General features: G+C 45.0%; 2 protein-coding genes across 4 annotated transcripts in view; both read left to right on the forward strand.

Annotated features, from left to right (window-relative positions):
* Nucleotides 1-11,380, forward strand: part of LOC147113981 (semaphorin-4D-like) — a gene marked incomplete at its 5' end in the record, with an annotated part of 17,580 nt that extends 6,200 nt beyond the window's left edge. Inside the window, 3 exon segments of the mRNA XM_085996177.1 lie at nucleotides 4,537-4,700; nucleotides 8,776-8,834; nucleotides 9,954-11,380. Coding sequence (XP_085852303.1) covers nucleotides 4,537-4,700; nucleotides 8,776-8,834; nucleotides 9,954-10,276 — 546 coding nt within the window.
* Nucleotides 11,381-16,384: 5,004 nt separating this feature from the next.
* Nucleotides 16,385-44,050, forward strand: b4galt7 (xylosylprotein beta 1,4-galactosyltransferase, polypeptide 7 (galactosyltransferase I)). 3 transcript variants are annotated; one of them, XM_085995449.1, is made up of 7 exons: nucleotides 16,385-17,234; nucleotides 22,443-22,484; nucleotides 24,398-24,724; nucleotides 27,223-27,454; nucleotides 28,797-28,880; nucleotides 40,242-40,346; nucleotides 41,960-44,050. In XM_085995449.1, the coding sequence occupies exons 1-7, from the start codon at nucleotides 17,179-17,181 to the stop codon at nucleotides 42,113-42,115; spliced, it is 1,002 nt and encodes a 333-aa protein (XP_085851575.1). In that variant the 5' UTR covers nucleotides 16,385-17,178; the 3' UTR covers nucleotides 42,116-44,050. The 3 variants fall into 3 exon arrangements, with proteins under 3 accessions (XP_085851575.1, XP_085851576.1, XP_085851577.1); XM_085995450.1 differs by lacking the exon at nucleotides 22,443-22,484 and having other exon boundaries at nucleotides 16,388-17,234; XM_085995451.1 differs by lacking the exon at nucleotides 22,443-22,484 and having other exon boundaries at nucleotides 16,389-17,405.
* The last annotated feature ends 28,039 nt before the right edge of the window (nucleotides 44,051-72,089 follow it).

Below are 72,089 nucleotides of genomic sequence, written 5' to 3' on the forward strand. Positions count from 1 at the left end.
CCTCCTGGGAAACCTCTCTCGCCACCTTGACTGAGCGCTTCCTCAACTGTGGCATATACCAGAAGCATGGGAACCATTTAATTCCTTTCCTCCTGGACATCAGATTCGGACGAAGACCAGCCGTGGCAGCAGCAAAACCCTGAACAACAGCAACACCAACAGCAGCAGCAACAGCAGGAGTGCCAAGCTGCTGCTCACCCACCTGAAGCTGCACAGGCCAGAAGGCGCCAGCATGCGATCACATTGCTGCCCGGGATGCAAGTGACGCACTCATCTTGGCCAGATTTGCTTAGCCTGCACAATCAAACAATTTTGTCTCTCACCTTCTTATCAGACCATCGACAACGGCGAAGAACCTGCGGATTCCTAGCACTCTGACCACCATACTGACAATTGCAAGTAATCCTAAGCCCTCAATGTGGAAGTCCCATTAGCGAAATGACACATGCCACAACTGCAGCAGTTGCCATCAGAATTTTTATTTACAATAACCAACTGATGGCTTTTCAACATTAAACATCACATTTCACCCAAGTGACTACCTTGTGACTATTTGTGCAGTATCTTTCTCTTGCCCGTGCTCCTACATGGTGGTTCCCCCTTGGCATCAGCAGATGTGGAGGCCCCTTGCTCACTTTCTTGCTGCTCGTGTCTCGACACCTTTGGCGGGCATCCTCTGGGGTTGTCAACCTGTGAGGGCTCGGCAACAGTCTGCTGCTCCTGCGGCTGTGCAGGGGTTGAGACGCCGATCTCATTTGGGTGGGGACTCTGGTGGGGCTCTGACCGAGGACTTGGCAGTGGCATGGAAGTGTGAGTGCTTGAAGAGGAGCCCCCACTTCCTTGTTCTCTGCCACCAACATCCCTCTCATGGGTCAGGTCCACCTCAGCGCTTGCAAGTGGATTGAGAGCACCTTGCTATACATCAGGGGGGCCATGGGGACCCGTATCTGCACTGGCAGTCCTACTCAGAAGGACTTCCATGAAGGTCTGGTTTCTCTGTTCAATAGCTGACCATCGCTCCTCCAGAGATGTCAGTCTATTCTGAACACTCACCATGTTTTCTACACTCTGGCGACTTAGCTCCTCCATGGCCATAGCCATCCTCTCGTCTACTGTAGCCATCCTTTCCACGGAGGTTGCCATCCTTTCCGTGGTGCTGCGTTCATGCGCCAACGACTCCACAAAGGCTCTGCTCATGTTCGCGATGGACTCCTCCATTCGCTCCACACTCGCAGCGACCCTGGAACAAAACCTGCCAGACACTCCTGCACCTGTTCCTGGATTTCCAGCACCGCTGTTCTTCTGGATGGACTCAGAGGCAGAGGGTTGACATGCAGCTGAGCCGAGCTGGGAGAGTCCTGCGCCCTCCGGCTAGGACTCTCCACTGCTGTCCCTGTCTCCACAATTTGCTGATGCTCACTTGTGAGCTGTGATACACCAGGTGACAACACTACTCTATCTCATGATGGTCCCACCGAGGTGTGAGTGCCTGCGCTGGTGCTGGGTTGGCTGAATTCTGCTGACGCTGCACCCTCAGAGGTTGCAGCTTCCTCTGAGGAGTCTGGATGCTCAGGCTGTTCCTCCTGGATAGTGGGGACGGGTGCTTGTGATGGTCCTGTGGGGGAGTAAAGGTAAGAGTCAGAGATGTGAGGCTAAGGTTACATGCACATTGCATATTGCAGATGATCATAAGTCCATCTGTTAGAGCTTCAGAATTATTATCAGTGACTCATGCAATGCCAATGAGAGAGATGAAAAACTATTCTGTCACCAGCTTGCTGTGATGCGACCGTCTGTCCGACTCCCACTTGCGCATCGTCCTCGAGTCCCACGATCTCCAGGACCGCCTCCTCCCAAGGAGCTACTGAGGGTGGCCCTCCTCCTGTCCTCACTCTTTCCCTCTTATTGTGAGCTCTCTTTTCCTGCAATGAGGGAGACAAGTGGAGTTTGAGTGAGAATGAAGGAGTGAGTGTAGAGAATCCATAGCATAGATGCTTAGAAGGAGACAAAGATGGAGTGAGGTGGCAAGACCAAGGGCCCTCCCTGTGTTTTGTAAGTTGTTTTCATACCATCACAGTGATAGGGAGTGTGAGGGCTGCATAGTCGAATAGTTAGGTGAATGTGACCTTAGAGAGAGAGGGAATGGGTAAGGGTGCAGGGATTTGAAGGAAGAGGTTGCTAAAGCTGAGTGCTGGTGAGGAGAGGCAATGGGGATCAGATTGCAGGTGATGGGAAAATCATACTCACTTTTCCAGTGCGCCGAAGGTCATGAAACCTCTTCCTGCACTGAAGCCAGGTTCTGCGGATCAGCAACAATGAGTTGACCTCCTGGGCCACCTGGATCCACACAGCTTTCATCTGCTGGGGAGGCTTCTTCCTTCCTGAATAAGGGAAGAGCACGTCCTTATTAGCTCTTGCTCCCTCCACCAAAGCTTGCAGGGCGACATCATCAAATCTGGGAGCAGACTTGGGTCTCCCGCTGCTCATTCTGCCTCCAGGTCCCCCTCACAGCAAAGGCCAAAAGGTTAGCAGTCTGCAGAAGAAGGCTTCTTGCAGACCTTAAATGCAGCAGTAATGATGATGTCATCGGAGGCGAGTTTCAGACTGAAAAAACGAATTGGGCCATGGGTTCCCACACGCTGGAACTCAATTGCCCAATTAGGTGAAAATCGCATCATTCTCCCACATCGATTTGGAATCGGGCGGATAACACAAAAAGCGGAGGACACGACCCCAGCCCGCCCCAATGACAAAATCGAGCCTTCTGTGTCTATCTAAACCTTTCATAATTTTAAATCCCTCTATTTGGTCACCCCTCAGAGACCCAACCTGTTCAGCCTTTCCTGATGGGTATAACCTCACAGATCTGGTATCATCCTTGTAAATCTTCTCTGCACCCTCTCCAATGCCTCTATAGCCTTTTTATAATATGGCAACTAGAACTGTGCACAGTACTCCAAGTGTGGTCTAACCAAGGTTTGATACAAGTTTAGCATAACTTCACTACCTTTCAATTCTTTCCCTCGGGGAAATAAACCTAATGCTTGGTTTGCTTTTTTTCTTATGGCCTTATTAACCTGCGTCCCTACTTTTAGTGATTTATGTATTTGTACTCTCAAATCCCTTTGCTCCACAACCACATTTAGATTCTTATTTTTGGGTAATATGTAACCTTTTTATTTTTCTTACCAAAATGTAATACCTCACACTTATCTGTGTTGAAATTTATATGCCCATTCTGCAAGTTTATTAATGTCTCCTTGTAATTTGTTGAAGTCCTCCTCAGTATTAACTATTGCCCCCAATTTGGTTTCGTCCTAAATTGACTGAAGACCTGGAGTGCAACTTGAATCCCCAATTTGCTGACTCAGTGTTCAAAGAAAATGGGGAAAAAAGCACTTTTTAAATGCCGCAATGATTGTTCTCCTTTATAGCGCAAGAGCAGTCTGCTTCGTGTTGTTCCTTGAACCTAAAATTAAAAATGTATCTATTATATTTACACCACTGGCTGATGTAAAAGTAGATTGTGGCCATTTTCGTGCAAAAGGGTCATTTGGAGATCAACTGCATTCAAACACATGAGAGAAAATTTGCAACTATTCTGAAGGGTAATCCTTTTCAGTTACTGTAAAGTCTTTAAACTTTTTGCTGTAATTTCTGGAAAATTACACATGCCTTATTAAGAAAATCCTGTCAACACAAAGGAATCGGAATTAAACATTGGAGTTCCCAATTTACCTGTGGAGTTGCAGATCTTTTGAAAATAAGGCCATAGTCCTCATTGGGATAAGTTCAATTTTTGTTCATTAATAGTTGGCTTTCTTCATCCCCAGGGCAAAGTAGGTTGAGACAGCACCTCCCAAACCCGTGCCCGCCACCACATAAAATGGACAAGGGCAGCAGGTGCATGGGAACACCATCAAGTTCCCCTCCAAGTCACACACCATCCCTACGTGGGCATATATCGCTGTTCCTTCATTGTTGTTGGGTCAAAGTCCTGGAACTTCCCACCATAGTGGGAGTACCTCCACCACTTGGACTGCAGCGGTTCAAGAAGAAGGACCACCACCTTCTAAAAGGCAATTAGGGATGGGCAATAATATCAGGCCTTGCCAGCGACACCCATATTCCAAGAAATGAATTTTAAAAACACCACCGGGGTCACTGCAATCGGCCTCAGCAGCCATGGGCTGGGGGTGGGTGGGAGGGAGGGAGGGAGGGAAAGAATCATTCCGGGTTACTGCTTGCTGATTGCTGTCCAGTGGACATTGATTGAGGGCAGGATCAAGCTTGGCTGTGATGCCATTCTATGGGCAAATAGGCCGCTGAAACTCATTATCCAGGTTCACATGTTAAGAACAGCCACTTGGGCTTGCTGTGGAATTATACCACAGTATGTCACCACCATCAGGACAGGAGGGGTAAAAACTGAACATAAAAGAGCAGATGTTACTGCAATGTTATGAAAGGTAGTGGTTGGGTTCAGTACCGGTTGGCTTTGAGACATTATCAGTGTTCTGTTCAACCCTCCTCTAGGGGTTTCTGTATGTTGGTTCTTCCAGTGAAGTTATTCAGGTTGCAGTGGCAGATTGTGACCAGTACAAGACCTGTTATGACTGTATCTTTGCCCGGGATCCCTACTGTGGTTGGAGTAAGCTAGCATCTCGATGCACATTATACGAGAAACATTCTTCGAACAGGTAAGAATGAATGTGTCAGTCGGTCGTGAACTCTCACTCTGGGATAAGGGAAAACAAACAAAAGCACAAAAGTGAACCATGAGGGTGCAGTGTCAGTAACCATTAATTGTGCCACTATTCAGACTGATTCAATGGCCCCGATATTTATGGGGAGGCGGGGAGGGTGCGGGTGAGGCCGAAAACAGTTGAAGAACCCGGCAAGGCTGGGGACATGGAGGTCCTGCCTAACTTAACACAGGACCTCATTAACATTTTCAGCTCTATTTCCCGCCTGGCAGCCGGCCAAATGGGCAGCACTGGCTGGTGGGCGGGAGTGCAAACCCATGGCAGGAGGCACAGCTGGGTACCCTTGGGGAAGGTCCCTGTCAATCGGGGGGGGAGGCCAGCAATCCAGGGGGGAGGCGCTGGGGTAGGCCTTTTGATCAGGGAGCCTGGCGGGAGGCCGGTGAACAGAGAGCTGGGGTGGGGGTGGTGTTGGCGGCGACTGGGGGGCTGGTGGGAGGCCAGCGAGGTGGCGGTGGGGGGGAGGCCGAAGGATTTCTTGAGGGGCCTGGGGGGAGCACTCCTGTTCCTCCTGGCCTACAAGAAGTGCTGAAAGTGGCACTTGTGGAGCCAGCAGCTCCCGCTTCCCTTTCACTGCCGAGTTTCCCAACCCCTTGGAAACCCGTGCAGAAACATTAAATTTTAAATCGGGGTCCCAATTGCCCAATAAAACCAGGAGGGACATGAGGAGCAATGAGTTATGTTCTGGAATGTGCTGCCTGAAAGGGTGGTGGAAGCAGATTCAATAGTAACTTTCAAAAGGTAATTGGATATATACACTTGAAAGGGAAAAACTTGCAGGGTTATGTGGAAAGAGTGGGGGGAGGGGGCGAGTGGAACTAATTGGTAGCTCTTTCAAAGAGCTGGCACAGGCACGCTGGGCCGAATGACCTCCTATGTTGTATGATTCTATGATATGCTTTTCAAGAAGGGTCTAGTAGTTCTCCAACGTGTTTCACTACTTGCCGAACAAGGATCGGCACACCGTACAGACAGGCACTCGTCCATTGGGGTGAAAGGGCACCTCCACGACTCCCAGTGCCAGCAGAAGATGCCTCAAGAATGCGAAGAACGGTTTATCGAAGCTTTTTGCAGTGGATGTGCAATCATTGCTCTTTACTCAGTGTGGTCCCTGCTGTGAGTGAAACAGTAAAATTGAGCTCAACCTTTATAGTCTGGTTTACACCCTGCTGCCAGTATACCAGGGAAGGAGCCTCCTTCCCAGACATGAGCCATTGCCACCAACCCATGTTTAGAAGTGGATCTCAGTTTTGTTTTTTTCAGGTCTAACGACTCGTTAAACTGTGCTAGTTTAAAAATAATCTTTTTGAACAAATAATGCCAACAAATTCTTGCCACTTTCGTTTTTAGTGATTTCCACATGAGCGTGCTCCATCCCAAAACTATTTACTGCAAAAGAAATTTCAAACATTTTGTCTCGTCTCAAAAATAATCAAATTTCAGATTAAAACTAATAGTTAATGTTCCTTTAAAAAAATATACTGGGGCCTATTTGGAAAAAAATATATAGATTCAAAGAACAGAAGCAAATCTAAGTAAATGTGAATGTTATCGATGTTAAAGACACTGAAGGAAACTTGCTAAGGACAGTGAAGGAAATTCAGGAGTTTGAGTAAGAGAACTGAGGGAGAACTGGGATAGTCAGGGTGAACTGACCTGTTATGACATCTGTTGGCTAAAATGGAGTATGAAAAATGCTTTGTTATATTTTATTGTTTATATAATGCACATTCCACTCAATAGAAGATCAAGCTCCTGTTTTATTTCCAGTTTCTCTGGCATTTTTTCCCCCTAAAGGATGCTGAGATATAATTTATGGACATTGGCGAACTGAACTGTTCGTCAGTAAGAATAAGTTGGAAAAGAAACTGGAGTGTGTGTGTGTAGGGGGAAAGGTGCTTTTAAGCATCATCATCTAATCCCATCAATATCCTCTGGAGAAGAAAGGTAATTAGCTAAGTTTTCTAAGATCACGTTCCTTTAAAACATAAACTTCAGGTTTTTTTACAACGTGGAGTTGCCGTTGTCTGAATCAGACTTTTTTTAAATCGTTAATTGTAATGTGGTGGAAATAGTTGGGTTCCTCACCTGAGGGACTTGTCTGCATTTGTACTGCAATTAAATCCATAGATTTAACTTTTGGCGCATCTATGGAGCACAGTCAGTCACTCTATGAAGCACAGGAAATTAAAATCTGCTGAGTTAACTGCACTGTAAATGCAAACACATGAGCCCATCCCTCCTCGAGCAAGGCAAGGCAATTGTCTCCAATTGGGGGGGCATTCTATTCTGAATATTAACATTGAGGGAGCAGTGTGTGAGTGACAAGAGCAGTCACTGCTTCCTTCAACCGTAGTATCACTTAGTGTAAATAAGTAATAGTCCCTTGCTTCATATTTACTCCTGGAGTTTATCCTAGGACCAGAATTGCACTTAGACCAGGGTTTAAACAGACCTGTGCTTATAATTGAAACAGAAAATGCTGGAAATGCTCAGTAGGTCAGGCAGCATCTGTGGAGAGAGAAACAGAGTTAACGTTTTGCGTCGATGACCTTTCGTCAGAACTCATATCCTTGACACCTGAAAGGAAGAAAAATAGTTTTTTGTTAAAGTGCCGGGTGATGCGAAGGATGAAATGGAACTGCGGACCAGGACAGCTTTGAGATAGAGTGAGTCGGTGCTGCTGAAGAGAGAGGTCGAGAGTGTTCATGTGGCGATGCATGGCGTTGAACGTGGATCTCAGGATGTGGCGAGAGCAGTAGTTTGAGGAACATCTTGGAGATTTCTGTAATCCTGGCTGGACCCGAAACATGAAGGGTGGAATTTCAGTTGGAATCCACGTGGAATAAGTCGGAGCCGGAGACAGTTGCTGAGGAAACAGATGTGGCTGTGAAAGCGAGTTTTTGTAGATACCTGATCAAACACGAGAAGGGAGAGAGAAAGCAATGAAGATGAACAAGGTAAAAGAGACAAACGGAAATCTCGTCAGAGAGAAGAGCAGAACTTCTTCAAGGTGGGCATTCCTAGAGGAGAAGTGGCAGTGAACCAAACACTAATACAATAGCAAAATACTGCGGATGCTGGAAATCTGAAACAGCAACAGAAAATGCTGGAAATACTCTGCAGGCCAGGCAGCATCTGTGGAGAGAGAAACAGAGTTAACGTTTCAGGTCGATGACCTTTCATCAGAATCCTGACAAAAGGTAATTGACCTGAAACATTAACTTTGTTTCTCTCTCCACAGATGCTGCCTGACCTCCTGAGTATTTCCAGCATTTTCTGAGCTTGTCATTGTTCATGTTGAACAATTTGTGCCCGTAGGTCTCACTCCGCTGTAGAGAAAGCTACAGCTTGCTTTCATGCAATTGATTGCCAACTGGAGACTAATTTGCACGCTGTGCTCCGATTTAGATGGAGATATGAGATTAGTGTTGCTAGTTGGTTGTGCTAAGATCCCTCACTAGCAGGCAGAACTGTTTCCTGAGCATCATTTTACTGGCAGTTGTGCCTAGACAATGAGGCCTAGGTTTATTGGCCCCATCCAGTCAAGGTCGTGGCAGATCTAGTCAGTTGTAGCTTGAATTACAATCCAGGCACTTCGTCTGAACCAGTGTGCCTTAACGCCAACTTCAAAGTGCCCATTACTGCACCAGTATATAACTTCCATTCTCACACCATTGATCCTTTTAACCTCTGATTTTAGACTGTTTACTTTAGTGTAAATTTAGTAGCAATTTATGCTGAATTGTGGACAGTTTTGGATCCTTAGTCATTGTGGGTTGTATTTGAAGCTTAAGGTCTGAGGTTGAAGCTCAATGCCTAACCCACTGTGTCATCCGGTCCCTCCTCTGCTGGTTTTAAAGTTCAATGTTTACCACTCAGTTAAAGGTAATGGCCAGTGTATGCAAGATACTGAGATGACTGAAAGACTGCTAACGAGAGGTGGTCCAATGGAGGTGATACTGGGCTCTATTTTGTCGGATTGAATCTGGATGTTTCTTTTGTTTTGCAGTGACTTCTTACAAGATATTAAGAAAGGCAGTGCTGCAGCATTGTGCCCACCACAGACAGGTAATGAGCTGGACTGTCACTTGGGTTGTATGGATGTTACCAAGCATGCTAGCCAATGATTTAAAGCAAAGCTCTGGAGCATTGAACTCCCTAGTAAAGCACTCTGAAACAGAATAATTGTCTTTGAAGTCCAAACTCTCATACACTCACTGTGCAGGTTCCACCTGACATTGGTAATGCAACTAATGGTGTCACATGGGACGTCATTCCCATGGAAATGAGAAAAAAACTGTCTGCACCCATACTGTCCAAAGTGCCTTCTCTGACAGTGGATCACTGAGCAAGGTTGGTGGCAGTTGTGGAGTAGTAATCCCTTACAAAGGAATAGCATCAGAAGCAGCACTATATAGGAAGAAGTTAAAGGAAAAAAATACCTCTTTGGGCAACCCAGCCAGATAGAGGGAATAACTGTCTCGCTGATGGGGAATAACTAGTGCAGCAAATCCAAAAGCTGTCTTTTCCTCTCTACAAGCTGGGTTCCAATTCAACCCAGCTAGACGAGGTGATCTTGCTCTTTCTTGGGGAAGCTGGGTTGAGTAGTTAGTCATTTGTTGGACATTGTCCCGTCATATCTGAGATCCCAAGCATATTTTAATATTCATGCCAGTTCCAATTAGACCCAAGAGATCGATAGTAACACTTCAAGCACACCTCAGGTTTGAGGGTCAAACCAAATGTCATGCCTGATTGATTCAAATCGGGAGGGGTTTGGACAGGGGGGAAAATTAGGCCAATTTGGGTAGTTGATTCTTTTGGGCCTAGTCTTTTAACCCATGTCCTACTGCTGTGTAATGCGATATTTACAAATTTAAATTATGTATTAGCTCAAAGCCAAATGGATTTGCTTCTGAATATATTTATTTTGGTAATTACTGTGGAACTGGGAAAACTATTCATGGCCCTACTGCAGCTCTTCCCTGTCCTACTGACTAGCTCTTCACCTATACCAGAGGTGGGTTTTAATTCTTTTAGGATTCGGGTAATCTGATTAAATTTCAAGAAACAGTTTTTGGTGAGCAAAGAGTTAATTTAGACAAATTTAAAATGAATTGTGCTCAACGATTTAAAACTTTTTTTTTATTCGGAAGTGTGCTGCCATAATATTTTCTTGTATTTCAGAAGCTGCAGAAGAAATTATTCTGGTCGTTGATCATCATTCGGACGTGTTGCTCAACTGCAAGCCCTCGTCTTCAGTAGCCGGATGTGCTTGGTTGACTCCTAACAAGAACATAACCTTTGATTACCACAGCACAGGACTACTAGTAACAGGGAATGCAATTGGCAACTATGACTGCCGTTGCCATGAAAATGGCATCAGTCAGATTGTGGTCTCCTATAGTCTCAGATCCAGGCGATCACACATACTGTTGATTCTATTGATTTTGCCTATTGTGTTCATCGCAATAATTCTCTACTTTGTTGTGAATTCAAGGAAGACTTAATTTTACTTGGCTGGTAGAGTCTATGTTCTCCAGATAACTGCACAGCTCCTTATCTCTGAATACCTGACTGGCCAGCCTTGATGATAAAGGTTATTTGTGGTTGACTGAAGGGCATTTGATTACAGCGTGATACTGTTGCAGGAAAGTTGATGGGGTCGATTTTGAGTGCCCTCGCCTGCTGTTAACGGGATAGTAAAGGCCTCAAAATGGGGTCAGTAGCCATACCGCCCCGTTAACACCGGCGATACGGCCAGCTCCATTTTAAAAGAGGCCTACCGCCGGCTGTCCAAAGGGCCTACCTACTTCAGGCGATAGGCCCCTTTTAATATGAAAATCGGAGTCCTATGACGTAAATAGGAATGATCTTCCGGGACCCACAAAAATAATCTGGGCCGCTACCGCCCTGGGACCCCTCCTCCCCCAACAACTTAGCTGGCTGGCGGCAGCTCTGGCCCGGTCTTCAGGCTTCAGTCTGGTGAGCTGTGTCAGGATGCTTGATTGGCACCCTGCAGCTTTGCCTGCCAAATTTAAATGAGGTCGGGGACTCTTCGCCGCCGGAATGGGAGGCACTCGGCCCAAAAGTCAACATCTACCCTGATGGGTGAAAAGCAAAGGTTTCACTGATCTGTTTGCTAAAGGTACTGTCTTGAGGAAAATATGGCAAAAAGAAAACCCTTTTTAGGAGAGAGAAAGAAGAGCTGACATCATGTGCATATTGATGTAATGATGTGATTTTATGTTGATGTTTTGTGTGTTTTTTATTTAAAATAAAGAAACTTGCCACTTTTTCATCAAGATAATTTCCCTTTAAAGAAATCTTTGGTCAGTTTCTTTAATGTTCCTGGCAACCTGTACACAACTGAATTGCATTCTTTTTACATTAAAATAGTTTTGGGTTGTTCCCTATGATGATTGTTGTGGTCATACCCCATTTGGGATTAGGTTTGTCTGTCTTCTAAGGATTAAGGTTTTGCTTATAGAATTATAAAGAGACTAGGAATAGTCTTTTTGTTCTGTGTCACTAGGGCCAACAGTAGTTCCATTTTCACTCTGTTTGATCAAATTGTTTTAATTTATTTGTCATACATTAAACATGTAACTTGAGATTTGTGGCAACTAATTGAGAATTATGTTTAGATATTTACTGCGCATTTTACGAATCAAAACCACTCCAAATTTATGCAGAGGATTTCGGCTCTTATACTCTAGACTCTAATAGTAAAATAGATATGTACCCACAACTCCACATGAGTTGCCAAACTTGCCTGCACTTACATGCTGAGTATAGGAGCAGCACTTTTCCAAAATGAGTGCTGGAACATTAAAGAGAAAGTTACAGTAGGCTAAGTAATTGGAAGACAGGTAAAAAATAGAGATGATGTGTGATAAAGAGAGAGTAAATTTGCTTTGTCTATAGCTTGCAATTGGGGTGGATCACTATTACCCCATTCCTAACCAGATATTTACCCCATTCTTTTATGAATGCACCATTAATGGATAGCCAGATATAGATTCACATAAACTGTACTCTATGTACATTTTGCCCTCCTGTATTCTAGTTCTGCACTCGCAGTCCATGTCAGATCCTCTGGTGGTCTTTGACCCATAAAAGGTCTGTTAGATTTTTGGATTTTCACAGTGGATATTCTCAATTTCTGTGTTGTCAACTGCTCCTGTAAGAGGACTTCATTGTCCCCTGCAATCTAGCCAGCAACTAAGTAAACAATAGGAAGACCCTGGGGTCAAACAGAGAACCCTTGCCACTGTGCCCCGACTTATGGAAACGTACCACATCCTGCCACACGATTCTCCTCGTCTTCAGATCAAGACTCCGTCTGTAAAACAACAATCCATTTTATTTAACATAGAACAGGTAAATGAACAATACTCAGTACAAAACCGTGTATTTACAGTGATTTCCAAATGTTATCCTTCATAATGTGTTAAACATCAAAGATGCTTCCCCTGAGCTATCTTTCAACGTAACTAGCTCCCCAGAAATGGTTGCTCATCTCTTGCATAGTGAAACACTGCTATGGACTCAAACTTCTGCTGGTTGTAGACTTGTCTTTTGAGGTAAATGCTGCCACAGAAGTATAATTTAAAATCCTTTGATGGTGTACAGAATCAAAGACCATTAACAGAAAACGCCATTTCCATTCAAGATACTAATGGGATCGCCATTCGTTGTCATCTACATAAGATGTTTATAATCGAATGAAGTGGTTAATTGAATTAATCTATTCAAAATACTTTCAACTGCCAGATGGCCCCATCCACATACAATGGCAGCAATCAAACCATACATACCGAGGACTTGCAGAGCTATGTTTGTCTCTGCCTTGCCCTGAGGTGGAATATTAGACTGTAAAGTAAATTATTTCCAACTTGCAACAAGCAGCCAATAATAATTGATCTTAACCCTGTCTACTGTGGCTTTCAATAGCAAATCTCCAAAAAATCAAGACAAAATACCTTTTGTTTTGTCACAAGGACCCATCATTTCTGAACATTTTGATATTTTTTGTCCAAAGCTTTTGTTCTGCTGCTTTCCACAAGTTGATGCTCTGGATGACTATCCAATCAATTGAAGGTCATTTTCTGAGCTCTTCAAAACCTTCCCTCATACGTGATTGCAATTTTGCTCCATGTTCTACCATCTGCACACACAGCCCTTTGCAGAGTTGATCTTATTCTGGATGTAGCCATAGTTAAAGCTACATCCACTGTTGTTGTTCTTAACTTGCTCAAACCTCAACTCGCAAGAACATCTCCTGTAGCCATTGTGTTGAACGATATTTCTTCCATAATGGATTTGATATACCTGTTATGTGATCCACCACATAATTATGCAGATATCCTCAACCTCTGAGCCATTGTATTGTGCAGCTCACAAACACCATTGAGTACTTCCGACTGCCATTCCTACCTGCTCCTTCACAGGAGGTGCAAGCCTATGGCACTTGCCAGCCACAACTGAATTTTCCGATTGCCTTTCTGTCATGGACTGTTAAATGTTCTAGACTAGGTAAGTGCATCTGTGGTGGTGCTTTAATACATGTTGACGTTCTTGATCCTGAATCTCTGTTATGGTGGTCACTAAAAAGTGGAGCTTATTCAGTGTGGTTCTTGTGGTACACAATGTACTGAGCATTTCTAGGTCTTTAGGATGCAACTTTAGAAATAAGACAGGTACATATTAGTTGATCACACCTGGTTCATGACCACATCAACAAAAGGGTCTTGTGTATTATGATATAATGGATGACACCTGTCATCGTTTTCAATTAATATATCCCAACATTCTGATTGTGCTTTCTGCTCTACGAACCAAAATACACATTGCGAAGCTCTTTACCAGACTCCATGGTGGAAGCTGTCACTTTGCTTGTGTTGGCTGCTTATGTGAGCTTAATTGTAATGCAGTATGCACCAAGGAGCAGGGGGGCCACTGCTGCGGCGAGAAATTTAAAGCGCAAAGTTTTCTCGGGCTGCCAGCAGCAGTGCCCGGGAGATTCATGCCCCATTATGGAGACTCCAGGACAATCCTGGAGTGTTGGCATCCCTACTCCTCCTAGCATTTCCTTCATTGGCTTGGTCTGCATTTTTTACCCAAACTCAAACTGCAGTCTAACTCGCACAGTACACAAATGACTTCCTCCAATTTGTTCTCTACTGTTTTGACTGTAAAGTTCAGCATCCTATTTGTTGTTTTTCAGTGATTAAATATGTTGAGCATGGAGTCTACACAGACCCGTAGATCTCCTTCAATTTCATCCTTAACTATCTCAGTTATCAAGAAAAGCCAGAAGGAAATGACTGGCTTTCTCTTTTTGATACCTTTGACCTTCTAAAGTGTGATGGACGTGCTAGTTGCAAGACTATATCCCTCTATTAAATTCTCTAATCCAGTTAAATAATGCACAAAATGCATAAAAACATATTGCATACATATATTGTTCATGTTTGCATATTACACACAGACTTGTTTGGGGTTACTACAACAACAACTTGCATTATACAGCACATGAAATGCAGAAAAATATCCCAACATTCTGATTGTGCTTTCTGCTCCATCACTGTGTCCATTTCTCACCCCCAAGGCACATTGGGGACATTCAAGTGCTGGAGGTAGATCAGATAAGAGCCACAAGCTGATACCTAGTGTCAAGTCAACTGAGTTATGACGATAAACTAGAGAAACTTGGATTTTTCAAAAGTAAAAGGAGGCTGACAGATGAGCTGATAAGAGTATATAATATAGTAATTTGCATGGATAAGTTAAATCTAGAAAATTACTTCAATCTAAATTTTGAGAGTGGGACAAACAGACACGGGTTCAAATGAGTACAAGGCAAATTTCATACTGATATTAGGGAGTTTTTTTTCCACAGTGATCAACACATGGAATAGACTTCCGGATAAAGTAATGGGGGCAAAAACACTATTAATTGAAGAAAAATATTGGTGCTGCAATGGGGGAAAAGTAGGGCCTTTCTGGAAGAGTGATTTAAGGCTAATGCTTTCCTCATCTGTATTGATCTTTTGAACAGTAGCATCAAAGCAACTGATCAGGTTAAACATAGCTGCATCTTAGCCGCTGAAACTCACAACTGTGCCTTCAACCCTCAAGCTGCGCATTTTTAAAACATTTTTTAATTCATATATGGGATGTGGGCGTTGCTGGCAAGGCCAACATTTATTGCTCATCCCTAGTTGCCCTTGAGAAGGCGGTGGTGAGCCGCTGCAGTCCGTGTGGTGAAGGTACTCGCACAGTGCTGTTAGGGAGGGAGTTCCAGGATTTTGACCCAGCGCCGATGAAGGATCGGCGATATACTAAGTCAGGACGGTGTGTGACTTGGAGGGGAACTTGGAGGTGGTGGTGTTCCCATGTGCCTGCTGCCCTTGTCCTTCTAGGTGGTAGAGGTCACGGGTTTTGGAGGTGCTGCTGAAGAAGCCTTGGCGAGTTGCTGCAGTGCATCTTGTAGATGGTACACACTGCAGCCACGGTACGCCGGTGGTGGAGGGAGTGAATGTTTAAGGTGGTGGATGGGGTGCCAATCAAGCGGGCTGCTTTGTCCTGGATGGTGTCGAACTTCTTGAGTGTTGTTGGAGCTGCACTCATCCAGGCAAGTGGAGAGTATTCCATCACGCTCCTCATTTGTGCCTTGATGGTGGAAAGGCTTTGGGGAGTCAGGAGATGAGACACTCCCTGGAGAATACCTAGCCTCTGATCTCTTGTTGCCACAGTATTTATGTGGCTGGTCCAGTTAAGTTTCTGGTCAATAGTGACTCCTAGGATGTTGATGGTGGGGGATTTGGCGATGGTAATACTGTTGAATGTCAAGGGGAGGTGGTTAGACTCTCGCTTGTTGAAGATAGTCATTGCCTGGTAGGTCTGGGGCGCGAATGCTACCTGCCACTTATCAGCCCAAGCCTGAACATCGTCCAGGTCTTGTTGCATGCGGGCATGGACTGCTTCATTTTCTGTGAAGTTGTGAATGGCGCTGAACACTGTGCAGTCATCAGTAAACATCCCCATTTCTGACCTTATGTTGGAGGGAAGGTCTTTGATAAAGCAGCTGAAGGTGGTTGGGCCTAGGACACTGCATAAGCAATACCACAGGATATCAGCTAGTGTATAAATAAAAGTGTTGTATCTAACATGTCCACCACACTTGAAAATGTCAGTCACATAGAGTCTGTGTCACACTTGCTCCAATACCATTTTTATACAAAAACAAAATATTGTGGATGCTGGAATCTGAAAGAAAAACAGAAAATACTGGAAATACTCAGCATTTTCTGTTTTTATACCAATTTTTTATAGATTTCCACAGCATACAATCAGTAGATGTACTAAATATATATTACCTGTGGTTTATAAAGTGTCATGTATATATAAATCACAATTATATATCATTTATGGTGTTTTATATAACTAGTGCCTGTATAAGTAAATATGATTCTGTATAATCTATAATTTATGCAATACATGTATACTTAAAATGATACCGTTTAGTAAATATATAATTTATTCAGTGTAGATATATAAAATATATGTAAATATGCACATAAGCTGCAGAGTGCTTTTGCCAGGTGGTGGGACGTTTGTGCGCAGTGCTGTTTTCAGCGGAGAGTGAATGAGGTGGCGCCGATCGCCAGCGTGTAGAAACTTTCCTTCCGGCGGGTTCCGGGAGTCGGAGTCTCGCCGCCGGCGGAGAGAGGCCATAAGCTCGGGGGAGGCGGCGGAGCCGGGCTCGGGGATCGGGACCCACAAGTTGGGGGGGGGGAGACCGCGGGGCCCCGGACAGAAAAAAAGAACAACTGGCCGGAGAGGAGCCGTCAGACAGGCCAGGCGGCGCCGTCTGGACCCATTGACGGGACTGAGCGTCTCCGGGTCCGTCTGGACCCATTGACGGGACTGAGCGCCTCCGGGTCCGTCTGGACCCATTGACGGGACTGAGCGTTTCCGGGTCCGTCTGGACCCACTGACGGGACTGAGCGTCTCCGGGTCCGTCTGGACCCACTGACGGGACTGAGCGTCTCCGGGTCCGTCTGGACCCACTGACGGGACTGAGCGTCTCCGGGTCCGTCTGTACCCATTGACAGGACCAAGGGTTTCTGGGGCCATCTGCTCAAAGGATCTTTGGTTGCATCTCCCAACTGACGAGGCTTTGTGGGTCATTGAGTCCACTAACTCCCTGGCACAATACAAGCGGTTTGAAGCTCACATCTTCCCTTTGACAAGGCGGTGGGGGTCTCCGGATGTCTGTCATCTTTGGCAGGACTGTTGAGAACACTGTGCGCCTTTTGCCAAGAGGGGTGAATACACACGAAGAGAGACTATGTGACAGAGAGAAGGAGACAGAGACTGACTGAAAGCTAAGGAGCGAAGGAAGATGATGTACTCCTCCAGACGGAAACCTGTTCTCTATTTCACCAAGGAAGACAGCAGGTAAACTGGGACAAAGGCATCACGCTGAATAAGAGAGACCTGAAATTTACATTTTATTTAAGCCTTAATGCATTTCCTAAACAGTGTCATACCCTTCTGTACTGGGTGACTGCTGGTCCAGCAATGCATTTACCTGTTAAGAGAACAGTGGATTTAACAGGAAATTAACAGGTGATTAAGCCTATAATTAATTTATAGTACACTGTAGATTTGTAATACCAATTGACCTTCTCTTGTGACTCTTTGTAAGTGTAGTGCCACTTCAGCATTTCGGATCTATAAGCAGCCTTGTTCATAGAATGTGATACTATGCTTTTGTTGTTTTTAGAAGTGTCTTTAGCACGTTAAGAAATTAACACCTGCATAAATTAAACTCTGCATGTCAGGAGAGATGTGTGACCCAAATCCCCAAGTGTATAAAGTATACAGAAATGTGATGATCTTGGTGAAACCCTCTGATTCTACTAAACCTAGTAATCTAATCCCACTCATTTTTTGGTTTGCATGTACTGTAATTGTTCATGAGTGTACAGAACATTTTGATTGAAAAGAGACAAATTGTTGCCTCCTCACATCACAGTCTGCTATGCTACAGTGGTTTTAGTTACATTCTCTGCATCATATTCTTTATAAGTTCCTAATTTGTCACAGTCCTGGACTATATAATTTGGAAACCTGTCTAGGTTATCACAAGGTTTATTTAGCATATTGGAACTAATAATACAGGAAAACCTGCAGATTAATTAATGTGTTACTTGTGGAATACAGTTAATTCACCACCAGTGACGGGCATGTGTTCTGTAACTCAAAATGATTTTCCCAAATTTGACATAAGTTTGGAAGGATAAAATCTATTATTGCTGTGTTTTTATCATAGTTAAATTGGGCGTAATACAGTAATTTCATAATAAATGCATTACACTTTCACAGAATTCCAGTGCCTAGTCCCTCCACACATCTTTTCATTGGGCCTTGAAGTGAACAGCATTGCAAGTCTGTTTGATGTTATCTGACGGTTAAATGCATAACACCACAACTTCTTATAAACAAATCCATGCATCACAAAGGCTCAGCCGGATCCAAGTTTTGGATCTAACCAGTGCTGGAAAACATTTTTTTTTTTAAATTTGGAACCAGGTGTCACAAATTGTGAAATCAGTGCTGTTTTATTTTATGGTGTAAAAAAAGCAGTATTTTTCTGAACAGCGGTTGAAAAGGTTTATTTACTTGCTTCGAAGAGAATTACTTAGCTTTGTACCAATTTGGGGTAGGCTTGATAGATCAGCTGGTCTTTTCTTGCCCGTCAATTTTGTATGTTCGTATCCTCTTGTGAAATTTAAATAGCAAATTGCTGGCGAGAACTCTGAAGGGCCTATCATATTTTTCTATTTATTTTTAAATAAAGATGACTGCTTTCTAAAAATGCTAATTCTTTGCTTCTGTATACAGTATTATTTAACTGTAAATAAATTGATTAGTTCTTTTAGCCTGCAGAAATCTAGTTCCATGTGAGAGATGTTCTGTTATCCAATATCTGAATGTATAGTAGGACTCCTACATAAATCAGTACACTATTTACTGAAATCTGGGTTAATTGTTAGACCTGGATTATATTATTTCTGCAAGGGCAGAAAATAAGCGATGCAGATTTTAGATTGTAAGAGACACAACACATTTATAGAAACTTGTTAAGCAATTTGAATAAGAAGATGATGTTTTAAAAGGCTGAATTATAACAACATGAGTTCTCCCCTAATGGTTCAGTGAGTTAATCCAGTGACTGGCTGAGTTGTACAGAACAAGAAAACCCCAGGCTCACTTTGTGCCGAGTTAACTGATTTTAGCCTCTGCATTCTTAGTTTAGAGAGTAAATTATTGGCCAGCCTCGCACCTGATCACTATCCAGTGTACATCTTTGGATGTCCAGTGAGAATAGGCTTGGTTGTGGTGCTCCCCATCATCAAATAGACTGCCAATATTCATTATTCAGCACCCATGTGAATAATGGGTACTTGAGCAAGGCAATGAGTTCTACCCCAGCAGGGAGGGAGATAGTTAAAAGTGAACATTTTTCTTTTTAAAATGTATTGTATTGTAGCTATGTGTTATTAACTGGATGTGCATTCTTAAACACTGAGCATATAACTTTGAATTTGAAGTCAGCCAGTAGAAAGCCATTTTGACTCTGCAGCCTGCTGCATGGAGAGCTGTCGGGCACAGCCTGCTGCACTGAGAGAGTGCTGATGGACAAAGCCTTCTGCTGTGAGATGCAGAAGTGGAACTTCCTGTGTATTTGTGCCCACAGACGCATGTAATCGGGGCAAAAAGCAAATTCTCGATGTAAATGGTCAAGGAAACTCGGGTGCAAGCGTGTTATCCACCTAAATGCGGTACGCCCGAATTTCCTCCATTTATCGATCCCTGCCCCCGAACGCATCTCTGGTCATAATGGCTGTGTCCCCATGCTAAACAGCCATACACATGAATTTCCTGCAACTATGCTGGTTCAAAGCGGGTGTAAAATTAAGCCCAGAATTTTAGGTGCAGCTGAAAACAAAGCAATTTTCCAGGGCCTAAAAGTTCGGTTGCTTTGCGCCTCCCTAACGGGGGGGGGGGGCAAAGCAACTCGCGCCTGGATGTGGCGCCGCCAACGCCTCCCACAAATATCAGTGGGAGGTTAGCAGCGGCGGTAATCGTTAGCGCCTGCGGTGCTGCGCCGCCGGCGATGACATCATCGCCGCATGCAGCGCCCCGCTCGCACCCCGGCCGCAATCTTCAGTAGCGCCCCTGACTTACTGCCGAACGCTATGTCCGACGGGGTCAGGGGGGGGCCTACCTGTGGCCGGGGCGGCGCAAATTAAAGGGGAGGTGCCAGGTGGCCATTTTTCTTGCTGGTCACCTGCCCCTGTTGCCGTCCCCGGCCTCCTGAGCAGCCCCCCCGCGGAGTGCCGGCTGCGCTCCGTGAGCCTGACACTTCTCTTGTGTGCCGGGCTCTTTTGCTGGCACACCGATCCCTGGTGGCCCAACTGGACACCGGGTCGCGCTGCGCAAGGCCCCTCCCCGTTAATAAGGGGAGGATGGCCCGCAGTACCCGTTCCCCTCTTGGGGCGCTACCGGTGAATTTCTGCTGCAAAGTTAGCACCCCAAAGGGGGCTCGATTCAATTTTTCCCCCCTGGTGTTTTATTATGATTTTATTGTATGACTTAAAAAAAGATATTTTCTATTTTTTTGAATGCATTTTTATGACATCAGTATAAGTCACATTAAAAATTGAAAAGCTTCCACGATTACATGTTCTTAATGTGCATGAATGATAGTTAGATGGCTTGAAACCTGAGTTATCATATTTAAAAATCAATGTATATGGTGCGAGTTTGGCATTTTCCTCAGGACCCGATTGTTACTGCTGATTTCCACTTGTTTATGCCTAGTTTTACATTTCGGTGTATGTTAATGAGATTGGCAGGATATGTGGGTGTAAATAGACACGCAAAATGGGTGTAATTTTGGGTATAACTGCCCAATTACGCCCACACAGGAAATTCCAGCCTGCATTGTGTTGCAGAGTACTGTTGGAAGCTGTGTATTGCACTGGTGCTAGCGGATGAACATATTGCAGAGTACAGTTGGCGATGCAGCGTAACACACAAAGCGCTGCGAAGTGCAGCGTATCATACAAATGCTAGTGGATATATATATATATATATATGTAGTGCGACGTGCTGTTTTTGGTAGATGCAATGATTTGCACAGAACACTGTTGTATGCCATGTATGGCACCATTATGTTCAGAAGGCTTTTGGATGCAGTGTATTGCACTGGCTGTTGGTATAGCATTCATTTTCCCTAAGTAACCATTTGTATCTTAATCACTCTGTTATTGACACGTAAATAAGTGTCTTCCTTTTTTTGCTGAAATGGTGTTTCAGTAAATCTGCATCACGTTGACATTTTGAAAGCCTGTGTCTTGCTACTGTTGATCCTGCCAAGGTCGTTCTGTTTCACTATCCATCATTATTTGGTCAATTCACTGGGCAGTACGATTTCTCCCACCAGTGGTGTATTTTCTAAATCAACCAATAACAACAACAACAACGTATTCATATAGCACCTTTAGTGTAGTAAAACGTTCCAAGGCGCTTCATAGGAGCACAAGACAAAAATTTTGACACCGAGCCAAATAAGGAGAAATTAGGGCAGATGACCAAAAGCTTGGTCAAAGAGGTAGGTTTTAAGGAGCGTCTTAAAGGAGGAAAGAGAGGTAGAGGGGCGGAGAGGTTTAGGGAGGCAATTCCAGAGCTTGGGGACGAGGCAACAGAAGGCACAGCCACCAATGGTTGAGCGATTAAAATCAGGGATGCTCAAGAGGGCAGAATTAGAGGGGCGCAGATATCTCGGTGGGGGGCGGGTTGGTTGTGGGGCTGAAGGAGATTACAGAGATAGGGAGGGGCAAGGCCATGGATGGATTTGAAAACCAGGATGAGAATTTTGAAATTGAAGCGTTGTATGTCATCGAGCACAGGGGTGATGGGTGAAGGGGACTTGGTGCGTGTTAGGACACGGGCAGCCGAGTTTATGTAGGGTGGAATGTGGGAGGCCAGCCAGGAATGCGTTGGAATAGTCAAGTCTAGAGGTAACAAAGGCATGGATGAGGGTTTCGGCAGATAATGCGACGGGGATTTTTAGAGAACGTTTATAAAGTTTTTTCCACCCATGTTACTATCCCCGTTTAGTTAAACTAGATTGATGCTACAAAGGGGTATTGTGAGTTTTGACATCAATTACCCAATATTCTTGGCAGGCGAGACCACTATTGACAGCTGAGGTGGTCTGAATAAGCTTGCCACAAAGTGGTGACAATTAACTGAAATGGTTGAGTAATGTAGTGAGAGCAGTGACTTCACTAAGGTGGGGTTCTCCCTTAAATACATTGTGCAGTTTAGTCTGGGTATTGTGGAACATTGTACAGAAGTGATAAAGCGTAAAAGACCTAAGTCTGCTTGAAGGTCATTGCTCCAATGTAAACTAGAAACGGACGCGCACAACCCAATTACATCAGTGTTTAAGAATTTAGTACTACTCTTGATCTGCTCTCGTAAGTTTGCTCTAAGCATGCAATGCCTTATTGTGTATTAATGGCCACTTGAGTGATCACATTCTTTCAGTCCAAGTGATCTATCCCCTAACTGTTTTGTTCTGCCTGGCAGGGCTCGTGCTCGAGTCGATCTCTCCACAGAGCAATTCGATTTGTGAGTGGCATATGTTTCTGTGCTACTGCATGTGAGCGTGTCTTCTATAACATGTGGATCCTAACTGTACAGCGTGTGTGACTATCCAAATATACTAAGTGTGTGTACGATGTGCATGTTAGTGTATTGTGCACTGTATATATGACCCACATGCTTGTACTGTTGTAGGGGGGCATCTTTTCTGTGGTTTACGGTAATTTACCTGGTCTACGGTAATTTACCTGGTTTACGGTAATTTACCTGGTCTACGGTAATTTACCTGGTCAAGCAGCCTTTTTTCCCACTGCACTGAGACCAATACCAAACAGCGGTTTCGAATCGCTAAACCCACCCTTCCAGTTCTGACTGGAGGAACTTATAATTAATGATATATTAAAATGGACAAAATGATCTGGATGCGAGAAAGTCAAACTTTATTAACGAAATAAACTACACCACACGATCAAAGCAATAAAGAAACTACACCACACGATCAATGTAAAATTGCTTAACAGGGGAAGGCAGACGGCAAAAACGAGGGATAAATGGCTACAATGTAAGTCTTACAATCTTAGCAATTTCCCTTAAATTACCACCCCTCTAACTCCTTGCTAGATTGCCTTGCTGAGGAGTCAGAAACCTGCTCACCTATGGTCCAAAGAGAGAGAAGAGCCCACCTGCAGTCCAAGGAAAATAAGAGAGAGAGATGCTTCTGAGAAGCTATCTTTATATCCTGTGAGCTCCTGCTGTTTTGGCGCTGAAAGGGTCTGTGTGCAAATTTGCGCCGAAAAGTTTGAATACACAAGAGAAAGGCCATGATTGGCTGATTCAAACCGGCTATTTCCCAGTGGCCAAACTGCTCCCATTGTCTGGAATGGGTTTCGAATAAAGCTTGGAGTGGCTTGAATGTGTCTACATTCTGGGGCCGAAATGTTCCCGCCCAAATCCAAGTTCATTTGGGCTAAAACAAAAGGATCCAACTGCCCTATTGTCTGGGTAATAGGTGATTCAAGCCCATTAAGTTCTTAAACTGTTCCTTTCTTAGTCTAAACGGTCTCTTCCGTAATTTTGGTGTGTTCTCACTGTGTGCTGGGCTTTGAATGGAGTTGGATTACTAGGTAAACAGAAGCCCCTTGGTCCTGCGGTCACTGAAACTGCAGTCTCAAGTGGTTTAATCCCTTATGTCAACATCCTGCAGCAGTTTCTGTAAACAAACATTGCTTCTGTAGGGAAGGGAAACTCCCTTTTTTTGATTGACAGAATCTGACTGCCACTGCTTGATCCTCCCACTTTTCACAGACCTACACGAGCTGTTTTCCAAGCCCCTTTGTCCTTGGCCATGCTTTTCTGACGGCCATTTTTGTCCCGTTGCAATTTACACAGTTCAAAACTCGAGTACTTTTTTAAAAATAAAATGTGCTGTCTTAAAGTGTGTGAATTTTTCCACGAAGTTCCTCGATTCCGGTGTTGTCCACGTGCTGCCCAACTCAACGCAGCTCCCCTGCGATTCTGGGTATGTTTAAAACATTGTCCAACCCAGAGGATGTAGATTAATATTTCCCGATCTTCGGGGACTGAGGGGATTTTTTTGCGAACCCCTACACTGAATGTAGTGTGCGTGTGTGCGCTTGAGCGCTTGAGTGGGCTTAGGCTGTAATGCAGTGTAAAGTACAGAAATAGACGTTTAGCTGTTTAATATCTTGCATAAAGACCGCACGGCAACATTTAGCAGTTAGTTTGGCATAATCAGTGGTGCAGTGGAATTTTACTCTGGAAAGGGTCAGTCAGGAAAAATTAGGTCCTGAACATTAGCAGCATTCATTTGGTGCTTCACTCATTATCACTAACATTTTCTGTAGCTTTATTCAGGCCTGGTGTTTCTAGCCACTGAGTCTTTTCAGGAAATAAAGTGCCTGTGCTGTTGTCCCTTTCAGGTCAGGAGTGCTCCTCAGGATGTTGCCTAGAAGATGTTCCATCTTTAAACTGTTCTGTACATTTATAATGCTTGGATTCTTCTCTGTTATGTGGCTGCACTACAACTGCAGAATAAACAGCAGCCAGAGAAGCAATGATGACGCCTCGGTGCACCAGTCTTGTCGGGAGGAGACAGACAATCCAGCCTGGGGCCCTCACAAAATAGCGATCGTTATCCCTTTCAGGGAGCGTTTTGAAGAACTATTGAGCTTTGTGCCGTACATGCACGCGTTTTTAAACAAGAAGAAAATCAGACACAAGATCCTTGTAATCAACCAAGTCGATCACTTCAGGTACTGGGCTTTAAAAGATATAATTAATGGAAGTACTTTAAAATAATCTTGCAGTAGTTTTTCTTGTCACACAGTAAGAATCAGAAACTTCTGTTGGTAACCATATAAAGTATTTAAGGAATGTCACAGCAGATTGAGAGTTTGTATGGCAGGAGTTGAAGGAAAGGCATGGTTCCAATTTCAGTAGCAAGGCTTATCAAAGCTATCCAAATTGAATGTTTTTTCACACTGCGTTTCAGACCATGTTCATGCAATCATTGCCTGGCGCCAGTATTGCCTTGGCTCCTTTTACTGAGATCTCGAATTGTAGTGAGTTTTGTGCTTTCCTTTCCCTCCCAAAAAGATAAATATGATCCTTTCAGCAGCTCCACTGAAAGCAAGAAGAATGGCGATTCCAACTGTATGTGTAAGACAATGCAGCTACTGGCCACACTAACTGGAGATAGCGGGGCACCAGTGCGTTTTGGGCGGTAGTGTAAACCGGGCAATAGCCAGTCGGCAGCAGGACAAGAAAATGGGGCAGAGTGCAACACAGGCTGCCGATTTGCGCTAACATCCAAGACGAATTTATACCCCAGTAACTCCAGGGGTGGGTTGAGTGAATGTCAAGTTAGTGTCCCACGATAGGTACACGTACGCCTATCCTATATATGCTCCCATTTGCTGAGTCATTTTTGGCTTTATATTTTCAGAGTAGTTGTGTTTCTTTACTAATGAGCTTCATCGCCATCTAATTTCCAAAGCAAAATGCGTATATCTATCCTGTTTATTTTCCCTCCAGTAGTAAATCTTCCACATCAGTAGGATCCATAGACTGCACCTCCAATAGCTGGGGCTAGGGTTTCTGCAGAAGGCAACTTCAGAGCAGCTGGGGAGCGTAGAAGGGCAGTCCAAGAGCAGCATACCGTAGAATAAGGCACCAACCCAGTGAAGCTACAACAAAGACCTACCTGCATGCTAAACGCCAAAAGCAGCAGTGGGCAAGCATTTTTTTGTTCTTTATTAGCTAATCAGTCCCACAACCAACAATCTGAGCAAAGCTCTGTAGCCCTATCACATACAGTTGAGAATGGTGGTGGACAGTCAAGCAACAAATCAGAGCAGGAGACTCCCATGAACATCCCATTCTCCACCGCTTTGGGAGACCAGCATTTGAGTGCAAGAGACAAGGCTGAAGCGTTTGCAAGTGTCTTCAGCCAAAAGTGCCGAGGGGACAATCATACTCTGCCTCCTCCCAAGGTCCGTTCCATCATAGATTCCAATTTGGTTCATTGACTGTAACATAGGAACAGGAGTAAGCCATTCAGCCCCTCGAGCCTGCTCCCGCCATTCAATGAGATCATGGCTGATCTGCGACCTAACTCCATATACCCGCCTTTAGCCCATATCCCTTAATACCTTTGGTTAACAGAAAGCTATCAATCTCTGATTTAAAATTAACAATTGATCTAGCATCAATTGCTATTTGCAGAAGAGAGTTCCAAACTTCTACCACACTTTGTGTGTAGAAGTGTTTCCTAATTTCACTCCTGAAAGGTCTGGCTCTAATTTTTAGACTATGCCTCTAGTCCTAGAATCCCCAACCAGTGGAAATAGAGAGATATAGAGATAGAGAGAGGGATATAGATAGAGTAGATTAAGTAATAGAGGAGTGCACTGGACATAGCAAAAGGCAATGGGCCCTGACAACATGCCTGGTTGTAGTGCTGAAGATTGTGCACTACAACTAGCCAGCCCTCTACCTAAGTTATTGCAGCAATTACACTAACATCTACCGAACAACGTGGAAAATTGCCCAGCTATGTCCAATACACAAAAGGCAGGACAAATCTAAACCGGCCAATCATCAGCTTTTTAGTTTCCTCCCAATCATCAGCAAAGTGCTGGAAGAAGTCATTAATAGTGACAGTTACTCACCAATAGCCTGCTCGCTGATGTTCAATTCAGGTACTACCAGAACCACTCAACTCCAGACCTTGCAACAGCCTTCATCTAGACATGGACACCAGTGTTAAATGCGAGAGGAGAGGTGAGAGGCCTGTGGTGACCCCAGACCCATCACCTAAATTTTTGCCTCTGGGGGCTAAGTTTGCCAAATATGGACTTCAAACCTGCTCTCTTTACCCCCCCCCCCCCCCCCCCATTCCCTTCAACTTTGGCTCCGCCCCTGATAAAAAGCTAATAGTTTAGATCATGCCTTAAGATAGATGGCAGCCTGAGAACTGATCGCTCTTATCTCAGATGCAGGGTCGTGCTGTGTGTGTATCTTTTTAACCATTGTATATATAGCATAAAGGGAACAGGCCTTATTTTAAGCAACTGTACTCCACGGGGACTAGTTAACTGATTTTAGCCATTTCCTCAGAACAGTCATCAGCGATCAGTTTTTAAAACAATAAAAACTCAGAATTGAAAGAGTCGAAAGGATTTTATTTAATTTTTGGAGGTAAAAAAGGGACCCTGAGTGTGCGTTCATCTTAATAATTTTGTACCTTCAGGTTTAATCGAGCCTCTTTAATAAACGTGGGTTTCCTGGAGAGTGGGAATGATACGGATTACCTCGCTATGCACGACGTGGACTTATTGCCCCAGAATGACCAACTGGACTATGGGTATCCTGAAAAAGGACCCTTCCACGTGGCATCCCCAGAACTTCATCCCCTCTACCATTACAAGAGCTATGTGGGAGGCATCCTCCTTCTCACCAAGCAGCACTTTGAACTGGTGAGTAACAATACAGCACTGAGGTCGTAACTATGAGGTGTCGTCCGGTTGAAGGGGACCTGCAAGAATAGGAGAAAGACAGTTAAATTAGTCATTGTTACCATCGTGAGTAGTATTTATAACCACTTGGAACTGTGATGGAGTTAGAAATGAAAGGGTTGAACATGACTGAACTCTGCCTGGTTTACAATTCCCTCCAGGATAGATTTTAAACAGTCACATCACTGGGGAAAGAAAAAAAGACTTGCATTTATAGAGCGTATTTCATGACTTCAGGATGTCGCATCACTTTACAGCCAATGAAGCACTTTTGAAGTGTAGATACTGCTTTAATGTAGGGAAACACGACAGTCAATTTGCTCACAAGGTCCCATAAACAAGCAATGAGATAATGACCAGATAATCTGTTTTAGTAATGTTGATTGAGGGATAACTATTGGCCAGGACTACCCTGCTCCTCTTCGAATATTGTCATGGGATCTTTTCCATCCGCCTGAGAGGGCAGACAGGGCCTCAGTTTAACGTCTCATCTGAAAGACTGCACATCCAACAGTACAGCACTGCCTCAGTACTGCGTTAAATTGTCAGCCTAGATTATGGACTGGGACTTGAACTCTCAACCTTCTAACTCAGAAGTGAGAGAGTGCTACCACTTAGCCAAGGCTGACATCACTGGGTAATTTTCTTTACTGATTGTAGGACTTGCCAATCACAAAACTTAGAGCTGAAGCCATCAGCTAGCCCATTAAACACAGCAGAATGTTTCTGGGGCACAAGCCTTTCAACCCAATAAATTTTCAGTAGAAATTTCTCGTTATTTATCACTCAACAGATGCCAAATTGCAGACATTAGGAATATCCCTGTGATGTGGAACAATTGTGTTATTTTGAAGAGGTGATTGTCGGATGGGAAAGGAGTGTCCTTTAATGCCCTTTTATTCATTATTATATAAGCTTTAGTCTACAAGTTGTGAAACATGCTTTTTTTTTATTGTGCTCTGATTGTCTTGAGATTGGTTCCCTGCCCAACCTGTTCAGATCATAGCTGCTTTTCAATAATTAATCATTCCAATAAGGAATTCAGGAGAAACTTCTTTACTCAGAGAGGTGTGAGAATGTGAAACTCGCTACCACGTGATGAATAGAATAGATGCCTTTAAGGGGAAGCTAGATAAACACATCAGGGTGAAAGGAATAGAAGGATATGCTGATGGGGTGAGATGAAGTAAGGTGAAAGGAGGCTCATGTGGAGCATATATTCCGGAATAGACTTGTTGGGCCGAGTAGCCTGTTTCTGTGCTGTAAATTCGACGCAATTCCCGTTTTATTATTTTTTTTGCAGTGTAATGGGATGTCAAACCGGTTTTGGGGATGGGGCCGTGAGGATGATGAATTTTATCGTAGAATAACAGCAGCAGGACTGCAGGTAATCATCTCAAACTAAGGTACACCAGAATTTATGAGAGAGACCTTAAACTCTCTGTATTAGTGTAAGGAAGTTTAAACTCTGCTCTGTTGTGAAATTCTTGTTCCATCTGTTCTCGGTAATTTCTCAGCTATGACTCTTGCATGCTCTTTTCAGCCTATGATCTCCTCTCGCGGACTAGGGTGAAGCAGGCATGGTGCTGAGAAATGTGAGTGGGAAAGATGGTGTATTAAGTAGTACCACTGGTGCTTGGATAATTGACATGGCAGCAGGCAATAAAAGTGCTTTTGGCTTTTATGGAACATTGTATTTGTAGTTTGTGTTCTTTCAATTCTGCTTTTCTCCTCGCCTCGCTTCATGGCACCGACCCTTTCTGAGATAAGAACATAAGAAATAGGAGCAGGAGTAGGCCAGCCAGCCCCTTGAGCCTGCTGCGGCTGATCTTCGACCTCAACTCCACTTTCCCACCCTATCCCCATATCCCTTGATTCCCTTAGTGCCCAAGAATCTGTCGATCTCAGTTTTGAATATACTCAATGGTTGTGCATCCATAGCCCTCTGGGGTAGAGAATTCCAAAGATTCACAACCCTCTGAAAAAAAGAAATTTCTCTTTGTCTCAATTCTAAATGGCCTACCCCTTACCCTGAGACTATGACCTCCTAGTTCTAGATTCTCCAGCTAGGGAAACAGTCTCTCAGCATGTATCCTGTCAAGCCCTCTCAGAATCTTGTATGTTTCAATGAGATCGCCTCTCATTCTTCTAAACTCCAGTGAGTATAGGCCCAGTCTACTCAATCTCTCTTCATAGGACAGCCCTCTCGTCCCAGGAATCAATCTAGTAAACCTTCATTGCACCCACTCTAAGACAAGTATATCCTTCCTCCGGTGAGGAGACTAAAACTGTATATAAAGTACTCCCGGCGTGGTCTTGGCAAAGTCCTCTAATTGCAGCTAGACTTACTCTTATACTCTAACTCTCTTGCAATAAAGACTAACGTATCATTTGCCTTCCTAATTGCTCGCTGTATCTGCATGTTAACTTTCTGTGATTCGTGCACAAAGACCCCCAAATCCCTCGGCATACCAAATTTACTAGTCTCTCAGCTTTTAAAAGATATTCTGCTTTTCTATTCTTCCTACTAAAGTGGATAACTTCACATTTCCCCACATTATACTCCATCTGCCACCTTCTTGCCCACTCACTTAACCTGTTTAAAGTGGCTGAGGCCAATCATAGTATCCCCACTACTGCTCTAACGATGATCAGTTAACTCAACAGAGACCTGGAATCAACCCTAGGACGCTCTGGCTTGAATCGAGCAGTAATGCACCATGTGATGTATTTATCCCTCAAGTTGCTGTATTGACGTGTTTAAGCCGGGTGAAGTGACAGAGATTCTGCCATTGATTGTTAGGCGACATTGGGTGCAGTGCAGCTAGTGGTTTAAGAAAGAACTCTTGTTCCCAGCTTCCATGTTCGCATTATCGTGTATATTCCTAATAATCTATATGCATGATCCTCTATGAATTCCCTAACAGGGCTTTTGCTACAAGAGTCTATTACACCTGGTGAATGGTAATTGCTTTACACACTGATATGTGTTGGAAATAATGAAAGGCTGGGACCATTATGGTCACTAATTGTTTCCGTGGAACTCCTTGTCACGTAACAAAAAGGAGGGTCTGGAATTTACTGTGAATTTGCGGCCAGAGATATGCGCAATCACGGTTTAAAGCCAATTTCCGCAGTAAAAGATCTAGGAACTATGGGTGTAAGTGTGTTACGCACATATTTACAATATGCCCGGATTTTTATAAGAACATAAGAAGTAGGAGCAGGAGTAGGCCATACGGCCCCTCGGGCCTGCTCCGCCATTCAATAGGATCATGGCTGATCCGAATCTAGACTCACGTCCACTTCCCTGCCCACTCCCCGTAACCCCTAATTCCCTTATCTGCTAGGAAACTGTCTATCTCCATTTTAAATTTATTTAATGTTGCAGCTTCTACAGCTCTCTGGGGTAGCAAATTCCATAGATTTACTACTCTCTGAGTGAAGAAGTTTCTCCTCATCTCAGTTTTGAAAGGGCAGCCCCTTATTCTAAGATTATGCCCCCTAGTTCTAGTCTCACCCATCAGTGGAAACATCCTCACCCCATCCACCCGATCAAGCCCCCTCACAATCTTATATGTTTCGATAAGATCGCCTCTCATTCTTCTGAACTCCAATGAGTAGAGGCCCAACCTACTCAACCTTTCCTCATACGTCAACCCCCTCATCTCCGGAATCAACCGAGTGAACCTTCTCTGAACCGCCTCGAGAGCAAGTATATCTTTTAAATATGGAAACCAAAACTGCACGCAGTATTCCAGGTGTGGCCTCACCAATACCCTGTATAACTGCAGCAAGACTTCCCTGTTTTTATACTCCATCCCCCTTGCAATAAAAGCCAAGATTCCATTGGCCTTCCTGATCACCTGCTGCACCTGCATACTAACTTTTTGTGTTTCATGCACCAAGACCCCCAGATCCCTTTGTACTGTAGCACTTTGCAGTTTCTCTCCATTTAGATAATAACTTGCTCTTTGATTTTTCTGCCAAAGTGCATAACCTCACACTTTCCAACATTTTATTGCATCTGCCAAATCTCTGCCCACTCACTTAGCCTGTCTATGTCCTTTTGCAGGTTTTTTATGTCATCCTCACTCATTGCTTTCCCTCCCATCTTTGTATCGTCGGCAAACTTGGATACGTTGCACTCGGTCCCTTCCTCCAAATCGTTAATATAGATTGCAAAGAGTTGGGGTCCCAGCACTGACCCCTGCGGAACACCACTAGTTACTGATTGCCAGCCCGAGAATGAACCATTTATCCCAACTCTTTGTTTTCTGTTAGATAGCCAATCTTCCACCCATGCCAGTATATTACCCCCAATCCTGTGATTTCTTATCTTGATCAGTAATCTTTTGTGTGGAACCTTGTCAAATGCCTTTTGGAAGTCCAAGTACACTACATCCACTGGTTCCCCTTTATCCACCCTGTATGTTACATTCGAGCAAATTTGTCAAACATGACTTCCCCTTCATAAAACCATGCTGACTCTGTCCTATTAAATTATGTTTATCCAAATGCTCTGTTACTGTTTCCTTAATAATGGACTCCAACATTTTGCCAACCACAGATGTTAGGCTAACTGGTCTATAGTTTCCAGCTTTTTGTCTACTTCCCTTCTTAAATAAGGGTGTTACATTAGCAGTTTTCCAATCTGCCGGGACCTTTCCTGAGTCCAGGGAGTTCTGGAAAATAATCACCAATGCATCCACAATCCCTACCGCCACTTCTCTCAAGACCCTAGGATGTAGGACATCAGGTTCGGGGGATTTATCTGCCTTAAGTCCCATTATTTTACTGAGTACCATCTCCTTAGTGATTTTAATCATCTTTAGCTCCTCCCCCCCCATTGCCCCCTGTTTGTCCAGTGTTGGGATATTTTTAGTATCCTCTACTGTAAAGACTGATACAAAATATTTGTTCAGCATCTTTGCCATCTCCATGTTCCCCACCACTAGTTTCCCGGTCCCATCCTCTAAGGGACCAACGTTCGCTTTTGTTGAATCCGTGATTCTTAAAGTATGATGTTTTCCAATAACTACACGGAGGCTGTAACTTAACAATCAACAGGTGTTTACTGGAGTAGGGTAGTCTCAAGACTGACAGTACAGAGGCATGCTCAAGGCTTATATACAGGTGTGGTCACTGCCGGTACTGCAGTATACAGGAGCTGTAAAAGTAGTTCTCTCTTAAAGGTACATACACTACAATTCCTCCCCTTTTAGATTAGCAGTACCCATAATGTTCAAATAACAATTAACACTTTAACATGCACATTAAACTGAAATAGTCCATTTATAGATTCAGTCTTTGGGGCGGCTTCCTGATCCTTTCTGGATAGCGCCTTTCCTGAGGTTCTTGTTCTTGGTGCGGAGGCGATTCTGGCCCCTTTTCGTCGGTTATTTCATCAGTTTCCACTGCTACTGTTTCTGAGGTAGATGCTACCGGTATGTCTGGTTCATCCCCAGGGACGCGAGACATGGGGTTGACTCGTTCCTGTGACGCTAAGATCTGGTCGACGTGGCATCTCACAATGTTCTCCCCGACATCCACTGTGTACATTAATGGCCCCTGCCGTGTGCATATCGTTCCGGGTTGCCATTTCTCTGTTCGGTAGTCACGGGCCAAGACTGGTTGTCCTACATTGAAGCGTTTACCTCCAGATAGCGAGGCGAAAATATCCTCAATCCGTGGAAGCGGATATTGTACCGTGTGAAGGACTGGGTTCACTGTCACCTTAAAATCCCCACAGATGCGGACCTTCTTTGGTTCCCCAGGCGTATTACTCAACGACCTCTTCATTACAGGAACTCGCTCCAGTCTACTTTGGACAGTACTCCTGAACGTTCCAACCCTTCCAGCTCTGCTTCTACGGCTGGTTGGATCGCATAAGGCACCGGTCTGGCCTTAAAAAACTTTGGGCTTGCATTTTCCTCTATTTTAATCGTTGCTGTTATGCCTTTTAGTGTTCCGAGTCCCTCCTGGAACACTTGTGCGTCAGTTAGCATTTTTGACAGTCGTCCAGGTGTGACGTCGTCATCCTTTTTGGCCTCAACCTTCAGTGCCTGTATGGAATGCCAATCTAATTGTATCTTCCGGATCCATTCACGTCCTAGTAGTGGTGGTCCTCCATCTGGCAATACATATAGGTCCATTTTAGGTATTTCCTGGCCTTTGTATGTCACTTTCACCCTTATTTTTCCTTTGGGGTAGACTTTTTGCCCCGTGTACGTCTTCAAGACAATCTCTGTAGCTTTCAAGGGTATATGTGAAAATAGCCGCTTGTAGTCCCTTTGGTTTATGACTGTTAGGGCTGATCCTGTGTCCCCAATTCCATTTTCATTTGGACCCCGTCTATCTTGAGTGTGACCCAGATAGTCTGGTGATCCTCCATTTTGGTTACCTTATGTAGTTTCAGACAACCCAGCTCCTTGCTTCCGGAGTCTGTATCACTTTTCTGTTCATCTGAACTACTGTCCATCACCTTATGTACCTTTTTGTACTTCTCCTGTGGAGATTTCTTGCTGTTGGTTTTCTTCCCTGACCTGCAGACTCTTGCTATGTGTCCTGCTTTTCCACACTGTCTGCACACTTGGTCCTTGAACCAACAATCCTTCTGGTCGTGTGTTGTTCTGCCGCAGCGATAACACTTCCCTGCTCTATATGACGTTTCATTGGTGCCATATTCTTGCGGTCTCCGTTGTATCTCTGCAGCGCCCCGTGCGGCTGCTTCGTGTGATACTGCCATGCTGAAAGCCTTGTCCAGCGTAAGATCCTTTTCTGATAGAAGCCGTTTCTGGGTTCCTTCACTTTGAAGCCCACACACAAACTTGTCCCTTAACGTATCTGCTAGTCCCACTCCAAACTGGCAGTGATTCGATAGCTTGCACAGTTCCGTTAAGTACTAGGCATTACTTTCGTCTTTATGCTGGTTCGTTTTGTGGAACTTAAATCTTTCTGCTATCAGCAGCGGTGTGGGGTTTAAGTGGTCCTGTAGGATTTCCACTATGTTTTCGAAATTCTTATCCACTGGCTTCTCTGGGGTTATTGGGTTTCGCAGTAAGCCATAAGTTTTTGCACCCATGGAATTTAACAAAATCAGTATTTTCTTAGCATCTGGCACTTCATTCGCCCTGCAGTACACCTCAATGCGTTCCACATATGTCGCCCAATCTTCGACTTCATTGTCGAACACAGTGATACTGCCACTCTTCGGCATCCCTGAGTGTGATTTAACTGTCTAAAATGGCGTCTCCCGCGCTCTCCCTTCTTCTCCGCTGGCACAAAATGGCGTCTCCCGCGCTTTCCTTTCTTCCCGCGCTCGCCCTTCTTCTCCGCTGCGGCTTCTAAAATGGCGTCTCCCACGCTCTCCCTTCTTCTCCGCAGCTCAATGGCGTCTCCCGCGCTCTCCCTTCTTCTCCCCGCGGACGCGGTTCAGCCCTTGAGCCCTGGCTGTGCTCTGCGCGTTCTCCTGTGCGCCTTTCCCGTTGCCGTCGCTCGGTCCTGAACCCGGCTGCTGCTTTACCCTCTCTCTCTTTTGTTTTTCCTCGACGCCGCTCGGTTTTCAACCCCCGGCTGCGCCCTGTGCGCTTCACCCTCTCTCTTGCCCCGTCGACGCTGCTCGGCTTTTTCTATGCCGTCGGTCGGCTCCAGCCGCCGCTGTCCGGGAAGGGTCTGCGCTGTACCTATTGCCAGTCTGTTGCTGGATCGTCGTGGCTGGGGAACCAAGCCCGGCTCTCAACAGCCTCCCCTGCGATGTTCACTCTCTGCCGGATGACTGGGCGGTTGCTCGTGGTCGACGCCCTTGCTTCTGGCCTCGACTTTCTTCCACCGCCCTCCCGGAGCGAATCCTTGAAGGGAAATGCAGAGTTGCAGGCAGATTCGAATCGACCTCGTCGCCACTGTTGAATCCATGATTCTTAAAGTATGATGTTTTCCAATAACTACACGGCGGCTGTAACTTAACAATCAACAGGTGTTTACTGGAGTAGGGTAGTCTCAAGACTGACAGTACAGCGGCATGCTCAAGGCTTATATACAGGTGTGGTCACTGCCGGTACTACAGTATACAGGAGCTGTAAAAGTAGTTCTCTCTTAAAGGTACATACACTACAACTTTAGCCACCCTTTTTCTTTTTATATAGTTGTAGAAACTCTTGCTATCTGTTTTTATATTTTTTGCTAGTTTACTTTCATAATCTATCTTCCCTTTCTTAATTAATCTTGTAGTTATTCTTTGCTGGCTTTTAAATGCTTCCCAATCTTCTATCCTCCCACTAGATTTGGCTACTTTATATGCCCTTGTTTTCAGTCGGATACTATCCTTTATTACTTTACTAAGCCACGGATGGCTGTCTTTTCTTTTACTCCCCTTTTTCCTCAGTGGAATATATTTATCTTGAAAGATGTGAAATATCTCCTTGAATGTAGACCACTGCTCTTGTACCGTCTTACACTTTAATCTGTTTTCCCAGTCCACTTTAGTCAATTCTACTCTCATACCTTCATAGTCTCCTTTATTTAAGCTCAGTACGCTGGTTTGAGATCCAACTCTCTCACCCTCAAACTGAATTTGGAATTCAACCATGTTATGGTCACTCATTCCAAGGGGATCCTTTACTAGGACATTTTTTATTAATCCTGTTTCATTACACAGGACCAGATCTAAGATTGCCTGTCCCCTGGTTGGTTCAGTTACATACTGCTCAAGGAACCCGTCCCTAATACACTCTATGAACTCTTCCTCAAGGCTGCCATGCCCAATTTGATTAGTCCAGTCAATATGAAAGTTAAAATCCCCTATGATTATAGCTGTTCCCTTATTACAAGCCCCAACTATTTCCTGATTTATACTCCGACCAACAGAGTTGCAACTGTTAGGAGGCCTATAGACTACGCCCACTAGTAACTTTTTCCCCTTCTTATTCCTTATCTCCACCCAAACTATTTCACTATCCTGATCCTTTGACCCAATATCATTTCTGACTATTGCAGTGATTCCATCCTTGATTAACATAGCAACCCCACCTCCCTGTCCTTCCTAATTGTCAAATACCCTTGTATGTTAGTTCCCAGTCATGATTATCTTGCAGCCATGTTTCCGTAATGGCCACCAGATCATACCCCTGTGTAGTTATTTGTTCCCTCAACTCGTCAATTTTGTTACGAATGCTGTGTGCATTCAGATAAAGAACTTTCAGATAAGTTTTCTGACAGTTTATTCCTGCTTTTACCCCTTTTACTACTTTACCTTTATTATCATTATACATTCTGTCCCTTCCTGACACGCTCTGGTTTTTAATTCCCCCACTATGCCAGTTCACTGAGGCCTGTGCCCGGATGCATCGTGGCTCATTATCATGGATCTCTCTCTGCCCCCACCTTCCCCCATGGTAAAGAACAGTACATGCAAAATCTTGCGATTACGTTGGTTCAGATCGGGGTAAATTTACACCAAAAATTTAGGTGCAACAGGACCCAAAGTCATATATTTCTGGTGTTAAATGGTGAGATTTTTTTTTAAGCAATGTTTTTATTTTTCCTCACTGCACTGTATTTTGTGTTTCTTTGTATATATTATTTATGGGAACAGAATGAGTTACATTAAAAATTGAAAAGCTTTCACAATTGCATTTTCTTAAACATGCTGGCCAAGAGATTCCACTTTGGGTGCAATTGTCAATCCAGCCGCCAATTGCGCTCAAAATTGTGCTAGTTTTCAGAATTGAACTTTTTTGTTCAAGTTTCCGCTCAAACTCATTTGCAATCTGCCATTAACAAGTGCAATCGGGCAGCGTTTTACAATGTAATTTAAAAGGAAAATTTGCATTAAAAATTATTCCTTGATATATTTAAGAGTGGGTTAACGGCCCAGAATTTGCAGTCAGCAGTGAAGCGAAGGCGCTCGCTGCTGGCCCCGAAGTATGTTTTGCACCAGGATCTCGCGATCCGTGTGTCGAGAACTTTGGTTTTCCGACATTCAATTCAAATCAACAGACTTTATTGGGGATCCCCTTGAGGGAGCTGTTGTGATGTCAACAAGCTGTCTAAGCAGCCAATCAAAACGTAGAATTCTGACAGACAGCAAACAAGAAAGTGAATAAGCTCTTAAAATTCTAAGGGGGAAAAATTTGGTTGATTTGCGTCTCCCGTTAGCGTCCTAAGAGAGCGCTAACGGGGCGCAAAGCAACTAGCGCCCGGGCGCGGCGTGGCTAACTCCTCCCGTGAAATTCAGCGGGAAGTTAGCAGCGGCGGTAATTGTTAGTGCCCCGTGATACTGTGCTGCCGGTGATGACGTCATCACCGTGCGCAGTGCCCCGGCCGCGATCTTCAGTACTGCCCCCCCCCCCCCGACTTAGCGACGGACGCTTTATCCAACGGGGTCGGGGCCTACCTGCGGCCGGGGCGGCGCTAATTAAAGGCGAGGTGCCGGGTGGCCATTTTTGTTGCTGGTCACCTGCCAGCACCTGCCTCCGTTGCAGCTCCCCCGTGGAGTGCCGGCTGCGCTCCCTGAGCTCGGCACTTCTCTTGAGTGCCGGGCTCTTTTGCCGGCACTCCGATCCCTGGTGGCCCAGCTGGGCCCTGGGTCACGCTGCGCAAGGCCCCTCCCCTTTAAGAAGGGGTGGAAGGCCTGCAGTACCACGGCGTGACGGCCACAGCGTTGCAATATTCCCTCGCAGCGCCCCAAGAGGGAGGTGGGGCGCTGCCAGTAGCGCCCCACTTCACTCTTGGGGTGCTACCGATGAATTTTGGACGTGGGGGCGCTAATTTTTTTCAGGCCAGTAAAAATAGCGCCCGGCGAAGTTAGCGCCCCAAAGGGCGCACGACTCAATTTTTCCCCCTAACTTTTTTAAATAGTTAGAGCGAGCGAAACAAAGATTGGGGCTTTCACATGGGGAAAAGGCAAACCTGAAATAAAGATGGACAAACTTTTTTTTTTAATTAAAAACTTTTTTAAAAGAAGTTTCCTAATTTTAATTTTTATTAAAATGGACAAATTTCACATTGCACAAAATTAAAATTTGTTTAGCAGTCAATATGCTGCCAAAGCAGCTGCGCCTAATCCCTTTGGGTCTAACTTTTAGTGGGGAATTTAACAGCGTAATTACTGCGGAAGAGCCAAAGTTTTTGTCTGTTTCCCTGATTTGGGTGATTACACAGATTGCCGGCTCTGTGGGGACACTGTCAGTGGCAGACCACAACTTCAGGATTTCCACATGTGCCTGTGCATGTGCCAAATCCCAAAGTTGCGGTCAGTTGCAAAGGCGAAATGACAGCGAACGCTGTCAGTTCCATCCCGACTGCAAATTCCGGGCCGTTAATACAGCTGAAAATGGGTTTATAAAAAAGTGTCTCGCGGTACATGTGAGTAACCTGATTTTAAATAATTGAAAATGACTTTTAAAAAAACTATACAGAACCATTTACTAGTTACATTGGTGTACAGTAGTCAGTTTCTGAGTAAATTAAATATTTTTTAATTTTTAAAAGTTGCCCGTTAGGGTACTTGAGCCAAAAGAAAGCTTAATTTCTCGAAGGCCCACAAACGGGCACAATTAGCGAAACTCGCCATGGTGATTAATTCTATCTGGGGCCAGTTTTGTGGGGGGGGCCGGCTTCCAATGCTATGTTTTTTAAACTAGCACAAAAGATCACGGAAACTTGATTTGCACTAGACTTGATTGGTGCTTAAAATTCCTCAATGTTTTGCGCTGGTTTGGCCGAATTTGGGCGAATTGCAACTGAGTGGAAACTCCAGGCCACTGTGCCTACTGTGATGGTTATATGGCTTCAAATTTCATTTACATAGTTAGAGGAATATATGGTGCGAGTTCTACACTTTCCTCAGGCCCAGATATTTCATACTGGTTTCCTCTTGTTTCTGGCAATGGCTAATGAACTTGGCAGGAAAGTTTGCTGCCTATTGGCAACGTTAACTTGGCTGTGAATTTTGGTTAAGAATTCAGCATAACTTGCTGATTACACCGCCACAGGAAATTCCAGGCCGGGTTGTTTTACAACGTTATGTTAAAGCTGGACTGTGAGGTCAGGTGACAATATAATTGGACAATAATACTGCATGCATTATAATAGTGTTCTGCAGCAGTGTTAGTCCTGTACATTTTGTACTGCTGAACTCTTTTTATATTTGCAGTAAGCAATATTTTTGTGTTAACCTCTGAAACACTTATCCCACAAAAGTATTCTTGCGTTGATTTTTGCAGAATTGCATGAGGGAGAGAATGTCTAACACAGTTTTGAATTTCCCATGGAATGCATGTGTTCCTGTCATGGCAAAAAATATGTCTGCTATTATAAACAGCTCTAGATTAACAAGAGTATTGTGGGGTTTCTTTGCTCTCAGGTTTACACAGTTAGCAAGACCCCTAGATTATATTACAGCATTTAGCCTATTCAGCTATGCCTTATTGTATGTTTTTTGAAATTTGCTGTACACAAAGCACATTGTTCCACTACTGCCAAATGGGCTTTGATCTTGTTATTCGCATTTTTTTTGCTCTACATTCACATCCCATAACGGGCAGAAGGAGAGTTATTGCAGTACTGTGGGTTTCTGATTTGCCTTTTCACCGAGTCATCTAAACTCACTCTTTAAAAATGAATGCAATGGTTCTTATCTGTTTGAGAAGGGAACTAATTTAATGTCTCGATAACACAAAATGGACGACAAGCTTCTTCCGCTGTACAGCAGACTTAAAACAAAATGTATTTTATTTTGAATGTGTAGCTTTACCGTCCCACTGGAATTACAACAGGGTATAAAACCTTCAGACATATCCATGACCCAGCATGGAGGAGACGAGACCAGAAGAGAGTGTCAGGACAGAAGCAGGTATGGAATGTACTCTTTCCATCCGTACCAGCGAGTGCAAGTAGGAGATAGACTGTACTCCTCAATACCAGTGGTTTGAGTGGAAAAGTAATCATCAGTATGGGGAATATATTGCAGTTATCATCAGTACTATTCAGTCTGACTGTGGGATTATACTGCAATCGCCAGTACCAGTGAGTCCAACTGGCATTACATTGTGGGCCATTGCAGGAGGTACACAGCAATCATCAGGAAGAGGGGCCATGCTGCAACTGCAATAGTGGGTGTGAGAAAGGAAAATGCTACAGTCATCAATACCAGAAGGTGAGAGTGATGGGGTAGTCTGCAGTTAACAGTGGGTCCAAGGAGAGAGTATGCTGAGATCATTAATACTAGAGGGTGAGAGTGCACTGTAAACATCAATATCGGTGGGTTTCGAGCTGGGTGTAATAATATATAGTTTTTGATCAGAGTTAATGTAATTTATTTGGCTAAAGTTTGAACAAACAGCTGCTTAAAACTACAAAATGTTTAACCCTTACTCTAATTTCTAAAGCTTCACTGTTCTCCGAGGCTCTGTACAGGATGCAGTAGTACTGAATGACCTCTTTACTGATGTGCCATTGTCTGTGATGCAACACAAGTTACTCATAGTTCTAGCTTTTGTTGCCATTTATACTTTTCTCCTTCAGTCCCCTTTGGCCGATAGATCAGGAAAGCAACCTGTGGCCAAGTCTCTCCTAAAGCTGAGAGTTGTAGTTGTGATAGTCACCCAGGATGATTTTTGTTGTTCTTACCTGTGGGGAAGCTGGTCTGCTCACTGGTACAGTTCAGATTAGGAAGTTGCTGTTTGAGAAATTACAGATGGTCATGTCCATTACTTTGAGCTTATGGTTCCTGTCTTTAAAAAAAAAATAAAAGCCCCCATTAACAATTCCTGTTATGATGTATGTTGTTTATGACTTCCTCTCTATTGGAGAAACCATATGAAACAGCCTTTCTGCATTGTGCTAAGCCATGCAGACTACAAGGCCCCAGGCTCAACCCTGGTCTGTGCTGAGTTACCTAACCACAACCAGAACAACTGTAAAGGGCACAACGGTTGGATTGGGTGGGGTGGGGGGGAAATCAGCTGGGGTTCCCTTTCCTGATCACTGTCCAGTGACCTTTGCTAGAAAGTGCAGGTGTAGACTTCAGTTGAGGCCAGGATCAGGCTGATGTTATGATGCCCTCCATAGATGAATAGCATGGGGACAGTCACTGTCTAGACTTGCACGTAAAGAATGGTCACTTGGGTAAAGTACCGGCGGGCTGCTGATGCTCATTGGACCATATCTAGCAGCATCTTCAGGACAAAAAAGAAGAAAAGTTGGTGGTGGGGGGGAGCCTGTTGTTGTCTTTAGACAATTGAGACCTCTTCTAAATCCTCTTGCCATAGGGAGCAGAAGGCAGTAACGGCTGCACAGGTGAGTTGGATTGATTTATTGTTATCTGTTACTGTAAAATAATGGGGATAGGTATCACTAAAGTGGGATTCAATAACATCTGATTCTGCCTTCAGTTCTTCCAGTCATGTGATGGAGGCTAAAGTTACTGATACACATCTGTTTCTTCCCCCCTCCTTTTATTAACAGGAACAGTTTAAGGTTGACAAAGAAGGTGGTTTGAAGAACTTGAAATTCAACGTTGGGTCCAGAACAGAGCTGACGATTGGAGGGGTGCACTGCACCATCATCAACATCCTACTGGAATGCGACCTGAACGAAACCCCTTGGTGTATAATAAACTGATTGGACAGAAGACAGAAATAATTGGATCTCACTTTGCTGACATGGGACTGCCGACACGGTGAATGGGCCTATCACTGTGTGGTTTTGGGCTCCTGTTTCTACCGGTGATGCTCTTAACACGCATTGTCTTACCAGGTGCTGGAGTGTTGCAGCATTAGACAGCGGCAGAGACCGAATTCCCTTCTGATGGCTGACCCGTGCTGATCAATGTCGTTACAAATTATTGCAGTGTTTGACAAGCCAGTTGCAAGAGATCTTCAAAGATGGAGTCTCAGTGGTTGGCGATGTAATATGCTACTCATGAGAAGTTGCTCATAAATTGAACAAAATCCAAACAAAGTTTAATTTTTTTGTTTATAATTTTTTTTATCTCAAAACATTTTTTTAAACCTTTGTTTTATTATCGAGGACAAGACTTGTATCCCATCGTAGGTGGTCTGATGGATTGTATTCTGCTGCTCAGTGGTGAAGCAGAGGCCTTCTGTTATTGTTGTATGATGTAATCTGTCTGGAGCCTTTCTGAAGAGATCACTAGAGTAACGAAGAGTGTTGTTAGTTAAAGGAACCTTTTACCTGACTGAAGTGTCCACCCAGAAACGTGTTATGTCACCTTTCCCTTTCAGAATAAAAGGGATACCCACCAACTCCAACAGGGTGATTTATAGACCAAATGGTGATCCTTTTGATTCGTAGAGTGATGGAACAAATGTTTACAAAGAAATGAATGTTGAAGCCACATTTTGATTTATTTCCCTTTGTTGGTGAGCATGCTTTATTACATGGAGATAAGCAGCTGGTTTACTAGTCTACCAGGTGGTCAAATGGATTCATTGTGTGCTGGTACTGATTTTGAAACTCAGCCAATGTTAATGTTCTAAGGGTTACTATCTCTGCAATTAGAAGCTACATTCCAAACTAAGTGTAGAAAATGAAAATGATTTTATAATGAAGGAAAAGAACACCTTGGGCTAGCATAAGGCAACGTGCTTTGCATTTTTACTGATGATTCACACTGATGTATGAAAAGGCAGCCTCTGTGTACTTGGGGCTATTGTTACAATAACAGGTTGGATGACTCCACAGCTCTAACTTTTGGGGCCTGCTCATCTTGATTCTTGCCCAGCAAAAATTCCAACGAGGAGGAGCAGAGCAGAAAGTGTGTTTCTCTTGATTGTTCTGCCATCTGGTGGGAAATTTGCAATACAACAGTAAAGTTTGGATGGACTTTTTCTGGACCAGATGATTTATTTTACACTGTCATTTTTGAAGGAGGGCTGAAGGGATCTTCAACCCTCAGTGATTTTTGTTGTTGTTCTGCTTTGAAGCTGTATTGTACATCAGAATTTTTCAGTTCCTGGAGTTTCTTTGGAATTTTTTTTAACCTGTACACATCTCTCAAAAATCAAACTTTTCTGAAGTGATGAAAGATGAAATGACTTGTAAGCAATGGCCAAGACTCTCTGGGGAGACCAAAAAAAAAGAATTGTAACAGATTCACAGGAAGAGAATAACAGAGAGAGACAAATATAAATATTGCCTGATTTCCTTCTGTATTCTTGAAGCATTTGGATTCATTGAAGTATCCAAAATGTCAATGGCACAAAGTTGCACATTTCTTTTTGTGTACCCTACAGAAGGGTACTTTACCAGGTACTCCATGTTAATGGCTGCTGCAGGTGTACCGCAGCGAGCTAAGGCAGTGTCACCTATCGTTTGGTATTTGTGAATGAAATGTAAGGTAAGAATTGTAAGTGAATCTAAAATTGGAAAGATTTTTTTGAAAACTGCAGGTTGTTTTAGTGTTTATTATGCTTTGCTATATAGGTCCATGAAAAAAGGATGTGATGTATTCAGTATTAGTGAGTGGAAACTGCCATTTCTTTATTGTATTTATTAATTTTTCAGATTATCATAGAAATAAATTAATTTTACCAATTGTGTTGTGCTGTACTTTGAATATACTGAAGGTTTACTTTTGAAAATGCGTGTTGCTTGATGAGGGAACTTAGGGGTTCAGTGGGTTAATAATTCTGCTTTTTACCCTGAGTTTTTTTGGATCCAGCCCAGAGAGAATGATCGAGTCCTCTCTCTGATGGAGACAAGGCAGCACAGTAAGCTAGAATGTTTCTGTGGGTAAAGGTACTACTCTACCTGAGATTTACAAGTGCAGAATTTGAGCATGTTGGGAGGGATGAAGTTGGGTTTGAAGCATCTTCACAACAAAATGTAAAAGACTTGCATTGTGTTTAAAGTCACTAAAGTGACTGAAATTTTCCAGTCACCAGCATTCTTGTGCAAACGTACCTAAAGAACATTTGTCAGCAGTTCCCATGAGACATTACTACCATGCCCACTCGAATTCCCTCCTGAGCATCTCTGCCATGTTGCCTTACTCCCTGTCCTCCAAAGCCTCCCCCTCCAACCACTGCCCAATCTCTAGTCTCCCTTTCTTGTCAAGGTCCTTGAACATCTCATCGCCTCCAAGCTGCATGCTCACCTCTCCCACAACTCCCTGTTCCACAACTCCCTGTTCAAACCCATTCAGTCCGGATTCCACCCTGTCCATAGCAGAGACTTGTTTGGTCACCCTCTGTGACTGTTGTGTTGTGGCTGTAGACACATCCCTTCTTGATGTGTCTACAGCATTTAACACAGTTGATCAAAATTTGCATCTACTCTGTGCTTCTCCTCAATGGGACTGCCTCATGGTTCCACTCTTGCCTGTCCTGATGCATCTGCAGCAATTACTTCTGCACCTCCCGCATATTCGGCTCTCTAGTCTCTTAAGAATCCATCCTCTGCCTCCCTCCTCTTGGTGAATCTTCGCTGCACTCCCTCCATGGCAAGAACGTCCTTCCTCAGGTAAGGTGACCAAAACTATACTCAAGGAGCGGTCTCACCAAGGCCCTGTACAACTGCAGCAAGACATCCTTGTTCTTGTACTTGAACCCTCTTGCTACGAAGGCCAACATACCATTTGCCTTCTTAACCACCTGCTGCACCTGCATGCTTACCTTTAGCGACTGGTGCACAATAACACCCAGGTCTCTTTGCATTTCCCCTTCTCCCAATCTATTGCCATTCAAATAATAACCTGCCTTCCTGTTTTTGCCACCAAAGTGGATAACCTCACATTTATCCACATTATAGTGCATTTGCCATGTTTCTGCCCATTTGCCATGTTTCTGCTCAATCACCCAACCTGTCCAGATCGTACTGGTGTTTCACGACATCCTCCTCACAGCTTACCCTCCCACCCAGCTTTGTGTCGTCTGCAAATTTGGAGATATTACATCCAATTCCCTCGTCCAGATCATGAATATATATTGTGAACAGCTGGGGTCCTAGGACCGATCCTTGCGGTACCCCACTAGTCACTGCCTGCCACTCAGAAAACGACCCGTTTATTCCAACTCTTTGCTTTCTGTCCGCCAACCAGTTCTCTATCCAAGTCAATACCTTGCCCCCAATCCCTTGTGCCTTAATTTTGCATGAGAGAGAGAGGACAGGATCAGACTGTGTTGCAATGTTAACACTAATCTCATACCTGAAGATTGGCCTGTTTGGCGAGGTACTGGAAGACCTCTGGCAAGCATAGGTCTGTAATCCAATAAGTGTCGATGCATTTAGGAAAGGAGGGGAGAAAATTGGAACAAAAATTTACTGTTTTGTTCCGTATGGGTATTCACTTTTGTGAGGATCTCTGTGCTAAACGCGCTGCTGATTGGCTTACCGCTCAACAGCTGGGCCAATATCGGGGGCAGTTTAATTGCAAGTCATGTTTGGCCTAAGCTTTCTTCGCTACTTAAAGAGGAGGTGCATTGATGCAGCAGCACCTCATTGTCATTGTATTTGGAGCTCCACTTGGATTCACAACTGAACTTACAAGAAATGGTTGAGCACCAGCAGAGAGAAGGAGCCCAACAGTTCTCTGATGCGGTTCTGGAGGCACTGGTGGTGGCCATGGAGAGGAGGCGGGCTGACCTCTACCTGCAGACTGGCAGGAAACCATCTGCCCATACATCTAGAAGGCTCTAGCAGGAGATATCTGAATACGCAAAGGCCAACAGTGTGATCCCCAGAACATGGATACAGTGCCGCAAGAATTTTAATGACCTCACACGACAGGTCAAGGTGAGTGAAGACTTCAGAAAATGCCATAATCCCACCATCTGCACGACAAGCCTCACGCACTGCTCAGTGCACCACACCCATCTCACTCACCTGTCAACAATCTCTACCTATCACCGTTCATACCTCACAATCATAGCTTCTCTTCACACTCTCAACCTTATTGCTGCTGCAACACTCACACCCACATCTCACACCTTGCACAGAGACAGCTATTCAACTATGGCAGCCACATCACCCAAATACATTGCATTACACTTGCTGGCACACTTCTTTCTCTTGCAGGCTACGGTCGCTCACAATCGGCGGGAGCAGCAGCAGATGGGGGAGGGGGGTGGATGAGGGCGGGTGGGGGGAAGCCGCAATATAGGCCTTAAGCCAACTGCAGGAGTCGGTGCTCTACATCATTGGAGGGGAAGTCACTGAGGCCATGGCAACGGGCGAAGTTGAAGCCCTTGGGGACAATAATGGTCTGGTCATTCCTAATCCTTCTCCCATCCCACTTCCCCCTCATCCCACAATCTCTTCTCACTTACAAGCTGCTGATGCTGTATGCATGAATACCTTGTTTCCCCCACACCACAACCCGACTCTTGTGCCTTTATGCTTTCAGATAACCAAGAACTGCCAGCTGCAGAGCTGGTTCCCAAAGCCATGGAGGAGAGTGAAGAAGAAGACACCCGTCACTGAATCTGACACTCGCAGACACCAGCGCAGAAACTGGCACTGCATGTACTTTAGAGGGTAGTGTAGAAGCAGGATCTGCACATGGTGAGGCTCTGGGCACGAGTGGGCTGCAGCAAGGCCAGGGGAAAGGGTTAGCTCGGGGGCCAGCTCCCCGGAGGATGAGTTTGCGTGCGAGTTCTGTTACACAGGACTCAGATGAGGACCTTGATGGGGCGGTCTTCAGAAGAAGGGTGATGGGTATGCACACCAAATGGCTAGGTGTAATGGCAAGCCTGCCAGAGAGCCTCTTGGCAATGTCAAGGAGCATGGAGGAGTGCGGCTCCAACATTGGACGGGGCTTTGCACAGAGCATAGACTATGATTTCCAGCATGGACTATGATTTCCAGGCTGGAAATGATGGATAACTCCAGGAGAGACCGTGTAAACCCAGACATGATGCTGCGTACGATGGGTGATGTCATGGCTGCCATTGCAGCACAGGCAGAAGCAGCCCAACGCCTGAGTGCTGCAGTGGAAGCACAGACCACTCTCCTGTAGTCTCAACTTGCTGCCACGCAAGCTCAGACTGCTGCCATCGTCGCTGGGTTTACCAGTGTGGAAAGGGTGTTGCAGCAGGCCAGCAATCTGTCCTCCCAACAGTTTGCTAGGAATGCTGAGGCGCCGCCCCGGGGAGTGTCAGTACGTCTGTGGAGCAGGAACCTGCTGTCCTCTCTCAGGTTGACAGCATTCCTATTCCCACTCTGCCATTGCCCTTGCCGCTGCCAGTCAGCCAATCAGCCCCGACTGCTGCTGCCTTTGCCGAGGTGGTGCAGTCAACAGCCGGGCCTTCCAGGTCCACAGTCGAGGTTGTCCTGCAAGGCCATCTGAAGTCTCCCCCACAGAAACTCAGCAGCTTTCCACCAGCCATGCTGCAGCCACTGGGGGAGGACTGCATAGGAGCACCAGACCAGGAAATGGCACCCGAACGACAGGCACTAAGGGATTGCACAAGGGTGATTAGTTGATATTGTGATGTGAATTGAGTAATGAGGAATTTATTAATTTTGTTTGGGATGTTTGTTTTGTGGTGGCTCTCATTTCAGCTTTGTGCCCAGGAAGATGCTGTGATATTCCATGACAGAGGGATGGGATGATGGGGATAAAGTTAATGGGGATCTGGTGAGCAACGGGAGATCTGGGATTTCATTCACTTGAATCGGAATCTGATGAGGCGTTCACAGACAGCCCGTGCCAAAGAGGGATTTGCTGCCTGCCTCCTCCCTTCCTCCTCTTCCTCCTCCACTCCCTCATCCTCCTCCTGAGGTGGTCGCAGAACCCGTGGTGGCAAGGACTGCGTCCTCATGATGGCCAAATTGTGAAGCATGCAGCAAACCACCACAAAATGGGGCGCCTGCTCCGGCGAGTACTGGAGGGCTCCTCCCGAGCAATCAAGGCAGTGGAACCATTGCTTCAGCAGCTCGATGGTCTGCTCGATGATATTCCTGGTGGCAGCATAGCTCACATTATATGACTGCTGGGCACGAGTGTTGGGGTTGTGGAGGGGAGGTGCAGAGCGGATAGCCCTTGTCTCTGAGCAGCTACCCTCAGGTTTGACGTGGCTGGAAGGATGCTGACACTGGACTGGCGCATGATGAAGGCATCATGACAGCTGCCAGGATAGCGGGCATTGACCATCAGGATGCGTTGTGCGTGGTCGCACAACAACTGCACATTAAGTGAGTGGTAGCCTTTGCAGTTACAGAAGATCTCAGGATTGTTATGAGGCGCCCACAAAGCCACGTGTGTGCAGTCGATGGTGCCCTGCACCATGGGGAAGCCCGCTATCCTGGCAAAGCCACATGCACACTCCTCCTGTTTCTCTCTGCTCAGAGAGAAGACAACATAGTCCCTTCTCCTGTATAGAGCCTCTGTGACCTCCCAGATGCAGCGATAGATGGTGAACTGGGAGATGTTAGCTATGTCTCCTGCTGCAGACTGGAAGGATCTGCTGGCAAAGAAATTGAGAGCCACAGTGAAAGTGAATGCTACTGGGAGAGCTGTGTTTGCCCTGCTCTGAGGCTCCAGGTCTGGTTGCAGGAGGTGGCAGAGCTCTGTGACCACCTCCTTGGTGAAGTGGAGCCTCCTAATGCACTGCTCCTCACTTAAGTGGAGATAAGAGAAGTGCTCTCTGAATACCCTAGGTGGGTAAGGCCTCCTGTTGAGAGCCCTCCTGCCCTCCTCCTCCTCCCTCTGCATGCATCTTCTCTTCTTCACTGCCTCCTCTTGCTCTCCTTAAGATACTTGAGCACGAGGGGGACTGCTAGTAGAGCCCCCATGACTGTGAGTAAGTGTTGTGAGCAGAAGCCTTTACATAAGAATGAAGGCACTCTCCACTTGTCCCAACACTCCCTGTTACCTTAGGACCTTGAAAGAAGTTTAGAAAGCTGCTAAAGTTGCAGAAGGTTCCACGGAGGCAGTTAAACCGAACAAATGTGTCAGCTGAAAGTTGATGCTGATGATCCCTTTAAATAACGCTGCTGGAGCTTCTTTCCTGCTTGTCAATGCTTAGTCAGCTGGTCATAATTAACACAGGCCGCTAAGTTGAGCGGCGCACTCCAAAATGGCAGATCAGGCATCAGGAGAACGTTGCATACTCACTGACGTCACAATCTGCATAATCTCCATATTGCTAGTGAGTGCGGACATCAGCAGCGCTGCTGCCCAGCCGAAAATGGCGGCTGCCGCGGAACCTGCTGACAGCGGGCAGAAGTGAGGCAGCTGCCATTTTGTTTCCCGAAACGGGCCTTAACGGCCAGCGCTAACTCAACAAATTTCTAGGCCCTTGAGTTTCGCAGCCCCACACAAGCTGTATTACACCAATCACGCTTCCACTTTTGTTGTATGAAACATATTATTAGCTTACAGCCTGTTGTTCTGATGTGCTCCCTTTTACTTCCTCTAGAATATGGAACACAGATTTGGTTACAGTGCTTTGTGGATAGCAGCTGCTGGTAGGCCAGATGACATTGCAGTGTGTTTGCTTATTGGGACCAATGTTTCCTTGTTTCTAAGAAAGACGTAGTCTTGCATCCCATCAGGAGGTTGTTACGGACATGACTGTTGTGCAAGATGTTTTGTCAGCAAGAGGTTTTTGAAGTACTGCTGACAAACCCAATAATACATGTTAACTGGCCTTAATAATTCCTCAGGATAGGTGTTGGGCTGCAGGGATTAACATTGTTGTTTATAAAGAAGACATTGCAGTGTGCATTTCACAACTGGGAACAGGAAAACCTGTCCCATGATACTCCAATAGTCATGTAGCAACAGTTTTGATGTGTCGCTTGACCTCGACCTCCGCTTCTTCCCCACTTCTGAGCTGTTCATAAGATCACTTTTTTTCCACCATCATAGCTTTCTCCCCCTCCCCGTGAAGCCTAAATTATTATCCACACATTTATTAGCGTAAGGTTTGATTTCTGCACCACTCTACTATTAGCTTCCCTGCCTCCTCCAAAACACCTTGGCCTGTGTCCTCATCCACACTCGAGGTCTGCACCACTGACCTCGTTTAGTTCCACTAGCTCCCCGTGCCCCAGATAATTGAATTTAAAATCCCAGTCCTCAATTGCAGGGCCCTTTGGCCTCAACCAATCCTGCCTCAGTGACTTCCTCTGCCCTCTTGCATGCACATTCCAACCCTCTGAAACCAGTCTATTTCTTGTTTCCTGCTACGGCTGCTCCACCATCGATGGCTGCTCTTTCAGTCATTAGCCCCAAGCAGCTCCACCTTGTCACCTCCCTGCCTGCTTTAAACAGCCTCCTGAAGCACTTGCCCTTGAGCACCATGTCGACTCTTTGTCCGCTGTCCTGTAAAGTGCTCTGCTATGTTTCTTGCATGTGAGGAGTGCTATACAAGTGCAATTTGTTTTGTTTCTAGGACTTGTTTAATTGGAGCCTCAAACCTTGATCTATCAGAGTTCCTTTGCCAGCCAGTGTAATCTTCCATTCCCTTAAAGTAGAAAACCACTCTAAGCCCTTTGTCCAACCTCCAATATTGTTAAGACTGTAATTGTGTTCAAATACTTGATGCATTTGTTTGAAATTCCTTTGTGTGCTATTTTAATGGAAGCATTAACCCATTTAAAATAAATAGCTTAACACCTCTGCCAACAAAGGAATTTTATTTTACTGTTGCAAATGGTAATTTCTAGGTTTTAATCTTTTTTGTCAATCTTATTTGTGCAACGTATGAACCTATCCTGCATACGGTGGCGTTTCACAATGCCACTCAAGGCTACCACTATAATTCTTCCAATCTGGCAAGTCTCCAAGGAACTTTGGCAGCATCCCTGTGCTGTGCAGCAGGAGTGACAGGGCGATGTGAGGATGTTATGTCACCATGCTGCTGGTGCACACATCATCCTTAACATCGTCAGTGACCCTAGGTCTCGGGCATGCTGTGTCTGGTGCTTTCTCGGGATGCATTAGGAGGTTTAAGGTGATTACCCTTGGTTCCTGTGGCTGATGTTTTCCCCCTCCTGTTTTCTGCAAAAACTGACCACCTGGAAATCTGGACATGTTTGCGACTATATGTTTTCCTAACCATGATGATTGTTGAATGGTAGGAACCCAGTGCAAGTAGTGCCTAATCCCTTTTCTTCTGCCTCTAAGGGACAGTATCACCTTCTGAGGAATTGGAAGTATTGTCTGGGCAAATATAAATGCATTATGAATACATGATTTTTACTGCACGATTTGAAGAGTTTTTAAACAGATTGCTGCATAAAGTTAAATGTTCAAAGCTTGGAATGCAGATAATAATAGGCAACAGACATTAAATATCTGTTAATATCTTATGGAATGTGACATTGGCATCCAAATCGTGTTAGTATGCAGTGCATGTGATTGATATTTTTGTACAGTGAGCAACATGGCTCCAGTGAAAATGTAACTTAAACAGTCCAAGGATTTGACTGATGTGCTTGCTCATGAGGATAGAAAGTACAGCCAGTTTCAGCAATAGTCAGTTTATATTTCAGTGGCATATCTCCACCCTTGCCTATTCTTTTTATGCTGTTATGGGACACCTTTTAATATGCCATCCTTTTATGGTCATTTTTGTGTTTTCTGCACTCTGGATTTCTTAAGGATTGCTAATTTTAGTCCAGGCATTTTGACATTTTTTACTGTTAATAATGAATTCTTTCAATAAATTATTAAGCTTCCACTCCCGCAACATGGCTTACATGTTGGTGTGTTTTTGCATACCACTCTTCTACATATACCACCAGTGTGAAATAAATCGCACCCAACCACAAGAATTTGCGTTTATATAGCACCATTAACATAGGAAAATGTCCCATGGTGCTTCACAGCAGCGTAATCAGACAAAAATTGCTTCCGAATCAAAGAAGGAGATATTAGGAGGGGTGACTAAAAACTTGGTCAAAGAGGTAAGTTTTAAGGAAGGTTGAAGGAGGCGAGAGAGGCGGAGAGGTGTAGGCAGGCAATTCCAGAATTTAGGGCTTAGGTGGCTGAAGGCACGGCCAACAATGGTGGGGTGAAGGGAGTGGGGGATGTGTAAGAGGCCAAAATTGGAGGAACACAGAGTTCTTGGAGGGTTGTAGGGCTGGAGGAGGTTACAGAGATAGGGAGGGGTGAGGCCATGGAGGGGTATGAACATAAGGATGATAATTTTAAATTTGAGGTGTTGGTGGACCTGAAGCCAATGTAGGTCAGTGAGCACAGAGGTGATGGATGAGTGGGACCTGGTGTAGGTTATGATACGGGCAGCAGAGTTTTGGATGAGCTAAAGTTTATGGAGGGTGGAAGATGGGAGGCCGACCAGCAGAGCATTGAGTTGAGTCTGGAGGTTAAGAAAAGCATGAATGAGGGTTTCAGCAGCAGATAGGCAGAGACGGGCAATATTACGGAGGTAGAAGTAGGCAATCTTTGTGATGAGGATATGAGGTCGGAAGCTCAGCTTAGGTCAAATAGGTCGCCGAGGTTGTGAACAGTCTGGTTCAGCTTGAGGCAGTGTCCATGGAGGGGGATGGAATTGGTGGCTAGGGAACGGAGTTTGTGGTGAGGGCCGAAGACAATGGCCCTGATTTTCGGCTTGTTTGGGAAATGGTCGGGTTTCCTCGAATGTGGGGTTTCTGACACACATTAAAAAAGTGTCAGCCAGCTCCACACAATTTTCCCTCAATTGGCCAATTAATTCCCAGCATGTGGGAAGCCTTGCTAATTGTCCAATTCGAGTCAGAAATCCCCACAGTATGATGTTATCATTCGTGGTGCTTTCAAGGTCCATAGCAAGCACTGCATCCTCTGAAGGCTTCCAAAGGAACCATACAGGATGGCAGAGGAGCCTGCAGCAGCTGTGGCCAGTGCCAGACCCCGAGCTGCCTTCAAATTCGACGAGGCTTCACTGCAGGCATTATTGGATGGGGTTAGGGCCCACAGGGAGGTCCTCTTCCCTAGGTCAGGGAGGAAGAGGCCTCCCACTGAGACCAATGCTGCATGGATGCAGGTGTCAGCAGATGCCAACTCGCTGGGAGTCACCAGAAGATCCTTGGCATTACATCTCTAACTCCTTCCTTTACTCCCCCACAGTACCATCCAGAGCCCCCGTCCTCACTGTGGAGGAGGAAGAGGCTGTGCAGCCAGACTCCTCAGAGGAAGCTCCAACCTCTGAGGGCACAGCGTCAGCAGAAGTAAGCGCACCCAGCACCAGCGCAGACACTCGCACCTCGGGGGGACCTTCGGGACATAGAGTAGTGTTGTCACCTGGTGTTTCACAGCTCACAAGTGAGCCTCAGCAGATTCTGGAGACAGGGACAGCAGTGGAGAGTCCTCATCGGAGGGCGCAGGACTCTGCCAGCTCAGCTCAGCTCAGCTGCGCTGCATGTCGACCCTCTGCCTCTGGGTCCATCCGCAAGAGAAGAGGTGATGGATCTCCATGCACAAATGCAGGAGTCTCTGGCAGGTTTTGTCTCCAGGGTCGCTGCGAGTGTGGAGCAAATGGAGGAGTCCATAGCGACCATGAACAGAGCCTTTGTGGGGTCATTGGCGCATGAACGCATCACCATGGAAAGGTTGGCAACCTCCATGGAGGAGATAACTCACCAGGGTACGGAAGACACGGTGAGTGCTCATAAGAGAATGACATCTCTTGAGGAGCGTTGGCCATCTGTTGAACAGAGAAACCAGATCTTCATGGAAGTCCTTCTGAGTAGGACTGCCAGTGCAGAAATGGGTCCCCATGGCCCCCTAAAGCACAGCAAGGTGCTCTCAAGCCACTTCCAAGCGCTGGCCCCTTCTGGCCTGTGCAGCTTCAGGTGAGTGAGCAGTGCTCATCCTGCTGTTCCTGGTTCTGCTGCTGCTGCCTCTGCTGCTGGAGATCCTCTAATGGCAAGAAGGGAAGGAAAAAAAGGCGTCCCATGCTTCTCACAAATGCCTCCGCTGAGGAAGCGCTGAGTGAGGGTGGCGAGAGGGGCTTCCCAGGAGATCGCATTGGAGAAGTGTGTGCGGCTCCAACCTTCCACAGCTGTGCCTAAGCCTTGAAGAAGTAGCCCCAAACCTGCAACAACAAGGTCCTTCAACATACAAGTGCTGTCCCTTTAAATCGCAGCTTTCCCTGACCTGCAGCTGAGAGCAAGCAAGCCGGCAAGCTTCACGCCAGGTCTCATCAGCAGGGTTCCCTGCAGGCGTGTTTGATGTGGGGATATCCCCCAAAGTCACAACGGCCCTGGAAAATCTTCTTCAACAAGGTAATTATTGGTCATTAGTGTGCCGACGACCAGTCCCGCCAGCGGTGGCCGGGACTCAAGCGGGTCGCGGGGAAACGGCAGTCCGAAAGTCAGGCGGGGGCGGGGGGGTCCTGACCCGCTTTTTCGGCGATTTTCGGCCCCAAGCCGCCCGACGGCGGCCAGAAAATTGACCCCAATGGCTTTGTTTTTCCCCAATGGTTAATGGATGGAAATTGCAGCTTATCCAGGACTGGATGTTGGACAAGCAGTCTGACAACACAGAGGCAGTGGAGGGGAGCGAAAAAGGTGGTGATGAGGTACAGCTGGGTGTTTTCATCGTACATATGGAACCTGACATTGTGTTTTTGCTGAGGGCAGTATGTAGATGAGAAATAGGAGAGGACAAAAGATAGATGCTTGAGGGTCCCATTGGTACTGTTCCAAAACCAAATCTCTTCATGGCCTGACTCTGTTATATCTGCAATACTCTCAACCCGTATCTCAGCACACACCTTCCACTCTGCTCCACTGCACGTTTTCCCCTTTTGTTTTATTCCAACACAGAAGGCAAAGTTTCTAGCCACCCCGCCCCTGTACTCTGAAATTCTCTTCCAAAACCTTGCTGCCTCTCTCCACAATATTAAAAGCCTCCTCAAAATTCACCTCTTTGTGCCTTCAATTGACTTGCCTCCTACTTTGTGCTCTCTTGTAAAATGCTTTGGAATGTTGTGAAAGGTGCTATACAATGTAAGTTGTTGTAAACTGTTTGTTGCATAACTTGCGTTCTGTTGGATGGTTTCATTTGTTGTTGTCCGTAAATTAGCAGGAAAGGATGTGGAAAATATTAAGGATTTATGAGCATATTAGAGCAAAGTTGCTGCCAAAAAATCTCATAGTTCTGTAGAAGGGTTTCGACCCGAAACATTGACTCTATTTCTCTCTCCACGGATGTTGCCTGGCCTGCTGAGTTTTTCCAGCATTTTCTGTTATTTTTAATTTACATCTCCTTGGATACAAAAAGGATGAAGATGTGACACTTGACTAAGTCTTCTAATAATACTGAACCTGGACAATGTACTCATAAGAACATAAGAACATAAGAACATAAGAACATAAGAAATAGGAGCAGGAGTAGGCCAATCGGCCCCTCGAGCCTGCTCCACCATTCAATAAGATCATGGCTGATCTGATCCTAACCTCAAATCTTCTATCACTCTGCATCCACCCGAACCCATGTGATCTCCCGGGAGAGGCGAAAAACCAGATAAAGACCCAATGGCCAATTTGGGAGAAAAAAATCTGGGAAATTCCTCTCCGACCCATCTAGGCGATCGAAATTCTTCCAGGAGATCACTCTGTCCCTATATTTTCTACAGTACTTACCTTCTGTAAAGGCGATCTCCACCCCAGCCAGGAACAGGAATAAAACCATCTCCTGAAATCTAACAGAATTAGAACACAGTAGGAGCAGAACAAGGCTACACGGCCCCTGGGCCCGCTCCACTACCCACAGGGCCATGACCATTCCGAACCCAGACTCATGTCCAATTTCCTGCCCGCTCCCCGTAACCCTTTATTCCCTTTACTTCTAGGAAACTATCTATTTCTGTTTTAAATTTATTTAATGATGTAGCTTCCACAGCTTTCTGGGGCAGCAAATTCCACAAACCTACCACCCTCTGAGTGAAGAAGTTTCTCCTCATCTCAGTTTTGAATGAGCAGCCCCTTATTTTAAGATTATGCCCCCTAGTTCTAGTTTCACCCATCATTGGGAACATCCTCACCGCATCCACCCGATCAAGCCCCTTCACAATCTTATATGTTTCAATAAGATCGCCTCTCATTCTTCTGAACTCCAATGAGTAGAGTCCCAATCTACTCAACCTCTCCTCATATGACCACCCCCTCATCCCCGGGATTAACCGAGTAAACCTTCTTTGTACTGACTCGAGAGCAAGTATGTCTTTTCTTAAGTATGGACACCAAAACTGTATGCAGTATTCCAGGTGCGGCCTCACCAATACCTTGTACAACTGCAGCAATACCTCCCTGTTTTTATATTCCAACCCCCTAGCAATAAAAGCCAACATTCCATTGGCCTTCTTAATCACTTGCTGCACCTGCATACTAACTTTTTGAGTTTCGTGCACCAGGACCCCCAGATCCCTTTGTACTACAGTACTTTCCAGTTTCTTGCCATTAAGATAATAACTTGCTCTATGATTTTTCCTGCCAAAGTGCATAACCTCACACTTTCCAGTATTGTATTCCATCTGCCAAATCTCTGCCCACTTACTTAGCCTGTCTATGTCCCTTTGCAGGTTTTTTATGTCCTCCTCACTCACTACTTTCCCTCCCATCTTTGTATCATCTGCAAACTTTGATATGTTACACTCGGTCCCCTCCTCCAAATCGTTAATATAGATTGTAAAGAGTTGGGGACCCAGCACTGACCCCTGCGGAACACCACTAGTTACTGGTTGCCAATCTGAGAACGAACCATTTATCCCAACTCTCTGCTTTCTGTTAGAGAGCCAATCCTCCACCCACGCCAGAATATTACCCCCAATCCCGTGATTTTTTATCTTGAGCAATAATCTTTTGTGTGGCACCTTGTCAAATGCCTTTTGGAAGTCTAAATACACTACGTCCACTGGTTCCCCTTTATCCACCCTGTATGTTACTTCCTCAAAAAACTCAAGCAAATTTGTTAAACATGACTTCCCCTTCATGAAACCATGCTGAGTTTGCCCTATTAAATTATGTTTATCCAAATGTCCTGTTACTGTCTCCTTAATAATGGACTCTAACATTTTACCAACCACAGATGTTAGGCTAACAGGTCTATAGTTTCCAGCCTTCTGCCTACTACCCTTTTTAAATAAGGGTGTTACATTAGCAGTTTTCCAATCTGCCGGGACCTTTGCTGAGTCCAGTGAGTTTTGGAAAATTATTACCAATGCATCCACAATCCCTACCGCTACTTCCCTCAAGACCCTGGGATGCAAGCCATCAGGTCCAGGGGATTTATCCGCCTTGAGTCCCATTATTTTACCAAGTACCACTTCCTTAGTGATTTTAATCGTATTTAGTTCCTCCCCCCCTAGAGCCCCCTGTTTGTCCAGTGTTGGGATATTCTTAGTGTCCTCTACTGTAAAGACTGATACAAAATAATTGTTCAGTGTTTTTGCCATCTCCATGTTTCCCACCATTAATTTCCCGGTCTCATCCTCTAAGGGACCAACATTTACTTTAGCCACCCTTTTTCTTTTTATATAACTATAGAAACTTTTACTGTCTGTTTTTATATTTTTTGCTAATTTACTTTCATAATCTATCTTCCCTTTCTTAATCAATCTTTTTGTTATTTTTTGCTGTCTTTTAAAGACTTCCCAATCTTCCATCCTCCCACTAGATTTGGCTACCTTATATGCCCTTGTTTTTAGTCGGATACTATCCTTAATTACTTTACTTAGCCACGGATGGCTATCTTTTCTTTTACACCCTTTTTTCCTCAGTGGAATATATTTTTTTTGGAAGTTGTAAAATAACTCCTTAAATGTACACCACTGGTCATGTACCGTCTTACCCTTTAATCTATTTTCCCAGTCCACTCTAATTAATTCCGCTCTCATACCTTCATAGTCTCCTTTATTCAAGCTCAGCACGCTTGTTTGAGATCCAACCTTCTCACCCTCTAATTGAATATGGAACTCAACCATGTTATGGTCACTCATTCCAAGGGGATCCTTTACTAGGACATTTTTAATTAATCCTGTCTCATTACACAGGACCAAATCTAAGGTTGCTTGCCCCCTGGTCGGTTCAGTTACATACTGCTCAAGAAACCCATCCCTAATACACTCAATGAACTCTTCCTCAAGGCTGCTCTGCCCAATTTGATTTGTCCAGTTAATATGATAATTAAAATCCCCCATAATTATAGCTGTTCCCTTATTACAAGCCTCAACTATTTCCTGATTAATACTCCGTCCAACAGAGTTGCAACTGTTCGGAGGCCTATAGACTACACCCACTAGTGTTTTTTTCCCCTTATTATTCCTTACCTCCACCCAAACTGTTTCACTATCCTGCTCCTTTGACCCAATATAATTTCTCTGTATTATAGTGATTCCTTCCTTTATTAACATAGCCACCCCACCTCCTCTCCCTTCCTGCCTGTCCTTCCTGATTGTTAAATAACCTGGTATGTTTAATTCCCAGTCATGGTCACCCTGCAGCCATGTTTCTGTAATGGCCACAAGATCATACCCATATGTCATTATTTGTGCCGTTAACTCATTCATTTTGTTACGAATGCTACGTGCATTCAGATAAAGAACTTTCAAATATGTTTTGTAACACTTAGTTCCTGTTTTTTCCCTTTTTAGTACTTTACTTTTTACTCCATACCTTCTGTCCCTTCCTGACACATTCTGTTTTTTAATTCCCCCACTGCTACCTAAGTCTATGACCTTCTCTGTTGTCATTTCTATGATTTGCTCTCTAGAAACCTCCCCCCCACTAATTAGTTTAAAGCCCTCTCTACAGCCCTAGTTATATGATTCACCAGGACTCTAGTCCCAGCACTGGCCAAGTGGAGTCCGTCCCAACAGAACAGCTCCCTCCTGTCCCAGTACTGGTGCCAGTGTCCCAAGAAGCAAAACCCATTTCTCCCACACCAGTCATAACAAACTTGTACGTGAGGATTCGTCTCCCCAGGGTCTTTGTGTGCACACCTCTGCATGGTTGTAGTAGGGTAGAACAGAAAGAGCTAAAAATCTGCCCAGGTTGGAGTGAAATATACCTCCTGCCCCTTTTGAAGTTCAAAATGAGACAAAGGAAATTTAAAAAGTATCATTCACAATTAAATTGCCAGTCAGTCAGCCAGCAATAGAATTTAAAATGGACAGCTAATTGCTGCCATGGAAGCATGTCCGCTGAAGTGTCCACAGACTCAAAATCATTTCCTTTCTATGATCCGATTTAACTGTTTGAAACACCTGGATAGGCCATAAGAATTTCCCTCATTTGCTGAACAATTACTTTGACTAATTTCAGCATAAATCAAGCAGGTGAACAAAGTTGCAATTATATTAGCATATTAAAAACACTTTGTCTCATTGCAGCCTTCTGCAGACAGCTTGACTCTAGAAACACTATCTTAAAGAAACATATAACACCTAAAGAGTTAATTTCTTTAAATGGAAACCCAACTTAAACCCTGGGAAATACTATAAGGATAAGACAGTACAAAAGAGGAAAGACTCCATTTTTGTCACATTAACTAGGCTTCACATTTCTGTAAATGGGCTGATGAATCAGGAATATCGTTAATCTGATGTTGACGACCTCCATCAATTGGACCTTGCTTATATGACAATGATTTGATAACAGTTGCTTTCAGATGTTTCATCTCTGCCTGGCGTATGCAAAGAGCCCGCTGAGACCACTTGTTTTCCACTGAGCGTGAGGTGAGTAGCCGGGTTTCTCGCAGGTCAGTGATGATCTTTGTATCAATTAGGTTGGTAGTTTACAAAGCTTTTGAATATCCTATTGCCCAAGTCATCCTGCTTCTCCCCAACCTGGATGGCCTCATTTTCAGCTTACTTATGTTTTTGAAAGTCTCTGTTTTCTGACACCTCCAGTTCTGTAATATTATTTGCAACCTCTTTTACTGCTGTAAGGTTCCGAGATCCTCCTTGAGTTCATTAATCCTTGAATTAATCCCATTTTTAATGCCAGCCTGCTCTATATTTCTCAAAATACTACGCTGGCATTTAAAGGAAAATGTCACTTCAAAGACATGGTTCAACACCCCCCCACCCATCCCCCCCATTCAATTATACACAGCATTGCAGCTATCTCATGGTGTATGCTCACTTTCAACATTCAATTGCAAAAACGCTAAGCTAATGAAAACAATTGTTGATTCCATTAACCCTAAAAAGTGGTGCCGTTTTGATATCACATTCTACAATGACAACTCCAATTAAAAACATTCTAGCTAGAGGTTGTTCATTGATTTAACATAGAATTAAATGTTAGTCTTAGTAATGACGACCATGATACCATTGTCGATTGTTGCAAAAACCCATCTGGTTCACTAATGTCCTTTAGGGAAGGAAATCTGCCATCCTTACCTGGTCTGGCCTACATGTGACTCCAGACCCACAGCAATGTGGTTGACTCTTAATGCCCTCTGAAATGGCCCAGCAAGCCACTCCGCTGTAAACAACCGCTACGAAAAACAATAAGAATAAAACCTACACCATATGGACTGCAGCGGTTCAAGAAGGCGGCTCACCACCATCTTCTCAAGGGCAATTAGGGATGGGCACTAAATGCAGGCCTAGCCAGCGACGCCCACATCCCATCAATGAATTAAAAAAAACATAGAAGATAGGAGCAGGAGTAGGCCATTCGGCCCCTCGAGCCTGCTCCGCCATTCAATGCGATCATGGCTGATCATCCACATTCAGTACCCTGTTTCTGCTTTCTCCCCATATCCCTTGATCCCTTTAGCCTTAAGAAATATATCCAACTCCTTCTTGAATATATTTAATGAATTGGCCTGAACTGCCTTCTGTGGTAGAGAATTCCACAGGTTCACCACTCTCTGGGTGAAGAAATGCCTCCTCATCTCTGTCCTAAATGGCTTACCCCTTATCCTTAGACTGTGACCCCTGGTTCTGGACTCCCCGACCATCGGGAACATCCTTCCTGCATCTAGTCTGTCTAGTCCTGTTAGAATTTTATAAATTTCAATGAGATCCCCTCTCATTCTTCTAAACTCCAGCGAGTACAAGCCCAATCGACCCAATCTCTCCTCATACGTCATTCCTGCCATCCCAGGTATCAGCCTGGTGAATTTTCGCTGCACTCCTTCCATGGCAATAACATCCTTCCTCCGATAACTGCACACAATACTCAAGATGTGGTCTCACCAAGGCCCTGTACAACTGCAGCAAGACATCCTTGTTCCTGTACTCAAACCCTCTCGCTACGAAGGCCAACATACATCTGCCTTCTTAACCGCCTGCTGCACCTGCATGCTTACCTTCAGCGATTGGTGCACAAGGACGCCCAGGTCTTGTTGCACTTCCCCTTCTCCAAATCTATTGCCATTCAGATAATAATCTGCCGCCTTGTTTTTGACACCAAAGTGGATAACCTCACATTTATCCACGTTATAACTGCTCTGTTCTAGCTTTTATTTTTCACACTTATTTCTATTTCTGTGTTTTACTTCATTTGCTGTCCTCTTATTTCCCGAGGATTCCATTCCAGCACCACTGCTAGCTGGTCAGGGAACAACCACTATAGGGCAGGCTACTGAACTTTATTTTCTGCTGCACTGCAGAGCCCTATCTGACCAACAGTGATGCTCTGGAGCACATTTAAGCTGTGGATCAAGCTGTGAACTATATATAGCATAGGTTTTCAAACGGGGTTCCCTTAATATCATCAGATTTCTGTGCTTGTTGACTTATTAGCTCTTTATTTCTGTTTTAGTAATTTAAAACATACTGCAGTGGTAGCACTTTTTTAATTCATTCATAGGATGTGGGCATTGCTGGCAAAGCCAGCGTTTATCGCCCATCCCTAATTGCCCTTGAGCTGCCTTCTTGACACACTGCAGTCCGTGTGGTGAAGGTACTCCCACAGTGCGGTTAGGGAGGGAGTTCCAGGATTTTGATCCAGCGATGATGAAGGAACAGCGATGTTACGTCCGTGTATAATCAGACACGGACTGCGGAGAACGGTACAAACGGTGTTTACTCAACGTGGCTCAGACTGCAACTGAACTGTACAGATTACTACTCAACGTTATATACAGGTGTGGTCACTGCCGGTACTACAGTATACATGAGCTGTAAAAAGTAGTTCTCCCCCTTAAAGGTACATACATTACAATTCCTCCCCTTTTAGATTAACAGTACCATAACACTCATTTAACAACTAAATATCAAACTAATTACAATTAACACTTTTAACATGCAACATTAGCTGAAAATAGTCTATTTATAAATTCAGTCTTTGGGGAGGCTTCCTGATCCTTTCTGGATAGCGCCTTTCCCGAGTGTCTTGCTCTTGGTGCGGAGGCGATTCTGGCCCCCTGTCGTCGGTTGGTTCATCAGCTTCTGATGCTACTGTTTCTGGGGTAGATGCTACCTGTACGTCGGGTTCATCACCAGGTACGTATGGGCGAGGCATGGGGTTGACTTGTTCCTGTGACTCTAGGATCTGGTCAGCATGGCGTCTCACGATGCTCTCCCCAACGTCCACTGTGTACATTAGTGGGCCCTGCCGTGTGCATATCGTTCCTGGCTGCCATTTTTCTGTTCGGTAGTCGTGGGCCAAGACTGGTTGCCCTACATTGAAGCTCCTTGTTGGCTTCTCATGGATGTGCTGGAATTGCTTACTCTCAACATCTCTTCGTACGTTTGGTCTGAGCAAATCCAGGCGAGATCTTAACCTTCGGTTAAAGAACATCATGGCTGGGGCCTGGTTGGTGACTGCATGTGTCGCATTCCGGTAGGCGAACAGGAAATTGTCCACCTTGTGCTGCAGTGGAATGTTGTCATTGTACATAGCCTTTATTGCCTTCTTAAAGGTTTGTACGAACCTCTCAGCCAATCCATTTGTGGCTGGATGATACGGGGCGGATGTGTAATGCCTTACCCCATTCTTTTTCAAGAACCTCTGGAACTCTTCGGACACAAACTGTGGTCTGTTGTTGGAGCAAATCTGTTCTGGCAAGCCATTCCTGGCAAAAATGGTCCGTGGGACTGCAATAGTTTTCTCCGTGGTGGTGGAGGACGTTTTGATGACCTCAGGCCATTTCGAGTGCGCATCCACGGCTATTAAAAACATTGAGTCCATGAATGGACCAGCAAAATCAATATGCACCCGTTGCCATGGAGATGAGGGCCACTCCCATGGGTGTAGAGGGGCCTGTAGTGGTGCATTTTGGACTTTCTGGCATCCTGAGCAGCTCTTGGTCAGGTCCTCGATTTGTTTATCGATTCCCGGCCACCACACATAAGCCCTGGCTAGGCTTTTCATTTTTACCCCTCCCAGATGACCCTCATGAAGCTCATTGAGCACTCTATCCCTTAACTTGGGTGGAATTACCACTCGGGATCCACACATCAAGGTCCCCCGGCACACTGACAGTTGTTCTCTCCTAGTTGAGAATGCTGGCAACAGTGAGTCGCCATGTGCTGTCCATCCCTTCACCGTCAAATCATATACCCGAGACAGTGTCGGGTCATTTCGGGTTTCCTTTTCGATACAAGCGTTCGTTACCGGTAGGTATTCAACTATAGTCGAATGGAATATTTCGACAGGATCCACTGCTGGTGCTTCCTCCGCAGTAGGCAGTGGCAGGCGTGATAGCCCATCAGCATTTCCATGCTGTTTTGTGCCCTTATATTCAATCTCATAGTGGTGCGCCCCTAGAAAAAGTGACCATCTTTGTAGTCGTTGCGCAGTCATCACCGGAACGCCCTTCTTTGGATTAAAAATGGAGACAAGAGGCTGGTGATCAGTCAGCAAGGTGAATTTCTGCCCGTGCAGATAGTGATTGAACTTTTTCACTCCCCACACTAGGCTGAGGGCCTCCCTGTCAATCTGGGCGTAGTTACGCTCGGCTGAGGTTAGTGATCGTGACGCAAAGGCTATTGGCCTCTCTGAGCCGTCTGAGAATTTGTGCGACAGCACCGCTCCAATGCCGTAGGGTGACGCATCACATGCCAACCAAATTGGTAATGCTGGGTTGTAATGGGCCAATACTTCTTTTGATGTGATTAGTGTTTTGCTCTTCTGGAAAGCTCGTCTATATTCGTCACTCCACTTCCATGGCACCCCAGTTTGCAGTAGGGTGTTCAGTGGGTGTGGTATTGTAGACAAATTTGGCAAGAACTTATGGTAGTAGTTTACCAGCCCGAGGAACGACCTCAGTTGTGACACATTTTCCAGTGCTGGAGCCTTGACTACTGCCTCAATCTTCTCTGGGGACTTAGGTAAACCCTCTTTATCGATAACGTGGCCACAATACGAGATCTGTTTTCTAAAAAACTCGCATTTGGGGCGGTTAGCTCGGAGCCCATATTCCTGCAATCTAGTGAGCACCTGCTCCAGATTGGCAAGGTGATCACTGTCATTTTCGCCCGTGACCAGGATGTCGTCCAAATAACACTGGGTCCCTGGGATCCCTTGCAGGACTTGTTCCATTGCCCTCTGCCAAATAGCCGGAGCTGATGCTACCCTGAATACCAGCCGGTTGTATTGGTAGAGACCTTTATGGGTGTTGATTGTGAGGTATTTTTTTGATGCTTCTTCCACCTCCATTTGCAGATACGTCTGGGCCAGATCAATCTTAGTGAAGCGTTTCCCTCCAGATAGCGAGGCGAAAATATCTTCAATCCGCGGAAGTGGATATTGTACGGTGTGAAGGACCGGGTTCACTGTTACCTTAAAGTCCCCACAGATGCGAACCTTCCTTGGTTCCCCAGGCGTGCTGCTCAACAACTTTTTCATCACAGGGACGATGGGTGTAGCCCACTCGCTCCAGTCTACCTTGGACAGTACACCTGAACGTTCCAGACTCTCCAGCTCTGCTTCGATGGCTGGTCTGGCCTTAAAAAAATTTTGGACTTGCGTTTTCTTCAACTTTAATCATCGCTGTCATGCCTTTTAGTGTTCCGAGTCCTTGCTGGAACACTTCTTTCGTGTCAGTTAGTATCTTTTGACAGTCGCCCAGGTGTGACGTCATCATCCTTTTTGTCAGCCACAGTCAGTGCCTGTATGGAATGCCAATCCAGTTGTATTTTCCGGATCCATTCACGTCCCAGTAATGGTGGTCCTCCATCTTGCAATAGATACCGGTCTAGTTTTGGTGTTTCCTTACTGTTATATATAACGGTCACCCTTATTTTTCCTTTGGGGTAGACTTTTTGCCCCGTGTACGTCTTCAAAATAATTTTTGTGTGTCTCAAGGTTTTGTGTGAGAATAGCCGCTCGTAGTCCCGTCGGTTTATGACTGTTAGGGCTGATCCTGTGTCCAATTCCATCTTTACCTGGACTCCTGCTATCTTGAGTGACCCAAATGGTTCGGTGATCCTCTGTTGTGATCACATTATGTAGTTTCAGACAACTCCGTTCCCTGCTTTCGGAGTCGTTATCACTCTTTTGTTCGTCTGAACTATTCTCCGTTATCTTATGTACCTTCTTGTACTTTCCTTTGGTTGGTTTCTTATTGCTGGTTTTCTTTCCCGACCTGCAGACTCGTGCTATGTGTCCTACTTTTCCACACTGTCTGCACACTTTGTCTTTGAACCAGTAATCATTCTGGTCGTGTGTTGTTCTGCCGCAGCGATAGCACTTCTCTGTTCCATATGACATTTTGTTTGTGCCATATTCTTGCGGTCTTTGTTGTATCTCTGCAGCGCCCCGTGCTGCTGCTTCATATGATACCGCAATGCTGAAAGCCTTTTCCAGCGTAAGGTCCTTTTCAGATAAAAGCCGTTTCTGGGTTCCTTCACTTTGAAGCCCACACACAAACTTGTCCCTTAAGGTATCTGCCAGTCCCGCTCCAAACTGGCAGTGTTTCGATAGTTTGCGCAGTTCTGTTAAATAATCAACATTGCTTTCATTCTTATGCTGGTTCTGCTTGTGAAACTTGAATCTTTCTGCTATCGGTATGGGGTTTAAATGTTCCTTTTAGTATCGTTACTATGTCTTCAAAACTCTCTTCCATTGGCTTCGTTGGGGTTACTCGATTTCGCAATAACCCATACGTCTTTGCACCCATTAAATTCAACAATACCGACGCTTTCTTGTCATCTGACACCTCATTTGCCTTGCAGTACACCTCTATTCGTTCGACATATGTAGTCCAATCTTCGACTTCATTGTCAAATGCAGTGATACTGCCACTCTTCGGCATTTTGGGTGTGGTTTAAAATGGCGTCTCCCGTGCTTTCCTTCCTCCCCCGCTGCTGCCGACAGCGCTCCCGGCGGTCCTCGTGGCAATGGCGGCGCCTCGCGGGTTTCTGCGCGTCTCTCTCTCCCTCTCTCCGACGCTGCTCGGCCCCTGAACACCGGCTGCGCCCTGTGCGCTCTGCCCTCTCTCTCCCCCGTCGACGCTGCTCGGCCCTTTGCTGTGCCGCTCGGTCGGGCTCTAGCCCACCGCTGTCCGGGAAGGGTCTGCGCACTACCTGTTGCCAGCCCGTTTTGCTGGACCACCTCGACTGGAAAGCCAAGCCTGGCTCTCGACAGCCTCCCCCACAATTCTCGAGTCTCTGCTGGATGACTGGGCGGTTGCCCGTGGTCGACGCCGGAGTCTCTGGCCTTGACCTCCAATCCACTGATCTCCAGGAACGAATCCCCGGGAGGTGATGCAGAGTTGCAGGTAGGTTCGAACCTGCCTCGTCGCCAATGTTATGTCCGTGTCTAATCAGACACGGACTGCGGAGAACGGTACTAACGGTGTTTACTCAACGTGGCTCAGACTGCAACTGAACGGTACAGATTACTACTCAATGTTATATACAGGTGTGGTCACTGCCGGTAGTACAGTATACATGAGCTGTAAAAAGTAGTTCTCCCCCTTAAAGGTACATACATTACAAGCGATATACTTCCAAGTCAGGATGGTGTGTGACTTGGAAGGGAACTTGGAGGTGGTGGTGTTCCCATGCACCTGCTGTTCTTTTCCTTCTAGCTGGTAGAGGTTGCGGGTTTGGGAGGTGCTGTTGAAGACACCTTGGTGAGTTGCTGCAGTGCATCTTGTAAATGGTGCACACTGCAGCCAATGTACGCTGGTGGTGGAGGGAGTGAATGTTTAAGGTGGTGGATGGGGTGCCAATCAAGCGGGCTGCTTTGTCTTGGATGGTGTCGAGCTACTTGAGTGTTGTTGGAGCTGCACTCATTCAGGCAAGTGGAGAGTATTCCATCACACTCCTGACTTGTGCCTTATAGATGGTGGAAAGGCTTTGGAGAGTCAGGAGGCGAGTCCCTCGCTGCAGAATACCCAGCCTCTGACCTGCTCTTGTAGCCACATTATTTACGTGGCTGGTCCAGTTAAATTTCTGGCCAATGGTGACCCCCAGGATGTTGATGGTGGGGGATTCGATGATGGTAATGCCATTGAATGTCAAGGGGAGGTGGTTAAACTTTCTCTTGTTGGAGATGGTCATTGCCCGGCACTTGTGTGCCGCGAATGTTACTTGCCACTTATCAGCCCAAGCACCATTTACCTTTGGGTAGCCACCATTCTCTTTGGGAGATTAGGATGGGGGTGGGGGAGGGGAACCCTGGGAGCTTGCCCATATTTGTAGGAGGTTTCCACACACAAGTTTGAAAACCTCTGCTACATAATGATGCAAGTACATAATAAAGCACAGCTCAGGAAAATGCAATCTGTCCTACGTGAAATAGGAACATAGAATGCAAATACATGCCTCAAGATATAATCTGCTACTATATAATTCCTGTTACTACACTGATTAACTGAACACACAGTTTAGCTTAAAATGAGTAAAGTGAAAAATACAGTGAATTTCAAATTGCAAAAACATCCCCTGCAGAAGGTACAGATTGACCCACTTATAACTTTCCTTGCAAGCACGTAGACAGACCTGCTTACAGTGATCTTTGCTATAAGAAGTGCAGGCCACTTTATGATGACAGCCATTGAACCAACTATAATCTCTTTTAGAACGTCTTACTGTAATTTTAAAATTTTAATCCTTGTTTTCAAATCCTTCCATGTCCTTGCCCCTCCCCATCTCTGTAATCTCCTCCAGCCCCACAACCCCCAAGATATTTGCCCTCCTCTAATTCTGGCCTCTTGAGCATCCCTGATTTTAATCACTCAACCATTTGTGGCCGTGTCTTCAGCTGCCAAGGCCCTAAGCTCTGGAATTCCCTCGCTAAACCTCTCTGCCTCGCTACCTCTCTTTCCTCTTTTAAGACGTTCCTTAAAACCTACCTCTTTTACCAAGCTTTTGGTCATTTGCCCTAATTTCTCCTTATGTGACTCAGTATCAAATTTTGTTTTATAATGCTCCTGTGAAGCACCTTGGGACATTTTACTACATTAAAGGCACTATATAAATACAAGATGTTATTGTTGTATGGGCAAGTAATACAGTTCGACTGTAACGAGTAAACACACTAAGTGCTACTTGAAATATTTTACAGTGAGCTCGAGAAACATAGACTGAGGAAATAAACAGGAAAGGCTGTAAGATGCTTCAAAATGTATATCACCATAGTGTGAATCTCTGACCATAGTTATGACAACAGAGGGAATTGAAGAGTGGAGGCCAGGTAGTTCCAGTCTCTCATTCTCTCATTCATTGCAGGTCACATTGTCCAAATCCTGTACTGATTCTAACTGGAAGCAGGTTCCAATTCCCAGTCACACACTATCAGAATTGCCTCATCAGATATCTCACTCTAGAGGAAGCGCATTTCTTTTCTGTATTTCCCTCTGCAGAAAGCTTGTTCCCTACTCCAGCCTCAATCCACAGGAAGCATGTTTTCAATTTTAGAGTAACTCTACAGGAAAAAAGTTGTTGGACCCATTCAATCTCCATCTCACTGTATAGAAAGCTATTTGTATTCTTCAGGATGCAAATTCTCAAACCCAACCTTCCTACAGAAAGCATACTATAATTCCCAGCCAGATTCTGTGAGAAGCAAGTTTCCAGTCCCAGCCTCATTCACTAGAGGAAGAATATTCCCAGTCCATGACTAACTTTCTTTATGAACTACATACCCAATCCCACTCTCACCTACAGTAAGCAGTTTCCTATTTAATTTTTACAGGAAACCTATTTATAACTTCTATCTCACCCTACAAGTAGTGCATACAGAATCAGAGTCTTTATCTGGAGGATGTACATTCCCAATCGAACTCTCATTATAAGAACCATATTCCCAATCCCAACATCACTCTTTAGAGGAGCGCATTTGCATTCCTGGCCTTGCTCTGCAGGAAACACATTTCACTCTTTTTACAGAATACTGTACCAAACCCAGCCTCAACCCTACAGCAAGCACATTTATATTCTCAGTCCCAGCGAGTACATTACCAAACTTGGATTCTCAACCTCATTTGCTACAAGCAGCGCATTCTCCAAACCAGCTTCCCTACCTCAATCTCTGCAGGGATTGTATTCCCAAAACTAGATACCCAGTCCTGCACTCTACAGGGAGTACATTCCCAATCCTAGATTCCCACTCTCGCATTCTACAGGTATTATATTCCAAAGCCCATATTCACAGCCTTACTCTCCGCAGGGACAAAAAGTCCAAATCCAGGATTCTCAGCCTCACATTCTAAAGGGTGCACATTCACAAAATCAGATACCAGCCTCACTCTTTACAGGGAACAATTCCCAATCCCAAGAAAGAAAAAAAGAACTTGCATTTATATAGTGCCTTTCATGGCCTCCGGACGTATCGAAGCGTTTTACAGTCAATGAAGTACTGTTGAAATGTAGTCACTGTCGTAATGAGGGAAACATGGCACAGCAAGCTCCCACAAACAGCAATGAGATAAAAGACCAGATAATCTGTTTTTAGTGATGTCGGTGAGTGATAAATATTGGCCAGGACACTGAGGAGAATTCCTCTGCTCTTCTATTGAAATGGTGCCTTGGGATCTTTTATGTCCATCTGAGAGAACAGACAAGGCCTCTGTCTAATGTCTCATTTGAAAGACGGCACCTCTGACAGTGCAGCACTCCCTCAGTACTGTACTGCAGCGTCAGCCTAAGATTATCTACTCCTGACTCTGGAGTGGGGCTTGAACCCACAACCTTTTGACTTAGATACAAGAGTACTACCACTGAACCAATGCTGACACCTTAGCTTTGTCTCTCTACAGGGACTGCATTACTAATCCCAGATTCCCAGCCTCACATTCTACAGGAACTGTATTCAAAATCCCAAATTCTCAGCTGCTCTCTTTGCAAAGCTGTGTTCACAGTAACCAGGCTCCCAGCATATGTCTCTCGGTGCTGGAATTGTATTTCCTGGTGCAGATTCCCAGCATCTATCTTTGCCAGGATGATATTCCCAATCCCATATTCTCAGCCTTACATTCTGCGTGGACTGTTCTCGCAATCACAGGTTCCTGGCATTTCTTTGTGTAGCTATTGTGTTCTGCCTAGGATGTTCCCAGCATCTCTTGGCAGGTATTACATTCCCAGTTCCAGATTCACAGCATCTCTCTGCAGGATTTGTATTTCCAATCCCAATTTTTTAGCCTCGCTCTCTACAAGGTATTAAATTCCCAATTCCAGCATTCCTTTCTGCCATGATTGTATTCCCAGTCTCCAATTCCCATCATTTTCTCTGTGGGGATTCTGTTCCCAATCCCAGGGTCCCAGCCTCTGCTGGAAACTCCTTCTCACTCAACAATTCCCGTGACGTCACGCCGTCCTCGCAGCTGGGTAAAAATTAAAAAGTTTATTTTCAGAAAGAAAAGCAACAGAAATAAGAATTTAGATTTTTACAAAGGAAAAAAAGTCCTACGAAAATCCTTAGGTACGAAAAGGCACTAAGGAGCAGGAGGTCGCCCGAGAATTTAATAATAAAATATTATTTTCTGATTGGGATGTGGTGAGCTGTGTTGAGGATGGTTTTGCTGAGAGTGGAAATCAAGAGGATTGTCCCTGGTTTCACTTTTTTTTAAATCTCTCTTTGTTGACCCATTGACTTCCATTGGGAAGTTGCTGATGAGTTTGGGGATTTTTTTTCTCTCTCTCCTCTCCAGTTATTTTCTACTCCCACTTTTTTGTTTAAAAAAAAATGAGTGAGCTTGTGTGGCGTGTAGCTGCCAGGACCTGGCTGCTTTGCAGAGTGCCGGAGGAGATATGGAGCCGCTGAAAATCGAGGTAAAAAATATATAATGGTTAAAAGTTTGGAGGTTTTTTTTGAGGGTGAAAAGTTTGAGCAAAGCGCGGATTGCATTGGGAGCTGTGAGGCCGGAGGGTGACGGGAGGCGAGGAGCCAGGCTGGGAGGTTGCTAGGGGGACTCTAGGCTGCTTGTTTGGAAGCAAATGCAGTTAAGTTTGTTACAATGTGTTTTGTTACAATGATACTTTGTTATTAATGGCTTTGCTTCTTTGTCTGTCTCTCTCTCTCGCTCGCTCCCTTTCCCTCCTCCTCCCAGTGGATCGGCTCTCCCTGCGGCTCCCACGGACCCTACACTTTCTACCGGGCTTTCAGCCTGCCCGAGCCAGGCTCCTCCGGCAAAGGCAAGGCGGCGAGGCTCGGCCAGTTCTTCTTTGTCAGATGCCAGCCCCATGAGCCCGAATGCATCGCCGAGCTGCAGCTCCTGTGGGAGGATCGCAGCCGCCAGCAGCTCCTGGCCAGCACCAGACTCTATTTCAGCCCCGAG

Source organism: Somniosus microcephalus, chromosome 8 (genome assembly GCF_052327205.1).
Source record: "Somniosus microcephalus isolate GS21.2 chromosome 8, FLI_Smic_1.0, whole genome shotgun sequence".
NCBI lineage: Eukaryota > Metazoa > Chordata > Chondrichthyes > Squaliformes > Somniosidae > Somniosus > Somniosus microcephalus.

Excerpts from the sequence above, each read along its gene's own strand:
- b4galt7 (XM_085995449.1), top strand. The coding sequence starts at position 17,179 with ATGATGTACTCCTCCAGACGGAAACCTGTTCTCTATTTCACCAAGGAA. Across the intron at positions 17,235-22,442 it reads TTCACCAAGGAAGACAGCAG|GGCTCGTGCTCGAGTCGATC; the intron begins GTAAACTGGGAC and ends TCTGCCTGGCAG. Across the intron at positions 27,455-28,796 it reads CCAAGCAGCACTTTGAACTG|TGTAATGGGATGTCAAACCG; the intron begins GTGAGTAACAAT and ends TTTTTTTTGCAG.